Below are 70,088 nucleotides of genomic sequence, written 5' to 3'. Positions count from 1 at the left end.
AATTTTTGCCTAAGTCGCCCTTTTCGGATTTTCAACTTAGCAGGCTTCATCATTTTTTTTTTATCTTTTTCTTTTCCTCTGACCTTCTAGAATTATTGTCTGATCATGTTCTACTACCCTCCTTGACCTTTTCACACGGTTCTTAGGAGGACTTTTATAGGTGGGCTTGGGACTAGGCATAAAATGAAAGGGATTTTGAGGCTCAAAAACCCAAATGCCCCTTGTGTGGCATTTCATTTAAACTTTTTCTTGAATTTTCTTCCCCATTCTTTTGAATTTTTTTTCTTTTTAGATTTTTTCTTCATCGGGGAATCTATTTTTTTATTTTGGTGTGGTCGGGCCTGAAGTAACTTCTCAGGTTGCCTACGTACCCCAAATTTTTGGGATCAGACCAAAACGTAGTTCGGATTTTTCCCTCCCCTAGGTTAGGTGATCAGGCTAAGAAATAAAAGGCACAATTTTCCTCTTTTTGAACAGGCTGCAAAGGGGTTGAGAAGGGAGATAAAGAATTAGGTAATAGGAAAATTGATTCGGCCAAAAATGGCCTCCTTAAATGTAGTACCGTTTGATTTGGTCAAGGTTGGTTGGTTCTGGTAACTCGATTCCATCATGATCTTGAAGCCTGACAGCTTTTCCTGGTAGTATCTCCTTGATGATGTACGGACCTCCCCAATTTGGTTTGAACTTCCCTCTAGGGTCAAAGATAGGTGCCTGATTCTCTTTGAGTACTAAATCCCCGACTTGTAAGTGACGAACCTTGATCTTTTTATCAAATGCACGGGCAACTCTTCTTTGATAAGCTTGCATGTGATACAAAGCTCTTAGTCATTTTTCTTCAATCAAATTCAATTCTTCATACCGCTGGCGAACCCAATCTGTTTTTGACAATTGACTTTCCAACAAGACCCTCAGAGATGGAATTTCCATTTCAACTGGCAAGACTGCTTCCATGCCATACACTAAGGAATATGGAGTAGCTCCAGTAGAGGATCGAATTGAAGTTCGATATGCCCATAGTGCAAATGGCAGTTTTTCAGACCAATCTCGATGTGATTGACACATTTTCCTTATGATAGTTTTAAGATTCTTATTAGCTGCTTCGACTGCTCCATTAGTTTGAGGGCGGTAAGGAGATGATTTGTGGTGTGAGATTTTAAACTTTGAACACAAAGTAATAACCTCAGCTTTGAAATGTGACCCGTTGTCAGAAATCAGTTCCGAAGGTACCCCGTACCGGCTAATGATGTTCGTTTGGATAAATTTTGCAACTCGAGATGCAGTGAGGACAGCATAAGAGGCAGCTTCGACCCACTTAGTAAAATAATCGATAGCAACTAAAATGTATTCATGCCCATTTGATGCTTTAGGCGATATTTTACCAATAATGTCGATTCCCCAAACTGAGAATGGCCATGGTGAAGTTAGACCAACTAATCGAGAAGGTGGCATATGTATGAGATTTGCATGTATTTGGCATTTGTGGCAGGTCTTGACCATGTGATAACAATCTGTTTCCATCGTAGGCCAGTAGTACCCTTGTCTCATAATTTTCTTAGCTAACATTTTCCCACTCATGTGAGGGCCGCATTCTCCTGAATGTAGTTCAACCATTTTCTAGTTCAGCTTGATCTTCATCGACGCACGACAAATGAATCCCATCATAAGACCTTTTGTACAAACTTCCTGCGCACAGGATGAATTGAGATGCTAATCTTAAAAGGGTTTATCGTTCCTTCCTCGATGCTTCTTCTGGAAATTCTTGTTTTTCCAACACCTTTGTAATATCAATGTACCACGACTTTCCATCGGGTAGTTGAGTAGCAATATTGATCTGACAACAATATGCAGGTTTGTCTTTGACTTCAACAGTGATCGGCCTCAATTCCATGCAAGGGGGTAAATGGATCATTGAAGATAAAGTGGCTAACGAGTCAGCAAATCTATTATCTTCCCATGACACGTGTTGGAACAGAATAGCTTCAAATTTACTCACTAAGTTTAACAAATATTCATGATAAGGCTTCAGCTTTTCGTCCCTAGTCTTCCATTCTTCCAATGACTGGTGTATGACCAAGGCTGAATCCCCAAAGACTTCGATTTCTGTAATGCCCAGATTCAAAGCAGCTTCAAGTCCAGCGATGCATGCCTCATATTCAGCTGTATTATTGGTATTAGAGAAGACTAACTTAATAGCGACCGGAATGTGGCATCCTTCCGGAGAAAATAGGACTGCCCCTATTCCATACCCATTCGGATTGGCAGCTCGATCGAAATACAACTGTCATGTTTGATTCTGAGGCTCTTCTTCAACATGTAAGATGTTCTCATCTGGGAACTGATCAATAGGCCTTATTCCTTCTGCTACTGGGTGATCTGCCAAGTATTCTGCTACAGCTCTCCCCTTGATGGATTTCTGTGTAGCATGCGTGATGTCAAACTCTGATAACAACAATAATCATCGTGCAGTTCTCCCTGTTAATGCCGGTTTCTCGAAAAGATACTTGAGAGGATCCATCCGAGATAACAAGATAATTGAGTGAGATAGCATATAGTGTCGGAGTCTCTGAGTAGCCCATACTAGTTCCAAGCAAGTTTTTTCCAAGGCTGAATACTTTCGTTCATACTCTAACATCTTCTTACTGATGTAGTAGATAGCCCTTTCTTTTCGAGTATCTTTGTCATACTGTGCCAGCATGCATCCCATAGCTTCTTCTGTGACTGACAGATAAAGAAGAAGTGGTTCACCCGGTGTGGGTGGAACCAAAATAGGTGGGTTCAGGAGATACTCTTTGACTTGGTCGAAGGCCTTTTGACATTGCTCATTCCAAACTGTTGGTTCATTCTTCTTGAGGAGCTTGAAAATAGGTTCGCAGACGTTGGTGAGTTGAGCGATGAATCTACTGACATACTGGATTCTGCCTAAAAAACCTCGAATTTGCTTTTCAATTTATGGCGGTGACATCTCTTGGATAGCTTTAATCTTCATAGGGTCTACTTCGATCCCTCTTTGACTGACCACAAATCCCAATAATTTTTCAGAAGTTACTCCAAACACACATTTCTACGGGTTGAGGCGGAGTTTGTACTTTTGAATTCTTGTGAGAAATTTTTCTAACGCGGCAACATGCCCCAGTCGTTCTTTTGATTTGACTATCATATCATCTACATAGACTTCGACTTCCTTGTGTATCATGTCATGTAATAGAGTCGTGGCTGCTCTTTGATAGGTGGCTCCGGCATTCTTCAAACCAAAAGGCATAACCTTGTAGCAAAAGGTTCCCCACTGTGTGATGAACGACGTCTTTTGCATATCCAGAGGATCCAGTTTTATCTGATTGTACTCCGGAAAACCATCCACGAATGACAATAAAGCGTGTCCTGCTGTACTATCTACTAGAACGTTTATGTATGGTAAAGGAAAACTATCCTTTGGGCTTGCTTTGTTTAGGTCTCTAAAGTCCACACACATCCTTACTTTTCCATCTTTTTTCGGCACAGGGACGACATTGGCAATCCACTCTGGGTATTCTACTACTTCCAAAAATCTCACGTTAATCTGCTTCGTAACTTCTTCTTTAATTTTCAGAGTCCATTCCGGCTTCATACGTCGAAGTTTCTGTTTAATGGGTCGAGCATCTGGATATAACGGAATCCGATGTTGAACAATGTCTGTGCTTATTCCCGGCATATCCTCGTAAGACCACGCAAACACGTCTTTGAACTTTCTGAGCAAGTCTACTATCCCTTTGCGTTCATCAGGGGATAATGTGATCCCAATCCGAATCTCTTGAGGATTTTCTTTTGTTCCGAGATTGATAACCTCTACTTCCTCCATTGGAGGTTGAGCCCGACGTTCATTTTCTTGGTCAAGTAATTTGATTATTTCAGGGGGAGGTTCTTCATCAGAAGATTCTCCCTCCGAAGTCAGATTATTAGTTGAATTATTATTGCGCTCGGGGTAATCAAAAATTTCTTTCATTTCATTAAAATAAGATGGGGTAACAGGACTCATTCCCAACTTGACAGACTCACTTGACTCAGCAGGAAAAACACACTCACTAGAAAAAGTAGACTCGGCAGAAACAACTAACTTATTTGACTCAACAAAAATAAAGGACTCGACTTGCATGTCAGACTGAACAGGACTAATGGGACCGATAGACCCAGCCTTAACATGCAACACAGGACTGATTACATAGTAATTTGATAAAGACCCAACAGCGGGTTTGATTACAGACTGAGGATTTGGGATCCCTTTCTGAACTGACAACACTAAGATACCGTGATCTTCAATGAATAGCTGGTCGATGTTGAGGGAGTCTAGATTGAACTGCCAATCTTCAATTTTCTTCTCTTCAACTTCTATGCTTGCTTCCTCTTCAGGCCAATCCATACCAAAGAAGATCTCAAACCCCGGCAGACGAGTACCTGTGATGTGGTCAATGAATGGCTCGGGGAACCCACAGTAACGGAAATCTTCTCCTTCCTTCACAAAATAGCCATTAAGGGTCTTACGATAAGGCTTCATTTTGATGAGATCCGTGGTGCGTTTTTGCCTTTTCGCAATTGCCTTGTCCCGCTTTGTCTTCCAGTATTGGGCCCAATCTTCATTAGTAGGCTTATATCCTAGCCCGAATGTTCCAATGGCCTCTCTAATCATTGGTGCCTCTTTAATACCTTGCTGCTTGCGGCCTAAGCCCATACCAGGGAAAAATCTCATTTTCTTGAATATATTGGCCATATTGCAGTTAGAAGTATTTTTCATTGAAAAATATTCTTTCATGGCTTGATCCCATTGGACTGAGCATATTTTCTCAAACTCGAACCCACTGAGCTCTACTCCTTGTTGTTCTGGCTGAATCTCAAGCAACGGTTCATCCTTAGCTTCAGTACTATTTATGATCCCTACGATTTCAGCATCTCCATGGAGAGTGATCACTAGCCCATCTCTAATAAACTTGACCTTCTGGTGTAGCGTGGAAGGTATGGCTTTAATTTGGTGTAGCCACGGTCTTCCTAATAACAGATTAAAGGAGGACTGGATGTCTATGACCTAAAATTCTACCAGAAATTTAGCTATGCCTGTGGACAATCGAAGGTGCAGAATTCCCAGTACGTCCATTTTAGTGTTATCATAGGCCCTAACCCCTTGATTAGTGGGCTTGAGATCTTTAGTTTTAAACCCAAGGCAAGTGGCGGTCTTCAAAGGGCAAACATTTAATGCACTCCCATTGTCGATCAATACCAGAGGTACCCTCATCCCATTACAGTCAACTGTGATGTGCAATGGTTTAGTGTGACTTGCTCCTTCCTTTGGGAGATCGGAGTTTGAGAAGGATAAGATGTTCTCCACATAAGTTGCCCCTAATATGTTGGCCAGCTGATCTGGAGAAGTATCAAGGGAGACTTGGGCTGTATTTAATGCTTTGAGAACATCCTCCCTATGGGCAGTGGAAGCCATAAGTAACCCCCAAACTGAGATATTGGCTCCTGATTTCTTCAATTGCTTGATCACGGAGTCATCTTCTTCAATGTTTTCTTTAATAGGATCTTCTCTTTCTCTTCTTGCCAGGGTTGTCGAATTATCAACACAGAGTTCTTGTGGCTTAAAGACTATTTCCCCTCGAGTCATATGTCTAACTTCATCACAAGAGAGGGAGAAAGGCTCATCATCTTCAGTCAGCAAGTATGGATCTTCATCCGTTAAAGGTACAGGGCGTTTTAAGTTCATCTGGGCCAACAGGTAACTAGTGAATGTGGGGCTACTGTATCGAGGTGGGGATAAACAATACGTATCATCTGAGGTTAAATCGAATGGTTCGTAGTTTGTGGTGAAAACCTCATCAGTGAAGGCTATCCCGACAAGGGGGTAACTAGGCGGTTTGACTTGAATGGGATGGATGAGAGAGACAGGATCGAATGGCAATGGTGTGTGAGAAACCATGTTCAAGGTTGGTGGAGGTTGATAGGTAGGTAATGGATTAGTGGTGACATTCGGTGGGCTAGGGATTGTGACTTTCTTGTTGTCAATCAAGTTTTGAATGGCATGACGTAGGGTAATACATCGATCCGTGTGATGGCCAGGGTTTTGATGGAACTCGCAGAATAAGTTAGAATTGTGTCCAGCTGGCAAGGGATTAGGTAGAGGTCGGGGTTGGATAGGGGTAAGAAGCCATTTTTTCACCAATTTGTGAAAAGCTACAGTGAGACTCATCCCTATATTGGTAAATTGACGCAGGGTTCGAGGTTGACTTGGGTGAGCCTGGTTATTAGTTCGGACTGGGGGTTGAGCTGGGGTAGATGATGTATTGGCTATGTAGACATGGTTGGTACTAGGTTTAGAAATATAGGGTTTCTTAAGCTTGTTATCTGAAGAGTTAGAAAGGATCCTAGAGGCAAAAGCGTCTTCAAGTTGACTTCCGGCTTGTAACAAAGACTCGAAGGTAGGGAGATATTGGGCTACTAAGTGCTGAGCATATCCTTGTGAGAGGTTCTTTAAGATGATCGCTACTTGTTCCTTTTCCGAAGGTCTGTCCCACATTTGGGCAGCCTTGGCCCTCCAACGACCAATGAAATCAGTAAATGTTTCCCCATTCCTCTGCTTAGTTGCTTCCAAATCCCTTCTTGAGGTCTCAATCTCATACTGTACTTGTACTGATGCCAGAAAGCCTTTGACATACTCTCCCAGGTGCCCACAGTAACTGGATCTTGAGACATTAGCCAGCGTAGTGCTGATCCTGATAAAGTTCTCTAAAACAACAACGTCATATGTTCATCGCTAAGTCCCATAGTGCGCATGTTAGTAACATACACCTTAAGATGTGTTTTTGCACACCCTATACCACTAAACTTATCCATTTCCGGCATTACAAACTTCTCTGGCAAATGGATTCTGGGGATGCGATTCAAAGCTTCAATGCCTGCTGCAATTTCATCGATACCCTTTATACTCTTCATTGCTGATTCTAACTGAGACATTATGTTAGCTAACATTGGATTCTCATCAACATATTCTTCGTCTCCGTCGAGTTCAAAGACTTCACGCGGACGTCTCTCTTCTACCTTCTTTCCTTTTGGATCATTTAGGGGATTGCCTGTTGACTCCGAGGTCTGTTCTAACACTTCCACTTTGCCTTTTATACTGTTGATATCGTTGGCAAAGGCTGCCAAGATTTTACGGATCTCTGTGAGTTCAGATTCTGAAGCCATCTCTTCTTGTTGACTTGGTACCGTAGCTCGTTCTAACCGACTGGACTTACGACTCCAACTAGGAGGTGGACGCTTGAGTTTGGGCACAATGATAGTCCTATATGACCCCATCAAAGGTAAATTTAGTCAATTTCAGTATTACCCTCTTGATAACATTTTAAAGAATCATTTCATTGAGGTTTGTGCACCAATCCATTAATTAATCCATTCACATAATGAACATTCGAAAAAGAAATCAATATTTATATGAAAGAAAAATGACTTTATTGAAAATGATTGACAAATAGTGTTCCCATTAAAAATATCTTTCAACAAATTTGACTTGAGTTATTTTTACATGGATGCTTGGCTTTGTCTTGACGGTCATCAGGATTGCTGTCAGGCTTGACCCTCTTGGCTCTAACAACTGGCTCCTTGAATTCTGCTGGTCCGTTTGGATACCCTAAAGTGCGCTTGTTCCAAGCTTTCTCAATGAGGTGTATTAACTTTTCAGTCAAAGGCTCGGGGGGAATGAAAGCTTTGGGTTGAGGTAAAGATAACTCTATGGGTACCTCGTACTGTTCTGGGATCAAATTAGGATGGTAAAAAGATGTTTCTTCTAAACCGATCAGACGGACATAGTAGGATCCTTTGGTTCTTAGAACCGGGGGATCAGTTATCCACCAAGGGCACCTTAAACCGATATGACGAGCAAGGCGAGAGTCTAACCATTTGCTCCAAGCTTTGACCGAGTTGTGACGCACTAACAAGTTTCTCTTGGAAAAATGTTCTGGCCTATATTCGAGGTTTGAGGGAACATCTACGATTTTGAGACGATCACAAAGCCACATATAGAGTAAGTGGGGGCTTCCTTTGAAGCTTTCCCGCTCACCATTTTTTATGGCATCTAAACCTGAGAAAGTATCAGCTAGGATGAGAGGTACCGGGTTCACTTTCTTAGAGAGTTGAGAGGCTATATCTATGAAAGACTCAGGGATAGTTTGGCCATCACTATTAGAGGTCAGTATGTATTGGGCTAGGATTCCTAGGCATAATCGATAATCTCTAGTGGCTCGCCAGGCTTCGGGTTTTACATTGATAGGGTGACTGCGGGAGCGATACGGACCTAGTAAAGGTACTAAGTCTAGTCTTCCGTTATGAACTAAGGCCTTAGCTTCTTCCTTGGAAATGTTTAATCCTGTGACGAGGTCACCAGAATACCCGGTCTTCAACGAGGGCCTGACTAAAGGTCCTGAAGTGGATATCCCCATGATGCTGCAATAATCCTCGTGAGTGGGGCACAAATGCATACGCCCAATGTGGAATATGTGAAGGTAGGGGTTCCATCGCTTAGCCATAGCATGCAAGAGGTTCCAGTCTATCTCAAACTCATGAAAGTAAATAGCACTCCTCAACATGAATCTCCAAAAATTGATCTTCTCTACAGGGTGCATTCCTATGACGGTCGTTTTGACTAACTGATCGATTGGGTTATCACCTGCGACTAGCATCCTGGTTTAACACAAAAGGGTATTTTAGTACTCTTCCAATGGTCCATGTAAAAGATCAATTTTTTATTTTCTTTTGGAAAATTTTATTTCTCGAAAAATATTTTTTCTAGAGAACACTTCTTTTGGAAAACACTTTCTGTAAATTATTTAAAAATTTGATTTCCATTTTCAATTTAAATGACTCGGCCCACCATGATTGTTGGATCGGGATGGACTGAGTCATTATTGTAAAAGAATGGATTCTTTATTGGGTCGGTGCACCCATTTTAATTTTTAAAAACAACATTTGATCCTTGAGGACAATCATACACTTTGATCTACACCATTCACATCACTCACATACATTCATCAATCAACAGGCTCCATTCAATAAACAACCCGGGAACACCCACGATAAGTTTGAGTCGTGACCTACTAGGAAGGTTTCTAGACTCTAAGCTTACTACGTACAATGCATTTTTATCTGGCCACCCTTGCCCAAGAACACCTATATACCTTTCGATACATGGTGACTTGGTTTGATATACCGTATAGGTGATAATCTAAAACCTCAATTCACTTCTCTGAAGCCAAAAACAGCCAGTTTGATCTCTAGTTGAGAGGTGGCGCACAATGCTGAGCAAGGGCCCACTTAAATACCTCTCGTCTAGAATAGACGTAGTCTATCCCCCTCGTACAGTAGGGTACAGCGGGGCAAGATCTGCTTAGGCACCGGTTTTGACCAAGAAGTGCAATTGATATACTTAGATTATCTTTTATACCTACGGGTACAAGTCAGGGGTTGTAGCTTTCATAAATGGTTTGGCATCCCACGAGGGGACCGACCACGTACTAGTACTACGTTGGCAATCGAGACATGTGACTGTGTGGCTTACAATAGGTCAAAGGCTCAGGTCTCTCCAGCCTGGGTGCATCAATATACTTTTCAGAATCACCTGATCAGATGGTATCGATGCCCCCAGTTTGATATACCCTAAGGTACGTGACTGGAGTTGTGGGTTTCATGAATGACGTCACATCTCCGAAGAGACCAGGCCACGCACTAGTGCCACGTTGGCTAAATGGGACGTGTAAGTGCTCAAAACAGTAAACGTGCATGTGGTGTGTGCAAAACAGGGTGGAGTGTGCCCGGGGCCTTTTCAAACAAATGGGCTCATAGGTCCAATCAAGCCAATCAAGAGAGGATATTAAATCATACAAGTGCAAGCATACATCGATCAGAAACATACTCATATGATTTAATTTAAACTTTAAACATGCACATCTCTAGCATTCATCAATCAACAAATCAATTAATAAATAAGGGCCTATAATAATTAATTAGATCTAATCATCGCAATAGGCACAAATTTTGTGATTTTCATGATCCAATCAAAAGGTTATTTCGGGGTGACCCTAACTGAGTCCAATATTGAAACATGCACACAACAAAATACTTTATTTCTCTATCCAATGGATTTGCTCACTTTTTTTTTATATGGTCCAATCGGAATTATTTTGAGTGATCCTAAAATAATTCAAGATTTCAAGAGATATCAAATTGAGGATATAACAATGATTGATGAGATAGAGAGGATATATTTTTTTTTTATTTTTTTAAGAAAACAAGTTGATCTCAATCAAAAGCATTTTATGAAACCAAACAAGGCTAAAAGATATACCCCTATGTTGCTGTTAGTGACATTCAAGACTCGATTTCTTTCTCTTTTTTTTTTTTTTGAAAACTTTCTTACCGATTTGGAGATTTGATAGATATAATTCAATGTAGGTGAACCCTTAATTGATAGAAAATCGTCCGAGAATTGTGATATTTTTGCGGAATTTGATTTTAAATCAAAATTGTTAGATCGAAATTTTTCGACTGATAAAAACCTGCAAAAATAGAAGAATAGATCGGCGCGGCTTGATACATCAACGTCATGTGATTGTTTTCTTTGGAATCCCTGGGTGCTTAACAGCCATCCCCGTTGTCATGCGTTACAATAATTGTTACTGTAATGCAATCGTAATGGAACGGTAACACTTCATGTTCACCCCGATTATCAATCTCTGTTTGATAATCATTTTTAACTATCCAAAAACCGAGAGCAAGAACTAGATCCAACAATATCAAGCTAAACCAGAAAAACCGAGAGTAAAGAAAAAAACTTCGAACTTTAAAAATCTGATTTTTCGTTTTAAACAGATCTATCCATTTTCAAATCAAAATAAATAAACGTTCTCAAGAAGAATCAGAACATTAGATCGAACACAAGAAAACAGGAAATTTCTACCATCAAATCTTTTAGAGACCGATCCATATCGGGTTCGATCAGGATGGCTCATATCTCGATCTAGTTCGAAGTTTGAACCCATCGCGGCTTGAACCAGTGACCATGGAGGTTTCCTTCGACAAAAAAAAATGGTTTATTCATGATGAACTCCTTTAATTCGAGTTGGTTTTAAGGAAAACTACTTTGAATCAAAAGGAATTAGCATTTTCGAGCAAAAACTAAAACGATCGGGCTGAGATTTCAGCCGATCGGACAAAGGGATGTTCAGCTTTTTTTTTTTTTTGGTTTATTAAATAACGCTGAAACAGGTCGTTCTTTTAAGGAAGATGATGTGCGGCCTTAAAAAAATGATTTTTACTTGTGCACACCCACTAAAAAACGCTGTCAACAGAACTTAAAAACAACAATTTTTTCTTTAAAAAATCAGTTTTATTCTTATTACACACCAACCCCTTCATTACTCTAGACAGCACCCTTTTTTTTTTTTTAAGAAAAATAAAAAAATTTTAAAAGAAAAAACAAAAACAGAAAATGGGAGTTGCTAAAATGACTATCTTTCATCAATACCCTCGGCCCATTATCATTGTTAATGGAAAAACTAAAAAAACTTTAACAAAAAAAAATAATAATAATAACAATAAAAATAAAACAAAATAAAAAAAAATAATAACAAAAACATCGAAGGATATATCATCGACAAAAAAAACTCCATTTTTTCAAAAAAAATCAAACCCACATGGTTCACTAATCATCACTCCATCTTCAACTAAACTTCTTGATTTTTTTAATTATTTAGGATCATTCTAAATACCCTTCGATTGAACCACAATAATAAAATAAAACGAACACATAAGGGCAGAATATTCAGGATCCAAACACATGATCAAACGTTGAACAACAGGATGATAAAAAATAAAAATAAACAAGAATAAATAAATAAACAGATAAGCTAATCAACTGCAAAAAAATTAGATCGCTTTAGCAATGTTCCCATACTTGGGGTTTTTCAAGTTTGATCCTCAATGTCCCTAGTGGAGTCGCCACTGAAAGCGCCCTCGATCCGTGGGGTGCGCGGATCCGCTTTTGACCCTTGAGGTTTGAGAGTCGCCACCTAGTTATTGTGGTCTAGGAACCAAACTGACTCTAAAATGGATAAAAACTAATCTACTATAGAAATCTGAATCTGGGGATCATGTTACGGGGTTGGAAGGTGTTAGGCACCAACCCCGCCCGGCCATTGCCGTTCTCTACTTATCCCAAATAAATCTACATCGCTAATGACAAATCTAGATTAAAAAATAATAAAAAAAAGCTTACCTTTGATCTGCAAAAGTGTTATTCCTTCAGATCTGGTGAAAATGACTCCTTGTATCGTATTCCTTACTTCGTTCTATCTCCGGATCTGATTTCTGATCTCCGAGGTAAGGTATCTCCTTCTTGGATCTGAGTGCTTCAAATTTATTATGGATTTTTGAGATGTTTTTGAGAGGTTTTTGGGTGTTTTTTAGGCTAAAATCGGAGTAGGGGTGTTAGGGAAGGAGTTGGGGCTCCAAAATTAGGGTTTTGGGGAGGTTATGGAGGCTTCTTCACCTACTTTTTCTAGGGTTTTTTCTTTGATACGAAAATAGGGTGTGGAGGCTCCTATTTATAAAGCTTTTTAGGAGAATTAGGGTTTCATTAGGGTTTCTTTTAGGGTTTCAATTAGGGTTTAGACTTTGGTCTCATGAGATGGACTTAGTCTTTAGGGTTTTAATTTAGGATTTTGACTTTTAGTCTTATGAAATTGACTTGATTAGTTTAGATTAGGGTTTTGATTTAGGGTTTTGACTTTTAGTCTTATGAGATTGACTTGATTAGTGTTTTGATTTAGGGTTTTGACTTTAGTCTTATGATATTGACTTTAATACTTTGACTTTAGTCTTTCTTGGTTGACTTTAATGTTTTGACTTTAGCCTTACTTGACTTTAGTCTTACTTGATTAACCTTAATGTTTCTTTTTACATTTTTTAATGATTTATTTATTAATTTCAAAAATTTTAATTATTAAAGTTGTAAAATTATCGTTTTGTCCTCGGAGAGGAATTTTTACGTTTTAAGTCATTTTTCAATGTTTCAGGATGTTTTGGAATCAATTTTTCGTAAGGAATTCAATGGGAATGTTGGTTTTTGTCGTTTATGAAATTTTTTGTGTGAAATGATAGTGAATTTTATGAGGGGTATTTTCGTAATTATATCAAATTTTGTGAAAATTGGTGAAATGATTTATTTGGTTTCGATTTGTTGTTTTATGTGTTTGAATGGGTTTTCCTAAGCGTAATGTAGGCTCTAGGGTTGTTTTGATGTTAGGGGTATTTTGGTAATTTTGTCATTTTTAATAATTTTTATCGTGAAACTTCTTTTTGGTCTGCAAGATGATGATTTCTATGTTTCTGGGGTCATATTTTCCTAGCGTAGCGTGGTTTCTAAGTTTTGTCAGTTCGAGATACCTCATCCGGATTTCTGAAACATATCTGGTAACAAAATGAAGCATTGGAATAAACATCCATCATTGGGAACCTTTGCGATCGGATTGACGAGTTGATTAATCAGGCGAGTGCAAAAATGGGGTGTCTACAGAAACATGATGGATCCATTCTTATGGATTTTAGCACCTTTGTCGATGGTTTCAACTGCATCATTTTCGATCGATGAACTTTGACTTTGAAAATCACAATTGACTTTATATCTTCATGAGACTATGCATGAACGTTATTGAGTTTCCCAAGTAAGTTTATTATTCTCTCATATTTTCCTAAGGATAATATAGTATCCATTTGCACTTTTTGAGTGTACTCTTTAATTCCAATATTTATCAAATTTTATTAGTGAGCTTTAAGTCATTTCTCATGTTAGATTTTATGTTCATATGATCATTGCACACATGATAATCAAACGCTTCTTTATTTATTAGAATAGAAAAGAACATAGACTGAAAAACCTGACTAAAGCTCAAAATTAAAAATGACTATTTGAACTCAAAGATTGACGCAACTGAAGCTAAAAAAATTAAGAAGACTTAAAAAATGACATCATTCTGAATGAAGGGACATAATTCTAGGGTCTATGCCACTTCGATTATCTACGATGGATGACTTGAACTTGCCTACTTTTACTATCTCTTTATATTCTGATTCAAGCCTGTCATATGCTAGATAGCCCGTTGCTTCAATAATCTCTCTGTTCTTTAGTTCTAGTACTGCCTTGGGGTAGATATGCTTATCTCAGCATGGTGGGGGTACACTGTTAGGACCGACTGAATAAATGAAAAAAATTGAGTCAACCAACTCGGATTTAAATAGGGATATCAGGTTTAAAATAGGGGGATGTTGATTTTGAAAGGTAGGTAAATGATTAGTTTTAACATTAGGTGCAGTAGGAGTGGGTATAGTGACCTTTCCTTATTCAATCAAGTCTTGGATAGCATGACGGAGAGTAATACACCTGTCAAGAACATGACCAGGCATCTGATGGAATTCACAGAATTGCCCATTATCAATGCTTTGAGGAAGAGGATTAGGCAAAGGCTTAGGTTGTAAAGGTGTCAGCAATCCCTTTATCATCAATTTTTGATAAGCAATACTAAGGGACATTCCAAGATTGGCAAATTATCTTCTAGGCTTGGCTTATAAGGGCTGAGTAATTTGATGAGATAGTACGAAAGAGGTGTTAGCCACTTGTAAGGAATTGACATTAGGTTTAAAATATTTAGGTTTTGACTTAGATGGATTACCAAAAAGTCCCAAAGAGTAGGCATCATCAACTTGATTTCCAACCTCAATGAGGGATTAAAAAATGGGAAGGTACTGAGGCATCAAGTACTTGGCATAATTTGGAGTGAGATTCCTGGGGATGATCTTGACTTGTTCCTTCTCTTGAGGTCGGTCCCACAATTGAGTGGCTTTAACTTTCCATCGAGCAATGAACTCAATGAAAGTTTCCCCAAGTTTCTGTTTAGTACTTTCTATGTCTCTTCTTGTGAGTTTAATATCCGTGTTGAATGAATACCGACCAATAAACTCCTTCATTAATTCATGCCATGTTCTTGCCCGAGATGAATCCAATGACATTAGCAAGCGTAGGGCAGGACCTGTAAGGGTTCTTTGAAAAAGTTATGTCATATGTTCTTCACTCAAACCCTGAAATTGTATGATGCCAATATATACTTTCAAGTGAATCCTAGGGCATCCAATCCCATCAAATTTCTTCATATCTGGCATTGTGAACTTCTTTGGCAGACGGACTATGGGAAATAACGTCATTGCCCCTAATCCAAGAGTAAGATCATCAGGGTCTTTGATATTCTTCAAAGCAGTTTTAACCTGAGTTATTCGATGAACTAAGACAGGGTCGACGTATAATTGATCATTTTCTTGGTTTTCGACGAGGTCAAACACATCCTGAGGTTCTATAGCTTTATATTTTTCCTTTTCAATTTTCAGAGATTCAATTTGTGTTTGGATGGAAGTAATAATCTGTGCTCGAAAAGATTCTAAAATCTAAAAGAGCGCAACTTCATCTATGGTACTCGTTTCTTCTTGTGGCAAAAACTGATTAGTTGGAAATGGTACTCTGGAAAGACTACTCTTTTCACGGACCCAATGTGGTATAGATGGAGGTTTAGAACGTTTGAGACCAATTATCACCTGATTGGAAATAAACCAAGGTTAACTATTGACTCAAAAGGTTTGACTCTTAACCACATGATTAAAGTTTAGATATAGAATAGCCCAAGTCCGGTGGGAAATATCGAATCCAAATGCACTATCAGTTTATGGTGACCAAGAAAGTGAGAAATGTTAGACGCGGGTCTACCCCTGATTGGGATTGAGCCTTTGATCAGACAAATTAATTTGATCCTAAGATCGAATCTTTCTATATAAAGTGGTTTGGATCTTTAAAAGTGAAACCAATTAATCTAATTGATTTGGTATTGATCAGTTTGATCCATTTGTCAATTTGGCCAACTAGTTTAATTAGTTCAAATTGATCGGTACATTTCACCGATTTGGTTGGACTGATATAGTGGATTTAGTTTGAACAGTCTGGATCAGTCCACCCACTTATCTATTGGTTGGATCAAATAGAGCAACCTAGGAATACCTATAGTCAGTTCAGGTTGTGACTTATAGGAAGGCTTTTAGACTCTAGGTTTACTACATGCAATGCAATTTATCTGGCCACCCTTGGCCAAGTGTACCTGTATACATTTCGAGCGTATTCAATCAGACGGTACGTGATGACTTGGTTTGATATACCGTATAGATGATAATCTAAAACTTCAACCCACTTGTTTGAAGCCAAAAGCAGCCAGTTTAATCCCCAGATTAGAGGTGGCGCACGATGCTTGAACAAAGACACTCTTAAATCACCTCTTTTATAGAATAGACGTAGTCTATCCTCCTAGTACCGTAGTACATCGAAACAGGATCTCGTTTAGGCACTAGTTTTGATCAAAAAATGTAATTGATGTACTTATATTATCTATGATATACCTATGGGTACGAGTCAAGAGTTGTAGCTTTCATAAATGGTTTGGCATCACATGAGGGGATCGACCACGTATTAGTACTACGTTGGCAATCGGGACATGTGACTGTGTGGCTCACAATAGGTCAAAGGCTTAGGTCGCTCCAGCTTGGGTGCATCGATATACCTTTCAAAGTCACCTGATCAGACGGTACTGATGCACCAGTTTTATATACCCTAAGGTACATGACTGGAGTTGTGATTTTCATGAATGACGTCGCATCTCCAAGGAGACTGGTCACGCACTAGTGCCACATTGGGTACAAAGGACATGGAACGTGTAATGCAATAAAATAACCGTGCTAGTGGTGTGTGCAAAATAGGGTGAGGTGTGCCTGGGGCTTTTTTTTGATAAATGAGCCCATGGGCCAGATCAAATTACACAAGTATGGATTTCACATATTGATCAAGAAAAACAAAATCCATAACATTCAGTTTGAGATCAAAGCATGCACATCATAGAGATATATCAATCAAATCATGGCATATTAGATAGACAATCACCAAAGATAGCACCACATTAACCAATCACAAGAACAAACTTTTTTTTTTTCATATGATCCAATCAAAGATTACTTTGGGCAACCCTAAACAAATTGAGATTTTCACAAATATTGAATTGAGGACATAATGATAATTATGGAGAAAACAATATGCCTCTCTCATCTCAATTTCCAACCTTAAAACCAAGAAATCAAATAAACGCTTTTAATTATGATACAATCAATTTCCATCCAAAACTTTGATATTTAGAATTGAATAATCGAGCTCCGACCGAATGCTTAGTTTCAGACAAAAGCCATATGCTTTCCCCAATTTTGATTATCTCATATTCTAGCCACAGTTGCAATCAGATTACTAAGTCAATAAAACTTCACTCATGGATTTCCACCACGAGAACATAATCAACGAAGAGATAAGGTGATGAAAAACTAGAAAAGGTTTCTTTTGTCGAAGTAGAATGAAGAATCATGACTATATAGATAGAGAGAGAGAGAGATCAACCGCCACTTTCAATTCTCTGTATTTTAAAAAATTCAAATTGATCTGAGTTTCTCACAAAAATTAGAAGAGTAATCGTGAAATAAAGTTCAAAGAAAAAAATAAGAAAATCAAACCCTTTTATTTTATCTTATTTTCTTCTCCTCTCTGCTGCAACTCATTGTCACCATTAACAATATTAGAGACATCATCGTTATTATCTCCATTGTCAGATCGATGTTTCATAGCAAGCAAATTTTGAGATTATGTGAAACCCTTGAAATAAACATGTAAAACGTAAATTGATGCAACAAATAAGGTTCCCAGCCATCTTTGGACTGTATGAGGAGTAGATTTCTTGGGATAACACTGAAACGCTCTCAAGAAACAATTTCTCCATTTCGTTAATAGTAACACTGCAGATGCTCCATCTTCCCCCAACGTCTTCCATTAAAATTAGGTCATATGGTGTGGGTTTCATCTTGAAGAAAGAAACCAGAGAGAGAGAGAGAAAGAGAGAGGAAAGAGAGAGGAGGAAGGAGGAAGGAGAGAGAGAGGACGTTTTTACATTGCTGTTTTTCCTTTTTTTCTATTGGAGAAGGAGAGAAAAACAATAGAAACAGATTTCTGCTAATGGCACACCACGCGTAAAAAAAAAATTTATGATTTTTTTTCTTGGAATTCTCTCCTCATCAAGAACAACATTAAAAAGACACTTTTTTTGTTTCTTAGTGCATTACTCACAAATAATTTATTTTCACAACTCGCCGCATATGCCTAGTAACGCACTAAAAAAAATTCATTCAAGTTTTTAAAAAAAAAAAAAAAAATCATAACTCTCATCCCAACAACCATCGTTCCGTCCTCAATTTATGTCAATTTGAATATTTCATTATTTAAGGTCATCCCAAAATGACCCTAGATTGAATCATAAAAAGTGATATTCCAAAATGACATACCCAAAATCAATTCAAATAATGTCAAAATAATAATAATAATAATAATACAACCCAAAAATATAAAATAAACCAAATAATGAAAGTGGTTCAACAATCATTTTTTTCACAATATTATCCTCTTGACATCCTGCATTATTTAGGGTCAGTCCGGATGATCCTAGATTGAACCATAAAAATGTGCTAAAGTATTCAAAATCCAAACAAATGATTAATAATTAAGCCAAAAAGAATGATAAAAAAATAAAATAAACAGATAAACAAATAACTAAAAATAAATTAAAATAAAAGGTCCTACTGGCAATGCTTCCCATACTTGGGGCTTTTCAAGTTTGATCCTCAATAATTCCCAGTGGAGACGCCACTGAAAGCGCCCTAGATCCGCGGGGTGCGCGGATCCACTTTTGACCTTTGAGGTTTGGGAGTCACCACCTAGTTATTACGGACTAAGAACCGGATATCGACTCGAAACGAATAAAAATAAGTAATCTACTAAAAAATTACCAAATAAAATTACATTGCTAAAAAATTCGAAATAAAAAAAAAATTACTTTTACGAACGCAACGGTTTTGTTCCCTCAGATCTGGTAGAACAGCTTTTCGTACAACACTCCTCACTTCGTTCTATTACCGTATTTACTTTAGATCTCCAAGATGAGGTATTTTCTTCTTAGATTTGAATTTTTTAATTTTTTTTTTATTTCTGAGTATTTTTTAAGAGCTTCTAGGTGTTTTTTGAGCAAAAGTTGGGGTATGGATGTTAGGTAAGGAGTTAGGACTTCAAAATTAGGGTTTATGGGAGGCTAGGGAAGTTTTTTGACCTACTTTTCCTAGGGTTTATTTTTTCATACTAAAATAGGTTGTAAAGACCCCTATTTATAGATTTTTTTATATGCTTGTTTTGATAGAGTTAATGTTTAATTAGAATTATAGAGTTAGTGTTTAATTAGAATTGTTTTCAGAGAGTTATTGTTTGATTAGAACTGTTTTAAGTAGAGTTATTGTTTAATTAGAATTGTTTTAAATAGAATTATTGTTTAATTAGAATGATTTTAAATAGAGTTATTGTTTAATTAGAATTATCTTAATAGAGTTATTATTTAATTAGAATTGTTTTAAATAGTTTTCTAGTTTATTAGAATTCTTTTAGGGTTTGACTTTTAGTCTCACTTGATTGATTTGACTTTAGGATTTTGACTTGAGTCTTACTTGATTGACTTTAGTCTTACTTGATTGACTTTAATTTTAATTAGGATTTCACTTTACATTAATTAATTTTTTTACTTATTAATTTCAAAATTTTAATTATTAAAATTATGAAATTATCGTTTTGCCCTCGGAGATGACTTTTTGCGTTTTAAGTCGATTTTTGATGTTCTAGGATGTTTTGGAATCGATTTTTCGTAAGGAATTTAATGGGAATATTGGTTTATGTCATTTCTGATTTTTTTTGTGCGAAATGATCGTGAACTTTATGAGGGTCATTTTAGTAATTCTGTTGAATTTTGTGATTTTTATTGTAAAACATTTTTTTGTCTGAAAAATGATGATTTCAATGTTTTGGGGTCATATTTTCCTAGCGTAGCATGGTTTCTAAGATTTTGTTAGTTTGAGATACCTCATCCGGATTTCTGAAACATATCTAGTAACAAAACATAGCATTTGAATAATCATCCATCATTGGGAACCGTCACAATAGGGTTGACGAATTGATTAAGCAGACGATTGCAAAAATGGGGTGTCTATAGATATCCGAACAGAAAAGTTATAAATCCTCGATTACCAAGTCAGACCAGGTTAAAATAATGACTTTTATTAAGTAAGAATTATTAAGATTTAATTATACCATTGGATTCATAACGAAAAATTAATGAACATGGACCATTTACTTGTCATTTTTGAAGTCCAAAAAATAAAAATATCGTCAAAAACGAAAACGACGTTAAATTTTAAAGATAAAATTTATTAGAGATAAAATTTATAGAAATTAACAACACCATTAGATCTGGAATAAAAATTAGATAAAATAAAGTATTCATTTGTCACTTTTGAAGTCCGAACGGTCAAGTTATCGTCGATCGAAACAATAGGTGAAATACTGATTTCGTCCCAAGACTTTATATATATATATATATATATATATATATATATATATATATATATATATATATATATATTTTTTTAATTTTTTTTCACTATTTATCTTCCAAAGTCATCTAAAACCAGCCAACGATTTTAAAAAAAATTCATTTTTCTCCGATTTTCAACCTCGGATTCTTTGCGAATGGCTTGCTGTCGACTTCAAACACAGAAGGGAGAAACGTCCGTAGCATCGTTATCTATAAAGCTCACCTAATTTCTTTTCATTTCACCTTCTTTTTCACCCCGTATCGTAAAAAATCATTCGTATATATATACGGGGATTTCGCAACTTCGACCTCGAATTTTATCCGTTTCGAGATCAAATCGTTCTCCGTAGTAGAAGGAAGAAAGGACGACGGCTTCGAGATCTTTGAAATCATCGGGTTAGACTAAAAAATTAGTCATCTTGAAATTCTAATCATCTTGATTTTCACACACACACTTCGATCCTTTCTCATAAAGATTGTAAGGAACTCTCAATTTCTATTAGTAATCGTACATTGTGAAAATTTCATTTAGGATTTTATTAAAATTTTGTGATAAATTTTTAAAAATATAGAATTCAATTGGTTAGTTCAAATTCACACCAAAACTTGCATATTTGATATGTTTAATTGTATTTTATAACAAATTATACGTGGGTAGGATATTTTAACGGGTTATTTCTGTCAATTGGGGAGTGCACCGCTTGGACCCTATTTTGATATAAGTTTTGTATTGATAAAATGAATTTCATAATTGAAAAAAATGATTTAATATTCAAATAACTCATATTGATTTCATGAATATCAAAAAGTGGATATTTGTTTGAGAGATTGAAAATTGTAAAATTCAGAAAAAGGGAAAAAGGGTTTGGAAACAATAAAATGTCAGAATCACATCCGAGGGGTAATGTCTGCATTTTACATTGTTATGTTGTGTGTAGGTTGGTGAATGGGTATCTAAGGATAACATTACTGGTTGCGTATTTATTTACTTTTTATTAGCGCGAGGCGCTGTTTACTTTTCCGTTCAGTTATTTATTTTGAGCCAGGTGGCCACAGTTGCATGGTAGAAAACTAGATATTCATTCTCAATTTTGTATTGTTAATTTCTCTTTTGTTTTCAAATGAAAATTATATATATATATATATATATATATAAAATGATTTTTTGAGCTGTTAAAGAGTCTGTGAATGTCTGAAGGGATAATGCATCATATCATCCGGAGTGGTGTACTATCCTGTGATGTACGGTAGGGACCACTAAGTTCATACATGATATGGGACACGTATAAGAGTGGAGTAACAATTGGAATCCGGGTTTATTTCTCTCTATATTTACTAGTGAACTTCTTATGTAAAGGTGGTCGTATACGAATGATTTGTATATTTGAGAATCACATGCACGCTTGATAGGCATAGACGAAGATAATTAGTCAGTGATCACTAACAATTTATAGTAGTCGAACGTTTTGACACATCGAAAAAAGATCTATTGCTTACAATTACGTCAAACAGCCAACCTGAGCCGAATAAATGGTCAACCAAGTGTGGTAAGTGCAACGATCGACTACAAAATCAAGACCTAAAAGCCAGTAAAGAATATGAAACATCATGTCCCGACTGGGAGTAATCCAATCATGAATCTCAATTCTCTAATTTCAGTACTCCACCATTGTGTATATGTATATATTGCCTTATTTTGATATATAAAATGAAATACATGTTTAATGTTTTCATTTGATCAATTAGATTTGTATATAAAGAAAATGATATAGTAAGGTACTGTTGCTTGATGTAATGTCAGTTTTAAAATATTTAGTTGCTCATCCCTGGCTATATGTACCAGTTTATCATAGTTTCTTCTGTAAAACTTTGTATTGTTAAAATGATTCAGTATGCTTATTCGTTCATGTTAGGAGGAGTTATTGGCAGAAATTATTTGTTTCCTTACTGGGTAACCACTGTTACTCATCCGTTCCTTCCTTTTTTTTTTTTAACTTCAGAGCCTGCAGTTGACAAGGCGGGTGTAGAACCAGCGAGTGGGGACCATCTGATGGATTAGATAGACGACTAGAGTCCGTTACTTAGTAAGTATTGGGGTTATATCCCCTAATGGTGTCAGTTTGTTTAGAGGAATTTTGGATTTTGTAATGAGTGTTAGGAATTTTGTTAGAATGAGGAATTTCTGTATAATCCTGTATATAAATTTCTTCTTCCGCACTCTGATCTATCGTACGTTATTAGATGTATATAGGCTTCCGCTAGTATTATATTTTATATGTATATATGTAGGATTGTATGTCGTTTATCAGGTGCATGTTGAACGCTTTGGATTACTAATATAAATAGAAGAGACCATGCCGAAATTTCGAGACGTTACCTAGTGCTTCGAGATCTGACATGGGACTTTGTATTAGCGTTTGGCGGGGTATCAGAGATCACATTTTTATATATTGCTTAATTTCCTAGAAGATAGAAGTGTAAATTACACTAGATGTTTTGCTTTATCTACGTGGGCTTTGTTTCATTCATGGCTGGATTGTGGGTCTTCGTTTGCAGTGTCCAAGAGGATTCTGTGGAGTCTTGCATCATTTGCAATTTGCTGCGGTTTTTTAGAAGGAGAGGAGCAATCGTATTTTTTAGGACAAGGAGCTTTCCCTACAAAATATCATAATTTCAATCATGGATCGATTGTATTTCTAAGGTAAAGAATTCAAAGAGGAGTTCTTTGAATATTTTTTAGTTACATGGGAGTGGGTTTGTAATTTTTCCTTGGCGTAGTGGGCCAATGTTGTATGGGTCCTTGTATTTGGTCTGGTCTTCTCAACTTCCCTTTCTTCGATTAATACAAAATTTACTTATCAATTTTTTTTAAATTAGTCATAAATTTGTTCTTTGGTTGATTATTTGATTCTGCTTCATTATGCTCGGTTAGGATTAAATAACAGCCATGAAAGTATGCATTTATCCTTGCCAACTTTGTATAGTGAATTGCAATTGTTTTGGCAGTGCATTATTGAAAATTCCTTGTTTAATTTTTTATTTTTATTTTCCGGGTGAATCTATTTAAAGGATTAAGGTTACACTTCTTTGAGTACTTTGTATTTGGATGGGATCAAGGTATTTTGGGTGCTAATTTTGGCTTTGATGTACCTTCTCATACTTTGTTGTTCTTCTCTCTTTTGTTTTGTTTTGTTTGTATTTTTAAATCAAGGTTGTCATCTTGACCTCCTTTTGTACTTGATTTTCTATTTTAATGCTTGATGATTGCACCTACAAATAAATATATAAATAAAATTCGTTAATTTTTGTTTATTTGTTGTGCATACGTTTTTGACTGGGGATTTATCTAACTTATGATCTATGTAACAAGATTGGAAGGGATATGACATATGATTGTTGGTCTTGTGACTTACTTTGTGCTGCCTCTTCTCCAGATCTATACAGAATTAATTTTGATCAGGTTTTACTCATATATATATATACACTACAAAAAAAATGTAAAATTAGAACAGAAGGGTAAAATGGTATTAAGCCGTTTTTATTAAAAAACGGTATTAAACCGTTTTATCCGACCCATATTCGTTTATTTAGATGGAACGAAAGTCTGATCCATCTCTTTTCCATCTCTCTCAGCCGTCTCTCTCACTCTCTCTCTCGTCTCTCTCTCACTCTCTTGTCTCTGATCTCAGCTCTCTCGTCGTTCTCTCGTCTCTCTCAATCGATCGTGTTTCTTTCAATCGATTGTCTCTCTGTTTCAACTTTCAAGCGAAGACGCCATGAGAGGACCTCCGAAAGGCTCTATCGCTCACAAGAAGCTTAATCCAGCGTAAGATCTGCTTCCTGTTCTTCTAATGTTTCGATTTCTAGTTTTTCTTCTCTCTCTGTCGTTTCGATTTCCTGTTGTTCTAATGTTTTCTAATTTTCTGGTTTTAATCGATATCGTCTCTCTGATCTCAGTCGCTCTCTCGTCTCTCTCTCTCGATCTCAGTCGCTCTCCCTCGATCTCATCTCTCTCTCGCTCAGTCGCTAGCTCGGTCGCCTCTCTCGCTCAGTCGCTCGCTTGATCTCAGTCGTTCTCGCTCGATCTCATCTCTCTCTTGCTCAGTCGCTCGCTCAATCGATCTCTCGGGCTAGGTACTATCTCTAATCTCTCTTTTATTTATATAGATTATATTAGGGATTTGGATTGAAGATTTAGGTTTTTAGATGTGATTAAACATAGTTTTGTTTGTTCTATTATCTCACAGTTATGAGAAAAGGAAAGAAAAAAATATAGCTGATTTACAACTGTGAAACCATAAATACCAAGCAATTTTGCATAAAAAATACAAAGAAAGTGTCATTTGTGCGTGGAAAAAATATTAGCAAAAGGGCTAAGTGGTTACATTAGAAAAAATCAGTTGGGTGGTTCAAGACAGAGACCAAACATGCCATTATTTAGCAGAAAAAAATAGTAGTTATCAAAGGAGCAAAATTGCTCAAAGAAAGATTAAGGATCACAAGAGATGTAAAATTCACATATGAAAGCTACATAACTAATGCCATTGAGTATACAAGGTGCAATGTTAACGCTAATAAAGAATGAAGCATATTATCGAATGCCTTATTGAGGTTCACTTCACTCATGTCTAAGTAATTGCATAGAAGGAAGGCCATAAAGCTATTGGAGACTCTAAACATCTAATTCGAAATAGTCAAGATATGATTATTGAATATTATATGGATTGCTTACCAACAAAAATTATCTTAGCTTTTTGACCAATTATGATGAAAATGTTGACACCAATCTTTAATCTATTAGGAAATAAAATTAAGGTGTGTACCCATTTTCTAAACTACAGAGCACCTAAGTGAATGCAAACTGATGGGGGTAGGAACAAATAATAGTTTGAAACCAATCCATACTTTGAACTATAGAATCTACTTATTACTTAGTTCAATTCGTCAATTGAACCCGATTGGCCGTCAGAAAGACTTTAGAGGTCTGATAGCAAGATTTAAGTAATCTATTCTTAATCTCAGACCTTCCATTTAGTTAACCATCATGGTCCTACATCACATACCCAAATATCTAGTAGGTAATTTATTGTCTGGAGTACCTCGACTTAATTTCAATTTCTTTCAGACTGTGAACAACATTTCAGTGTTTTAAATGTTGGGTTTGTTATATGCTTGAATCTTGATATTTGTAAGTACTTGTAGTATTCTTGTAGAGGAGTTGCATTTATTTATAAAGTATATCTTTTTTGAGTCATAGGTGAATCTTATTCACACTGATATGTTATCTCAACTTTGTAGAATAATGATATCAAGTAGCAAAGCATGGATGACTAAACCTAGGACAAGTGCAGAGTACTTTGATGGGGTTCAATCATTTTTGGATTTTGTTATAAAAAATTCTGGTGGAGATACATTATTTTCATGTCCATGTACGAAATGTCGTAATAGAAAGGGAAAAATCTCTATTGAAATGATTTCGAAGCATTTGATCATAAATGGTATTGATCAAACATATATTGTATGGTTTATTCATGGAGAACATGAATCATTAAATGAAGAACAACCATCAACAACAAATTCTGTAAATGACTCTCTTGATCAACATAACGATAACTATCCAAGAATGGGTGAACTCGTTAATGATGCATTTGAAAAAATAGGTGGAAATGCTGATGTTGTTATGGAAGATATGGGAAAAAATGAAGATGAGTGTGGGTTATGTTCAGTAGAATCTCATAACCATGAAGACCATGAAGTAAGACGATACAAGACTTTATGTGACAATGCAAGACAACCATTGTACCCTTCATGTCCAAAGGAATTAACAAAGTTGTCAGTTATTGTTGAGTTATACAACTTAAAGGTACGACATGGTTGGTCAGATAATAGTTTTAATGAACTACTTGAATTGATTAAGAAAATTTTACCGGATGGAAACACATTACCTGATAAATCTTATCAAGCGAAGAAAATGATCAAAGACTTGGGAATGGATTATGAGCAGATACACGCGTGTCCAAATGATTGTATCCTTTATTGGAAAGAGAATGAATATAGAAATAATTGTCCAATCTGTCATGTGTCTAGATGGAAATCAGATTATTTGGCACAGAGAAAAGGTAAACGAATCCCTGCGAAGGTGTTAAGATACTTTCCTCTCACACCAAGACTAAAGAGGCTTTACAGGTTAGTAATAATCAAGTTTCAACATTTTTTAATATCTCACTAAATAATAGATATTTATGATACATAACTATGAATCGTAAAATTTACTTTTGTAGTGTACCATGGATAGCTGAGCAAATGACCTGGCATGCTAGATCGAAAGAATCTACTGGTGTAATGCGGCATCCCGTTGATTCATCAAGTTGGAGGGCAATAGATGTCACATGGCCACATTTTGCCGAGGAAGCACGCAATGTGCGTTTAGGGCTTGCAACTGATGGCTTTAATCCTTTTGGTCATCTTAGCAGTGCTTATAGTTGTTGGCCTGTGATTATAGTACCCTATAATCTTCCTCCTTTTTTGTGCATGAAAAGAGAATTCTCAATGTTGACCTTATTAATACCAGGGCCGAAAGGACCAAGTAAGAATATTGATGTCTATTTAGAACCTTTGATTGTAGAGTTGAATGAGTTGTGGGCTAATGGGGTGTCAACATATGATTCTCAATCTAAGACAACTTTCAATTTGAAAGCTATCTTGATGTGGGCAATTCATGACTTTCCTGCATATGGGAGTTTATCAGGTTGTGTAACACATGGTTTATATGCATGCCCTGTTTGTGCTGAGGGAACTTTTGCTGAACGTCTTAAAAGTAGTAAGAAGTACTCTTATCAGGGTCATCGAAGATTCCTTCCTACTAATCATGTATTCAGGACCCAAAAGGCACCTTTCAATAATAAAGTAGAGGATAGCAGATGTCCTGAACGGTTGAGTGGTGCAGAAGTTGAGAAGAAAGTAATTGGTATTAAGATGAAAATCGGTAAATCAAAAAGGAAAAAACAAAAAAGTTATGACGATGAGACAAAAGATTTAACAGCATGGTATAGAAGATCAAAGCTATTCGATTTGCCATATTGGAAGGTAATTTCCTTAAATTATAAATTAATGATCATTTACATTTATGTTGATGAATTAGAACTTAATATTACATCATAAATATTTTTTACAGGAATTTAATGTTCGTCATAACCTAGATGTCATGCACATTGAGAAGAATGTTATTGACCATCTTTTATCGACAATTCTTGAAGTCAAAGAAAAAACGAAGGACGACATAAGTGCACGTGATGATCTAAAAGTGATGAACATAAGAAAAAACTTGTGGATGAAAGAAATAGATGGAAAAATAGTTAAACCCAAGGCTCCCTTTACTCTAAGCCGCAAGGAGAAAGAGTTGTTATGCCGTACTTTACATGATTTGAAGGTCCCTATAGGGTATAGTTCCAGATTGAAGCATCATGTGAACCTAGAGAATCTTGAAATAAAGGGACTCAAGTCGCATGACTATCATGTAATTATGCAACAATTATTTCCTGTGTTGATACAACATGCATTTTCGAAGCATAAGATACTGCATACCGCTATTCGACGGATATGTATGTTCTTCAATGTGTTATGCTCAAAGGTGATCCGAGTAAATGATATTATTGCTATCAAACACAGTCTTGTGGAAGCAATGTGTGTTTTGGAGAAGTTTTTTCCACCTTCATTTTTTGTTATCAGCATTCACCTTATGATACATCTAGCTGATGAAGCATTATCGTGCGGTCCAGTCAGATTTCGTTGGATGTATCCTTTTGAACGGTATATTTTATAATTTTATTAAAGATGTATCAATTATGCATAAATTGAGAAGTATATTCATAATTGGACATTTTTTGAACAGGTTAATGAAAACTTATAAAGGATACGTGAGAAATTTTGCACGCCCTGAAGGATGTATTGCTGAGCGTTATATCGTAGAGGAGTCTATTTTATATTGTATGGAATACATGCCAAATAGTGAAAAAGGAAATCATAAGTATACATGTAAAAGATTCTTAGACGAGGATGATGAATTCATCGATGAAGGACCTTTAGGAAAAGGCAAAGACATATGTCTAACTCAAGTACAATATCAACAAGTACGTAGATGGGTTCTACATTGCTATGGTAGAGTTTACGAGTGGAAAGAGTAAGTACATAAATTTTTCTTAGCATTATCAATTTGAATAATTAGATGAGCATTTAATTACAATGAAATATGTCTATTGTTAACATAGGAAATATGAAACATATCTGAAATCAATCAGTACAAAAGGCCTAAAAAAAAAGGGATCTGAGTCGAAGGATAGAGATGGAGGTTTCATTCCTTGGTTAAGGAAGGAGGTAATCACTTTAATTATTACTATTTTTTCTAAAACATAGAGTGATATATTTATTTATAATTATGATACTAATATCAAATTATTTAATCTTTTGTAGTTGGAACATATTGATGGTGAGTCAATATTGAAGCGATTAGCAGATGGACCAACATTCAAAGCAAAAAGTTACAATAAATATCGTGTAAATGGTTTTTTATTCACTCCAAGTGAGTATGAGATCAACAAGACGACACAAAATAGTGGGGTCTCCATGAAAGCCATCACTAAATACAGAGCAAGTGCCAAAGACAAAAATTATAAGGAAGAAGAGACCACTTATTATGGAGTTGTGAGGAAGATCATTGATTTGGATTACACTGATTTTCGTCAAACTGTATTTTATTGTAATTGGGTTAGAGTAGAAGATAGGACTAACGGATGTAAAGTTGATCATGACACAAATTTGATATTGTGTAACATGGACAAATTCAAAGGAATTGACAAAGAAGAGAATGAGCCTTTCATTCTTTCATCTCAAGCTAGTCAAGTATTCTACTAAAAAGATCAACTAAGGCCTGGATGGTCCGTTGTTCTAGCGGCCCCAAAACGATTGACGAAAGAAGTGGATGCACTTGAAGATCCTATTATATTCCACTCAATTGTTGATGAAAATGCATACATAGATGATATTGTAAATGAAAGTGATAAAAACTATGATGATGATGATTTAGACACGATTTTGTAGTTGTGTGTTGTTTGCGATATAGAAATTGAATGATAAACATCTTCTATTTTTCTAGATTTTGCATGATTAAATTTATTTTGTTTATTTATGATTTCATTATTTAAATAGACAAGAAAATTGGAAGATCAATTGTAATGGCTGGCACGAGTACTCAGAGCTCACAATTAGGTAAATTTAATTTCTCCCTTATTTTATTATATTGTCATTAAGTTGTCCAATATTAATAGTTTTATACTAACTATTTTGTATGGGTTAGGATCTGTAAGCTCATCGACAGATAATAGGATAAGAATCAGTTTCAATACAAATGGTCTACCGATTGGCGAGCATTCAGTAAAGCTTTCTACACGATGTGGAGAAATTGTTCGTACTCACATTCCTATTTCGATAGAGGATTGGCGTTTAGTGCCAGCTAGAAAGAAGGATGAGATGTGGAAATTACTACTTGTAAGTTGCAATATAATATTACAATTGAAATAATCTTAGTTAATTATTATATATTTTTCTTTATGAATACTTATCTTTATTTTTATTTTTTTAATTTCTCATGTAGGGAGAGTTCATCCTCCGTCCATCCTACAAGTACCAATGCCTTAGAAGCATGTCCGAGACATTCAGAAAATACAAGGCTAAGTTGAGGACCAAGTACATCGATTGTTATAATAATATGGATGATAGATTGAAAAATTGTCCTCCAAATGTTAAGCAGGAAGATTGGGTAGCATTTGTTAATTGTACTGCTGCACCCAAAATTGTAGAAATGAGGAAGAGAAATGTGACAAATAGGAGCAATTTGAACATCTATCATACTACTGGTAGGCATGGCCATGCAAGATTAGAGGAGCGAATGGTAAGTACGTGTCATTAAATTCAATACAAATACGTTGAAATTATTTTACTTTGAGTTATACCCTTCATAATTAATACCTTAAAATTTATGCAAGTATAGAAACGGGAAAGAGGAGATGATAGCAATCCCCCTTCGAGGACTGAGGTGTGGATTAGAGGGCATTCAAAGGATGACGGTGCTAGCTCGAGTACTGTCGCCCCTTACTTGGTATAATCACCATCTTAAACATATGTTTATTGAATGTTATATAAAATATATAGTTTGCATAAATATATTTGTTTGTTTAATATTACAGGATAAAATAAAAGAAATCATGAAGAACCAATCAGAAGATGATAGTTTCGAAGACCTTCTCAATGATCCCTTGACTAAAGTGTTTGGTCCGGATAAGAGGGGACGTGTTCGTGGTGTTGGGACTAATGTTTCGAAAACACGGATTCTCGGGTCAGCCGCTGCGAAAGAAATGTTGCTAGGGAAAGATAAGCAAATTATTGAGCAAACTAAGGAAATAACAAATATCAAAGTTGAGGTGAAAGGTTTACGGGAAGACATTGGGGATGTACGTGGAAGTATTCGGAACATTGAGGTATATATTATTACATTTTCTTGTTTAGTCATACATATATAAATATATATATAGAAGTTGATATCAATCTTTATTATAGCATATACTTTCAAGACCCCAAACAGTTGATTCGTATTCAATTGCACAACCACGATTTTCTACAAAAGAAATGTCATGCGAACTATTGGATTGGGGAAGAAATGTTGTTGCAGTTGGAAAAGCGATTATGGATACTACCCCTTCTACTGTACATGGGCATCCTTTGGGTGAAGACGACGTTAAGGTTCTTATTGACATCATTCATATAGCAAACACCCCTCTTACCCAACGAACCAGTTTTGCAGGGACTCTAGGAGAAGTTGGAATAGGTGGATTTACCGTGTGGCCGAAAAGTTTTATTAGGGTTATCTCACAATAGTTTTATGTGTGGTTTTATGTACTACTTGCAATGTGAACTGGTTGTCCTTCTTTTGTCCTCATATCTTACTTTTACTTTTTTAGTTATATTGTTTAACTAATAACTGACTATGTTTTTGTGTCAACTAACCCCTTTTTAATTCCGCCATTGTAAAATTAATATTTTACACTGCCGGTCCCAAGCCCGGATAAAGGAGGAGGGAAAATGATGGTCCAAAGAGTATTAAAGTGCTAACAGGTATGGCTTTTCTTCCTCTTTTTTCTCCTTCTCACATACAGAAGTATTAATAGTGAGATTAGTAATGAGAGTTTCTTATAATAAAAAAATAAAAAATAAAAACAGATTGAAGTCTTTGTCATATTCATTTCTTGTACAATATTATACAGGCAATGCAGAAGAAGAAAGTGACAAAACCATATTCACCAAGCACTGATGGTGCCTGTTCTGATTTCATCCCAAAGGAAGGTGTCTGTAGCTGGAGTCCCCAACATGTGCCAGTGTCTGTTCCTTTGAGTTCTACTTTCGGCAGTAGCACAACTTGATTGAGCAAGGGAGTGGATTCAGAGTGAAATGTTCAGTGGTTTATAGCTATAGGTATTTCCAGCTATGCTGCTATCACACTCAATCATGCCACATGAAAGGTACTCATATGGCCACTTTGAATGTCTCTTGCAATATCTTGTAGTTTCTTTATCTAGATCAATTGGTTCAGTTTTTGAGGAGCAATAAAAGGCCTTGTTGATGATGAATTTTCTGTTTCCTCAAACTATTGTAGGATTAATAAATTTTATATCCAATTTTACCTGATAAATACTTCCCTATGCTTTATTTCACGTGAAATCAATAAATATTTGAGAGAAACTCTTAAGATGCATTAGATGGGGTCCATCCTTGCTAGGTCTTGTATGCCCCAGTAGAATCCACTCAAGGAATGCATTTGCCAAGGTCTGTATTTTAGTGTCGTTATCATGGTTGGACTCTTCATTCGCTTTTTTTGTTTTTTTTAAATGTCTCTATGATCAACAGATGTTAGAAAAAGGAGCAAGTAGAATGACCATTGAAGTAGAAGAAGATGCAAGTGAGGCTCTCCTTCTCTTAGCTAAAGAAACAGAAGAATTGGCCATGAAAGAAAAGGAAAGCTTCAGTCCCATACTCAAGAAATGGCACCCAATTGCAGCTGGAGTTGCCGCCATGACTCTTCACATCTGCTATGGAGCAGTTTTGAAACAATATTTAATGGGGGTGTCCATGTTGAAAAATGAGGTGATTGGGGTCTTACAGAGAGCAGGAAAGCTAGAAAAGATTTTAGTTCAAATGGTGGTAGAAGACTCTGTTGATTGCGAAGATGGAGGCAAGGCAGTCGTAAGGGAGATTGTGCCTTATGAAGTTGATTCGATTACCTTGGGACTTGTTAAAACATGGATTGATGAGAGGTTGAAAAGAGTGAAGGGTTGTCTTGATAGAGCTAAAGAAACTGAGGTACATTCAATTACTCAACAAACCATCTCTCTCAAGTCTCAACAACGTAAATGCATCAAAACCTCATTAATTGCAATTTGTGTTTCAGACATGGAATCCGAAATCCAAAATAGAACCGTATGCTCAATCTGCTGTGAAGATGATGAAGCTGGCCAAGGAAACGGTGAATGAATTCTTTGAAATCCCGATTGGCATTGCTGATGATTTAGTTCAAGATCTCACAGATGGCTTAGAACTTCTCTTCCAAAATTACACTTCCTTTGTTTCTTCAGGTGGTAAGATATGTCCTATTCAATCATTTTCGACATTGTTGTTCTCTGTATTCTTTTTACATGGCTGCAACGGTTTGTTTGACATCCAATTTCATACTTCATTGCATCATCAAGATTTTTTGTGGAGGCATTCATGCATCATAACGCCATATATCCCAGAGAGGGAATTGATAACTTGTACATGATTAGGAAATCATGTTATGCTATTTCGAACAGCTCTTGCTTTGATGGAGTTATATGGTACTGGGTAAATCACATTTGGTTTTGGTACGATATGTTATATTAGGCATATCAACTATATTTTCGTACTTTATATACTCTGTACACTACTTTAGAAGCATGGAACTTAATTCTAATTATTTCCTTGTAGGTCCTGCATTGGTTACAACAACAGATGCTGGAGATGCAGTTACATTGTTGCAATCCCTTGCTGGTTCAACATTTGACAGCAGCCAACTTGTCTTAACTGCTTGCATGGGTTACCAAACTATAAATGAAGCTAGATTACAAGAGTTGAGAAATAAACATCGACCATCAATAATTCTTTTGAATTCTGTTCCAGATTTTGAAGAACAGGTAATAGTTTTTTGAGTATAGATAATTCTTTTCCCTAATCTTGTATTATACTTATGTACCTCGAACTGTATATGCATTAAGGGTACTTACGAAAAATAGAATATAAAAGATCTTACCTTCCTTGAATTCCTTATTTGCAACATATCCCTATGCTGCCTTTCTAGAAATAAGAAATTAACTGTTGTGCTGCATCTATGATCTTTCTAGCCCATTAACCTTAAGTAAGGTTTAAAGCAGGAATCGAACCTTTTGTGACAATAAATCATGAAGACATACCACCAGAACTCGAGGAGAGATATGGGTCATGGCTCAATTCTCTAGTACGGTGAGCAAACTCCGTTCTCTTCTCTGCTTTATTATCTGAATTACTAATAATGTGTCAATTTGATTGGGTGTGGTTGGTGTCCCTTGTAGGGAAGATTTTGCATATTTTGCCGATATCTGTTTTAGAAACTTTGGTGATCGGGTGAAATATTGGACTACCATCAATGAGCCGAACCTCTTTGGAAGATTTGCTTACATGAACGGCCTATACCCGCCCGGTTGTTGTTCTGCATCTTTTGGTTTCCCATGGTAATTCGGAGATAGAGCCTTTGATTGCACTCCACAACGTGATATTATCCCACGCCAAGGCTACCAACATTTATAGAAGATTATATGAGGTAATTTGAAAAATGTAACAATTTCATATAGGAATCTCTAACTCCATGTATGTTAAATCTCATATCTGATTAAACATTAATTTCACTTTTATCTTTGAGCACAAACTAATGATGGGTTTCCCATCATTCATTTGGCACAAAATTTTATTGCAAAGAAGTTTATTTAAGATATTTTTCATGCTATGTTGCTAAAACAGTAGACTATGCCACGTTGCAAGGAACATAGTTCCTAGATTGACCTTCCTAGAAGAGTTGAACATGTTTAAGAGTTTTGGAGGATGGGAGATGGAAGACGTAGATGATGGAACCGAGGCTACACTATCTGAGTTGGCTTCGTTACAATACTTGATTAGTCTACAATTATTCATAGACGATGCTGGCTGTGTGTCCAATGACATTTTCTTTCGTGGAAATTTGCAGAATTTCAATATAAATGTTGGTAACATTGACATTTCTGATTGTTATGAAATGTGGATGCACGTGAATCTCACCGGCGCATCAGGGCCAATTTCAGATTGGGTCAGGGTACTACTGAGGAGAGCATTATTTCTTGATTTATGTGATTGCACAGGCATTGAGACTATTGAAGAACTTGATTGGGGAGGATTTAACAATTTGATAGAACTTTCTATTTTAAACTGTGTCGAAATGAAGTATCTTGTGCTTATGGTGGAAGGTTATATAACATTTGCTGCTTTGGAGAGGTTGTCTCTTGATGGAATGGAAAAGTTGGAATCCTTTTACAGTGGTCCACTTTCAAGTGATTTTCTTAAAAAAGTGAAATGCCTAATTATAGGTAGGTGCCCAAAATTAGTCACTGCTTTATCAAGTGATTTGCTGAAAATTGTACTAAATCTTGAAGAATTGTCCCTACGAAGTTGTGACAACTTGAATGAGGTTTTTAACTCAGAAGAGTTTGAGGAAGAGGATTCTGCGATTCCAGCATTAAGTTGTCTCCAGTTAGACAATTTGGAGATGCTCTCAATTATATGGAAGGGGGTTGTCCCACGCGGAAGCTTCGAGGAGCTGAAAAAGGTAAACGTGTCCGATTGTCATGTATTGACATATCTTTTCTCAAAAACCATGGTAGAAAGACTTGAAAAATTAGAACATCTTTCGGTTTATTCTTGCTATGGGATGGTGGAAATAGTAAAATCAGAAGAGGGAGCAGTGGAAGAAACAATGGAAGAAGGAGAACAAGTTCTCCCTCGATTGAAGAAACTAGAACTAGATCAACTACCAAAGCTCTCTAGTTTTTATAGATCGAGCACACTTTCCGATTGGCCTTCATTGGAATATCTACATGTAGTTAAGTGTCCGAATTTGAAGAGGCTTCCTATAGGTCCGGAGAGCACTACCAACCTAAAAGTGTTTTTTGGAAGTGGAGATTGGTTTGAGGAGCTGGAATTGGAAGACCAAACCCTCAAGCCTCGCCTACAAACACTATTCGAGGTATACTCCTTTGCTCCCCCCCTTATCTTCTTAAGTAGAGTACCAAATGCAACTACTTACGCATTAATAATGCTGAAGATGGTGAACTTTCATATGCAGGTAGACTCTGATGTGAGTTCTGAACCCTCATCTTCAACATCGTCGGAGGAGTCCGTATCAAATCAAACACAATATGAGGTATACTCCTTTGCCCCCCTCTTAAGTTGAGTACCAAATGCTAATCCTTACACATTAATAATGCTGAAGTTGGTGTGCAGGTGGCCTCTGAGGAGTCTGTATCAGAACAATCATAAATATGATCTCCACTTCGTTACATGTAATGTAATGGAGTCAAGTTCTTTTTTGTTTTGACTGGTAAAGAAAACATTAGAATCTTCACATGAATATTCTTTTAATAATCTTATTATATGTTTAAAATGGAAAAAAGAAGACAAGTTTTTATATCATTATATTAATTCTATGTTTGTTGTTTAACTGTGTAGATTGAAACTAGTTTGTTCTGTTTCTTCCCTTTTTCTATGTGGTGGGTAAGCCCTTTGTTCAAGATTTATTTAAGTCTATTTGGATCTATTTTACCCGTGGGTAATAAGCAAGTAGCAAAAAAAAAAATTTAATTTTAGATATTAATTTGTAATAACTTTAGATATCGGTTTATGACCGATGTCTAAAGTCTCAGACGTTGGACATCAGTTCTATAAAATCCGATGTCTCAAATCTTTTTGGTAACTATGTGCTGATATATAAAGACGCAGATTAGGAAGGGTTTTAAGCCATTCCAAATTCCGATATCTGGAACGGTTTTTAACCGTTCCAAATCATGAAATATAGAACGGCTTTTAACCGTTTAACCTCATTAACGACGCCTCGATTAAAGACGGTCTGCAAGCCGTTTCATAGTGGCTTAGGAACGGTAATAAACCGTTCCTAATTGCCATATTTGTTGTAGTGATATATATATATATATTTTCAACGAAACCTAAATATATTATTTTTTGATGGTTGAAGACCTCATGCATCAGTAGTTGCTATATCGTGTGTATGTCCAATATACGTGCATATAATGTTGGTAATCTGCAGAAACTCAGCAATGAATAGATGATCGTGCCAAGAAATATTTGTTAACATGGCAATGCACCAACAATCCTTGATCTTTTAAACACTTCTGGTTTTATCTACTATTGTAATTAGGCCATCAGAAATCCTTGATCTTTGTATTGGTTGATTATTTGAGACCGTGGAGACTCAAAATACTTATTACATAGTGTCTGGTGGTGGAGAACATACTGCAGACATGATGTATAAAGAGAGTTACTATTGACACCCCAACTTTTACTTATTACACCCCAATTTCTTAAATTATTTCACACACCAATTAAAGATTAAACCACTCACTTCAAACATTACAGAGGTTTGGCTCAAATTACAATCTCAACATTATAACACTCGTTCAAACAATTTGAATAGTTTACCATTATGATTAGGCTAAAATAAAATCCTAAACCCAAACAATAGAAATCTAGTAAAAAAACGAAAGCTTCTATTCACACAGCAACTTTTACTTATTCTCAACCATTCATTTATTTTTAATTGGGGTGTAACAAGTAAAAGTTGGGGTGCCAATAACAGCTCTCTTCATAAAGTAGCTGCTCAGACAAAAGAGATAGCTCAGTATTAGTCAACTGCACACGCCCCTTGTACTATGTACATATTAACTTTGATCTTGCGATAGTGGTACGTTGATATAATACAATCTCAATGTAAGGCCACATTGGATATGGAACTAGTGATGTCGTTTTTGGACTTCATTAGGGGTGAGAGAAGGTAAACTTAACCCACAGAGTTAGAGATTGTAATGACCCAATTATTTTCTTAACTTGCAACTACCTCACACTACGTGAACATCCCAAATTTGCATTAAAAAATTTGTTGGGCCTGGCCCGTCGAATTTAAAAACTCAAAATCCACGGCCCGTTGACCACGTTTTAAAACCCAATTTATAATCTGCTTCTCTCACTATTTCTCTCATCTCTCACTGTTTCTCTGCCTCTCTCACTCTCTCATTGATCGATCGCCTCTCACGGTCTCTCTCTCTCACAGTCATCGATCGATCGTTCAACTCTCACGGTCTCTCGCTTTCTCATAGTGGCTCTCTCCATCGATCAACCTCATTTTTTCATTCGCTCTCTCGATCGATCGACCACTCCATTGATCGATTGACCTCTCTATCTCTCTCTCACAGTCTCTTTCTCGATCGATCTCTCTTTCGATCTGTCTCCTTCAATAGATCTCATCTCCCACTCTATTTGATAGATCGATCTCTTAGATCAGAAACAGGTTTTGGTCCATTTGCAAGAAGTGAATAGGAAATTAGATCAATTGAATTTGATAGAAACAAGTGTTGGGAGTGGAAATGAGGATCAGAACGAATATCGGTGTGCAATTCCTGAAATCCCTAATTTTTCTATTGGAATGGAAGTGCGAATTGAAGAATTGAAGATGGAGTTGTTTAGAGACAACGTGAGTATGATCGGATTGTGCGCAATTGGTGGATTAGGGAAAACTACATTGGCTGCTAAGCTTTGTCGAGACGAACAAGTGAAAGGTATATCTATCTATTCAAAACTCACATTGAACATTTTTTTTAACTTATGGTTATACGATTTTTCTTATTAGATTAAAAAATTTAACATTGAATTTTATACACAATTGAATCATGGTGAAAAGAAGAAGAAGATCACTTTAGTCACCTTTGATAAAGAACTTTGAATCCACAAAGAAAACAAAGAGAATTATTCTAAGAAAGCTAACATTCTATTGATAGTCTAGATGTTGCAAAAGGTATCTCTCACCATGGTTTGAAATATCAGAATGTATCTATCGATACGTATCGGTATCAACTGAGCTGATATGAAACATTGAATGTTTTAGGTATGTATCAATTGACACCATATTGAAACTTTCATTAATCGAAAAATTCAATCAATACGATATTTTAAACATTGTCGCTCACCATCATTTAAATAGACTTTCAAACTTATAATTTGTCATTCATTTCAGCTTATTATATAGTTTTTTTGGCCGTGTGATCTTCCCATTAAGTGTAAGACCCACCAATGGACTATGAATTGATGACATGTACAGATCCAATGGAAAGAAGAAAAAAGTGAAATAATTGTTTACTTGTCATCCTTGTTGTAACAAAATAACATAGACACAAGGGTTGTGTTTTGACTCTGTCATTTCAGATGTATAATCTTTAGTATAATAGTAATGTGTCATTGTTACATTGACAAATCCAAACTCATTGTGTCTTATATAGTGTACATGGTGGATACTGCCATGTACATGGTGGATACTGCCATGTACATGGTGAATACTAGTACTAAATCTTTTCTTTTTATATCTCTAAATGTTCTTGAGATGTTGCCCTTGACATAATCAAGCTTTATCGCATTGATGCATTTTGTATTTTCCAAACAAAACAGTGAATAAAACACCACATAATTGGGTCATAAGTTACTAAAACAAAACAGATTATAGATTATCCATAAAAGGTCAATTTGTGATTTATAATTATTTGTTTTGTTGATTCTCTTCATAGAGAATTGAAGCCTGGATTGCAGAAGCTTAGGCTTAGTGAATCCGCTTCTTTACATCTTCCTTTGCAGACCCTTGTGCTTGATGAATCTGCTACCTCATATCTTCCTTCAGATACTGAGTAGAGAGATGAAAAAAGAAGAAGTATGTTTCCTTTTGTTTGTCCTCTGTTTTATTTTGATTTCTGTATCATAATCATATTTATCTTTATAATATTCTCACATTGGTATTTGTTTTTTTTTTATATCTTCTTCTTGGGTTTGATATGTTATTATATCTTGTAGTAGACTAGTTTAGATCACTAAAGAGAGTAGAATACACAGTTCAAGTTGTAAGCCTACATTTTGCTTTATTTTTTTGGTGTGAAAAAATCCTTACATGTTTCCATGAGTTTATACTGAGAAATGCATGAATAAAAGTTATGATTTGTTCAAAACCCAAATAGAGTTACTGATGTTCTATTCCCAAAATAAGCACTATAGGTGCATTTGGATTTTTATTTATTTATGAAAATTGAGTTTTCTTCGACATTGCATTTGGGTTCTGCTTAAAAGATTAAAAATCTTTATTATTCTTCATTCTTGACAAGGCAATTGTAGATTACTAGAGAGTGGAATACAATAGCTCAAGTTCTCAACTACAGTTTGCATATTTGGTTGAAATCCTAATAGAGTTATTGATTTCCTATTCCAAAAATAAGCACTATAAGTGATTTTGGGTTTTGCTTAAAAACTCACAATAATGGCTATCAGAGCAAAGAGAAGTTTTGAACTTGAGTTTTCTTTCACATTGGATATGGATTCTCCGATTCCATTTGGGTTTAACTTAGAAGTTCACTTCATTTATTATATCTGATTCTTGATAAGGCAGGGGGTTGTTAGGACATAGGTAGGGCCAAAACAGAAATGTCAAGTTGTCCTTTGGAAAACCACAGGACTTGGTGGTGAGATACATGAGTGTGCCAAAGTATGTTGGAGTGAGCATATCACAGCATCCACAATATATTACTGTCAGGTAATGTCTCTAATGAGCAATGTAAAATATGGTAGCATCTTTTTTGAGTTCTTATCCATTGTAATTTGACCAGTTTGTGTTAACGCCCTTCTGTTCTTTCATGTTGATACCAATCGTGGAAAATCTTTTGGAGATCACCCCAACAATCAGCAAAGTATGATTGGCCAAGATTTGAAATAAAACCCAGATTGAATCTTGAGTATCGTATTTCAGGGTGATCGCCGTCCATATGTCATGGAGATAGTTAAAGCAGTTTAAGCTACTAAAAAGGCTGCCATTCCGTAAATGAGACCTTTTTTATCTATTAGGGTTCAAACACCCATCCATGGATCTAACCCAAGTCAATGTTAACTTGCTAAAAAAATCTGGAATATTGTGGGCTAAGTCAGTAGAATTTACATTTTTGAATAAATTATTTGGGTTTTCGCTATATGGGTCATGATTCAATTCTAACAGATTCAACTAGAATTGCTAATCTTCAAATTCCAAAGTTTTAGTATATTTTCATCTTTTGAATTTAGCTAACTTGCATTTGTAGATCAAATATAGTGGAATGAATGCAACTTTAGTACTCAAATCTTATAATTTAGTGATGCATTTTAATGTCATAAACAGTGATCTCGCCATCGCTCTCCATACTTGAATTAAAGAGTCCCCAACCTCTACACCGTTTTTCGTCACTAATTTTTCTTCTTGGAGGACTAGTGTTGCTGTTAATCTGTTTAATTATACTAGTAGTGTTCTGGAAATTTATCAAACCTATGGAGGTGAAGAAGATGTTCATGGTTACTAAAGGGCAGCCAGGTAATTAAGACATGCTTCCAAAAAGATTCAGAGAAAGATTAAAAAAAAGTTAGGCTCAAAGAGGCCTTAAGATGAAAAGTAACTAAAAATTTTGCAGCTACCCCAGATCTCTTTAGTGGCAATCTTTGAATGATAAGCTATTTTGATTTTTTGACTTTAAAGAGAGCGACAAAGAATTTTCAACCCGGGAATCAGCTTGGAGGAAGAGGATTCGGACCCGTTTATCAGGTAATGAAGAAGAATTCAGGAAAACTGGCTTTTTTGAATAATGGAAATTATCATTAATCCATTTGTTTGATTAATGTAGATAATGATTTTAATTACAATGATTTGAGAAAATATTGTTCAATTACAAGGAAAGTTAGATGATGGGAGGATGATTGCCGTGAAGAAACTTTCTTTAGGAAAATCCCAAGGGGAAACCGAATTTCTCTCGGAAGTGCGATTGATTACAAGCATCCAACACAAGAACTTGGTTCGTCTAATTGGATGTTGCTCTAGCGGGAAACAAAGACTACTAGTTTATGAGTACGTGAAGGATTGAAGCTTGGATTTGATAGTATATGGTTTGTATTGTTTCTCCATCTCTTTCTTCATCGAATTGCATAACCCATTTATCTAATTTGAATTTCAATTCATCAGTGTCGGATTATTTCCCCTACTAGCTCCGTGATTGGGACATAATGGTTGGCTCTGTCAACAAAGATTTTGGATTTTCTAATAACAATCAAATTATATATGGTCTTGTTTCCACTTGTTGAGTCATTTTAGATAAAAAAAATTTAATATTAGATCTTTGTTTCCATAAAATAGGAAAGATCGATCATTTTCTTAACTGGAACACTCGATACTAAATAATTCTTGGTATCGCTTGAGGATTACAGTATCTACATGAAGATTCACATCTAAAGATTGTTCATAGAGATATCAAGGAAAGAAACATCCTTCTTGACAAAAAATTCCAACCAAAGATTGGGGATTTTGGGCTAGCTAGGTACTTCTCTGAAGACGAAGCGTATCTCAGCACCTCATTTGCTGGAACTTTGTGAGTTGCTTGCTTATTATACAAGATTATAAGTACTAGATTACAAAACTCAATTATGTAGTCTACTTGTATGAAAGACTGTAAGAGATTAATCATGGAGTGTTGTTTGTGTCTCTTGTAGAGGTTATACAGCCCCTGAATAAACCATTAGAGGAGAATTATCTGAGAAGGTTGATATTTACAGCTTTGGGGTTCTAGTGCTCAAGATCATTAGTTGTAGGAAAAACACAGATCTTTCTTTACCATCAGAAATGTAATATCTTCCCGAATATGATAGCCTTATAAGTTTTTTCGGGTTCTTATGTTCTTTAATTATGTTTCTTTTTCTATCATTATACTTCAATTTCAATTTGCCAATTTTCTCTTCTTGTATATAGGCATGGAAGCTCTACGAGAAATCTAGAGTACTTGAATTGGTGGATACAAAACTACATGAAGACGGGTTTGTAGAAAAAGATGTCTTACAAACGATTCAAGTGGCGTTCTTATGCCTCCAAGCTTACCCAAATATGCGGTCACCAATGTCGGAGATTGTTGCTATGTTAATATGTTCTTCTATTACTTTGGGTTGATGTTTCGATGTATCAAACATTTTCTGTGTAGGTACGAGAGCGCTATTAGGATTTCTTTGAGAACAGTGACAATGGAGGGGAAATCCGAACCTTGAGGAAAATAAGATGACATGATAGAGCGGAGAGAGTTAGAAGAGATCAAAGGCATCACGACCATTTGCTTCTAATTGTATTTTATTTCTAAGCAATTATGTGACGTAATTTCATTTGTAAGTGCCCAATAGCTTTAATTAGAGCTTGTTTAATAATGGAATTTCAATATATAATATGAATTTTGAGTTGTTTAGTTTAATTTGGAACTTGTTAGATGATTTTTGTTTAGTTTTTTATTTTTCTGATTTTTTTTATTACTATTTCATTTATTGTGATTGGTGAATTAGAGAATCGTCCTATTGTTTGTTAAACCTCCATATTTGACGGCCATACTCTATGGATTTTTTTTTTTATTTTTTTAAAGCACATTCTTTAATAATTTGATAGTTCAAGGCCGTCAAAAAAAAAAATTCTACAAGAGAATATTTGATAGGCATATTTGACGGGTTGGTCCGTCAAATTTCTCAAAATTTGACGGGCTGAGACCGTCAAATATGGGCTTTGTTCACGTAGTGTCAATTTGTTCATGAATGTAGTAGATTCACCAAAATGGTTAAAAAATTTAGTCTTAGCTGGGATCTTATATTATAGATTTTTTATTAGCCCCCTCCCTATCAATAAATAGGATTCTCACTCTTTTAAATAATGACTTATAAAGAATTGTGTTTTTTAACTTTATGGTATATTATTTGAAGCATTTCGTCTTTACTAGCTTTTTCACCATGTTGCGATTGGTATGTGGCTATTGTTTTGTCCTATTTTATTCTGTCTTACTACTTGCTGGATTTTAAATGTGGACACTTTTCAAAATTGATTTTATGTACTGGTTCAGTCAATTCTTACACCTTTCTAGCTCACAGGGCTGTTTTCTCCCCTCTCTGAGTACTCAATCTCCAGCATTAAATGTAACTTCTCGAAGGTGGTTGAGAATATTACTATTGTTCTATTTTCTATTTTGGACTTATTCTATTATTTTTTTTCATTAATTTGAAATTTTGTACTATAATAACAGTCATATGGTTATATAGAGGTTGATGCAATTTTCCTTCTGAATTCAGTAAACTTCATGGACTAGTTGCTTGTGGGGGTGAGGACGGTGCTGTTGAATGCTTTGACTTGAGAATGAAAACTTCAGCTGGTACACTTAATGCTATTGCACCTGGTGGTGAGATTAATCCGGTGCTGCTCTTGCTTTCTTCTCAGTTATTTAGGATTTTCGGGTGCAAGTACATGGAGATAGATTTGTGAGAATCAGAGTTTGCCAATGCCTATGGCACAGGCATCCTCTTAAGGTTAAGAGAGGTAAAAATGAAAAAATAATTAAATTGGAGAGGTATTGTTAAAACAATTTTAGGTTTAAGGGGGGGGTTTAAAAGTGGAAAATAATGAAGTTGGAGTGGTATCATTAATAAAGGGGGAGAAAAGGAATGACGACAAAGTGGGTTAAAGGAGAAATATAGTAAAGTCACTACAAAATTTTAGGTTTTTAGAGGGGTAAATAGTTGTATTACCGTCGCAATAGATATGTGTATAGTGACGGTCAAAAACCGCCGCTAATAGATTATATTACCGTCGCTATAGATATGAGTGAGTCGCTTTGAGACCTATAGTGGCAATCAAAAACAGCCACTAATTAATTTTTTACCACGTTTATGAATACAATTTTGAATGCCTATCGTGGTGGTAATGGCCACCGCTAATAAGATTTTTTTTTTTAATTTCTTTTATTTTAAAATTATTTGTAATTAAATACATATTTTTATACAACCTGTCAATTAAACACAATTACTTAGTAAATCAAATTAGTTAAGATTCAAGTATAACAAAATAATAAGTCGATTGAATTAAGAGTCAATGCTTATAAATCCATGTTTATCACTCAAAAAACAAAAACTATCTATCATGGTTGTTGTTGTGGACATTGATCATTGTCGGGTTGATTTTGCTGCTCATCAACCTACAATTCATATACATTAATCAAATTAGTCATATAAATAAATATTTATTTATTAATAAAATATTTTAAAACACAACATATTATATTATCAGTGAGAATTTATCTTTTTCATTAGAGTAATGATCAATTCTTTGAGTCTCTCCACCTCAGCATATCTCACAATCTGTTGTTGCTTCAAAGACTCTAGTTTCTTCTTCAACTTATGTACCTCAGCAGAATCACTAAAGGATTTTTCGGAATATGATGCAAATAATTTGCTAGGAGTCGGTCCCAGGCCGACACCATGAACACGACCATGTCTATCAGGACCCAAGACCTAAATACCACTCACTGGGTAAGTTTTTTGCAATTTCCTAATCAGCTCTACTGCACTAGGTTGGAAAGTCGAGAAGATGATCGGTCTTTCTTTGGCATACTCAAACACCAACTGCCCAATGAATGAAATATTAAGATATAGAATATTTTAAAACATATCAGCTGATGCAGTCGACAAATTTATTCTAACTATCAATGAATTTCTAGAATTTTAGAATATTACTGAATGAATTTTTATTGATTCTTAGAATACAATTACATGGCCCTTGAGAAAGCCTAACTAAAGATAAATTCAAACTCTAACTTGTCTCATCCTAATCTATGTGAATTCTATGGAACTATCCTAAATTTTCATGAGAACGTTATAATGTATCACATTACACCTTACCTGCCCAGGAAACATGATGAATCCAATTGTGATGAAGAGTAAATAGCTTAACTCAGATAGGCCAAGACTAATCTATGCCAAACTAAAATAAATAATGTATGCACCCTAGTTGGCAAAAATTGAAGCATAACACACATGATAAGGAAAAAGTAAACATAAGTATTACTCATCCTCCATGACTAGATCTATAGGGTTTTCTGATAAACTTACATGTAAGTGGAAATATCGGTACTTTGTGCAACAAATCGAGTTTCAATTACTGATAATTCAAAGTAGATGAGGGTGAGAATCCTGCAATGCCATTTATTGCCCTCCTTTGAATTTTGGTGTTGAAATCAACTGAACTTTGAGTAGGTTTCAAACTAGAAATCTAATTTCTTTGCAGAGAATAAACTTATTGAAGAAATCTCCCAATTTGAGAAAGAGATCGAGATGCCCTAATTCCACCAACCATGAACAATAGGAAAGAAAAGAAAAAGGTATGGAGCATTTGCATCCATGTGGCATACATTACACCTATCAAACAAATGGACTACTCACATCGTATCTTTTAACAAACCTTATAACTAAATCATGATGCTCAAGATTATAACAAACCTTATAACTAAATCAGTGGTGTGTGTGTGTGTGTGTGCGCGTGCATGAATAGTGTGTTAAATGATCCAAGGGGCTGACAGGGTTGTGGCTGATAGTATAGATGACTGAGAATATGCAGTTTGCTGTGATGGACAGTCTTTCTGCACCTTTCTTTATAGAAAACAGTGGTGATCTGACATACATGTATTCATGCATTCAGGGCTAGTGTGGTTAGTGTTTTTTCTCTTATTAAGGCTAAAGATACCTTCTATGTGCACCAAGAAAATCAGAAAAATCTGTTTTGGTGAACAAAGAAATGGGGAAAACATCGACCATATGGATACATAGAAGCTGTGAAGAGGACATGAAAATCTGTTGCTGCTGTTTTTATTCTTTGTCTCATTGTGTTTCTGCTGTCACAACACCGGAGATAGAAAAAGGACTCAAGTTCTAGTGCTGGGAAGCATGAGATTGCAAAGACAAACATAAGCATTATAACCATAATCCCAATCTAAAAGAGAAGTAAATTTAAGAACCAAAGCCAACCTAAGAAAACTGAGAAGCATAAAAGAAAGTTATCCGACGTAAGAGTTCCTGTCTTGTCAAAACAACATATGTCAACCTGAAATAAAGAAAGTTATAATATAAGCTGAAACAGTTTAGGGGCCGCCCACACACACAAACTCTGTGTCCTTGCGTTAATCCCATAAATGGAAAGTTAACCATTCATTCAATAACAGAACATGTGCCAAGTGGAAGAACAAACATGTACTCAAAAATTCAATCTACTGCGCTCCAGAATATTCCATCGGTGACTAAATTATAGTATTAGTAAAATAAATAAAAAAATCCCAATTCCAGTAGTCTATGTTGTTGTAGGCATTAGCATCACAACTACAAAGAAGGAAGTAGGAAGGAAGCATCAGAACAGGACAATGACCGACTATAATTATTGAAGTAGATACGACTGACCTTTCTAGCAAAGGGAATTCGGAATGGCTCACTGCAGAATATCCCACACCATGCTAATGCAATCAAAGATGTATTAACAGCTATTGACAATTCCATTGGCAGCTCGGGGGGGTCACAGAGGTAATAATGAATGAACAACTTAAGAAAAGCTTGTATTTGCTCCTTGTTGGATCCTCTAACCCCTACCACAAAGACGTAGAGTGTAAATAAGGAAGACATTGAAACATAGGGAGTATCATTAAATACGGTGAGAACAAGAGAAAATCCCAGAGTCGACGCATATTACTTCAAGTTATTGGATAGCTGTTCCAGAAAAATCGGAGGTCACATAGCACCATTTTAAGTACATAACCAGCAGCGATGATGGCAAATATAACTAAGAACAGAATAAACAACCCACTTTCCCAGCTGTTTGCTGTAACCCAAAAAATGAAAAAGGGTTGAGAAAGACTAGCCAAGCAATTTTTTGAAAACATGGAAGGCTCATTTATTACAATTAAGCATTCTTTAAATATGGATTAGAAACCATTTACCCTCTCAGTGGAAAATAAAATTGTCCGCATCAGTTTTCCTTGACTTGCCTCAAATCCAGTTCGTAGCACAATTGCCAAGCATCCACCATCGGGGAGTTTTCAGAGGAAAAGACTGACTCCAACAAAAATAAATTAATAAATAAGTGCACATGTGAATGATGTTAAAACAAGAAAGATACATAGTCTTTCTTTGATAATGAAACACCCCCCAATATCCTTGTAAAACTGAACTGAGCAAGATGCCACCCGCACCAAACAAGACAAAGAAGGAGATTGATATGACATGGGCAAAAGATGAATGGAAAAAAGAACAAATGAGAAGAAGGAAGATAGATGAGAAACTACATTATCAAAGAAAAGGCTATGGAGTAGAAGTTCAATCATGAATTTTCTTGGTCGTGTAATCTAGAGCTCACACCCAACATTCTTTCAAGTTTTGTTTGCAATATACATACAGCAACTGTTTTTATTGAATACGAGCTAATGATCTCAAAAGTGAGTTTCCAAGTCCATGATCATTTTTCCTTCAAGTCAGAGTAGAGGTTTAAAACGGCAAGTTGACTGACTATATTTATGCCTTATTCAAAGATGGAACTTAGGGGAGAAGCACATCCCATATGTTGTATTTATCACAAACAAGCAACAAATGCATGCCAAAATTTGAATATATATAGAAGAAAATACATAAATAAAGAGTATATCATTTCACAGTTCATACTAATAAGTAACACCATATAGGCTCAATGGCTCATAGCTACGTTTTAGCTGTACAAATACCCCTGACTTATGCCTTAAACTATGAAAATGCCATCGACTTGAAAAATGCTTTTGAGTACACAGTTAGCAAGTTAGTGATTGTTTGAATCTTGGAAACTAACCGCCAAATACCAAAAAACCGCCGCTATTATTAATAGTGATGGCCACATGTACCGCCACTATTGGTGGTGTAGCTAAAGGCCATATGAACTCTTTTGCTGTTTTTTCAAACGATCCTATGCATACTTGTGGGTCATATGGGTCTTCTAGACTGTAATCATTGCAGGAGAGGTTTTAGGAGGTGTTGCTGCTGTTTTTATTCTTTGTCTCATTGTGTTTCTGCTGTCACGACACCGGAGATAGAAAAAGAACTCAAGTTCTAGTGCTGGGAGACATGAGATTGCAAAGACAAACATAAGCATTATAACCATAATCCCAATCAAAAAGAGAAGTAAATTTAAGAACCAAAGCCAACCTAAGAAAACTGAGAAGCATTACAAACAGGGTTACATACATATATAGCCTCGTTAGCTATGTAGAGGTGCACACATAGCCATAGATGCTTTTCACTCGTATCTCAATGGAAAAGCATCTAATTTTACATACATATATAGCCTTGTCAGCTATGTCACTTTTACTTCTACTTCTGCATTTTCCTTTAATCAAATAAGGAGCTAAAATAAGTTATAAAAAAAAAAAATGACTCAGTGCTCATAGAATCAAAGATCCACCACACCAATTATTCCAAAGTTAAAAGTTAGGCTAAAGGCTAGAGGGGAAAGGGAACATATATGGAAACAGAACCAAAAGAAAGCTTATAGTAATACCCACTAAAGTAGTCTCACATTTATCCATTCTTTAATAAATAGATCATTGTTTAGATCCTTAACATCATAGGTCACCCGCAACCAAAGTATATCCGCCTTGAAATTACAAAAAAACAGTAACAACACCAAATAGAAATAGGTAACACTCACTAAAAATACATTAATTAAGGGCAATGTAGCATTAAAAGTATTGGGCAAAGTCAGAAATGAGATTAAAAGAAACAAAGCAAGAAAAGAAAAGATCACACATTACATCTAACCCCATTAGAAAGAAAAGCAAATCAAGCGGCAGAGATCAGCAAATCATAAAAACATGTCTATTGGCATGTATGTTTGTGCTTAAGATAAACATGTCTATTGGATGATCCTTGTTGCGAATTTTAGTGGATAAAAAATTAACTAGAAGTAGCTCATACCTCTATCAGCTTCTTCAAACAGATTATAGCCCTCTCCAAGGCTTCGACATCTTCATCTATCCCCAAATATTCGAATTGGAATCTGCAAGATGGAGAAATATTTTGAATTATACCCAAAATCATATTATTCTTAATTATGGAAATAATGTTTTAGAAAACATTTACATATCTAAAAAGAAATCAAAGAAATGGGAATAGCTAGCCAATATAACTTTTATCCTTTCATCAGGATACACAACTGCACACTGGTGTAAATCATGGATGCTTCTATAAAAATCTTGTTCACTTGTGTTCCTAATTTCCATAAGGTAAGTTACATTGCACTCCAATAATTGTTCTATTTGTTCATTCAAACAGATCAGTGATCCTGGGATTACTAACTTCCCGATTTTCTGATCATTAAAAATGTTAAAACAAAAGGACAACAAATTATTAAAAATGTAAAAGCCATTTGATTAAAATGCAATCAAAGAAATGGATTCCCAACAGAGACAAAAGAATAATGACGTACAGGCCAGCCTTAAACAAGATTGCAACTCAGTTTCTTGGAGATGATCTTCTTGTGGATAGGATATTTATTCTAATTCTGTTAATACAAGAAACTTTTTAATCAAATTAATCTAGTTTTATGAAATGTGTTCAAGTTGTCTAGTAAATAGACTTTGTAACCAATTAGTTGATCCAAGTTGTCTAGTAAATAGACTTTTATGTAGACATCTGCTGATAAGCCTTTTGCTTAATAAATCCATTCAAATGAATGGCATTTAAACCAAATTGTCGCCACTATAATATTGTCGCTAAAAACTCACAATTTTGTAGTGAAAATTTACTCTACAAAGACATGGATTGAACCTTTTTAGTGCTAATTTCCATAAGAGAAAGCAATGAACAATCCAGATTGACATGATCATGGTTTTCAGTGGTGTTGAAATATATGTTTACATTTGAAGGTTGAAAGCAGAAAATAGAACTGACCTTCATGTAAAATCAAGCTTCGTCTTTAGCTAGCTGGACCCTATATCCATGTTTTATATCTGTGTGAAATCAACAAAACCTAATTAGTAATCTAGTATATTATTCACATTTAAAAGCACAGATCAAGGTGTCTATGAAATTTGCCTTGAAATAGCAATCTAGTATATTAATTCATATCTAATGTTTACTAATTAGTTCATCATTGATTTGAGCATTTTGATTTCAATCTATAAACTAAGTGGAAATCGCCAATCTATAAACTGGAACAACTGAGATCTATTTGATCTCAAATCAATCTGATAAAATTGATTAAATCGAATGAGAATCTGCCAAGTTTTTTTTTCCTTCACATTTAAGTTTTCATGTAATTTAGTCAGATTTAATATTACAGCATTATTTTAGTTTTAAGTATTTTTTGGGGGAAGTAACAAGCAACAATCTCCAGGTGAATGTAATGTTAAAGTATTTATAGTTAATCGTCCCTAGAAACAAAACCATATTAAGGCCATGTTTGGTACGTTTACAAATGTAATTGATATGCACGGCAAATGGTTTGCAATGACCGATTTACTATTGCTTGGTAACCATTGGGAAATCTCTTGCAAATCTTTTATTTGTGAGTAGTTGATCTTTGCAATAAAAAATTTCATTTGCGATTTTGCAAATGATTTACGTTATTTTATTGTGCTTTAAATAATTTATTGAAATTTCTTAAGAATTTGGGTGATCCCACTACAAAATATGAGGTATTTTGAAGCGGTTTTAAACTGCCACCAATTTCGACTAAACCGCCTCTAATATATTTAAGGGCGGTTTAGTCAAACCGCCCACTATAGTGGCGTCGTTGATTCCTTTCAGTGGCCAACTAAGGGCGGTTTTAAAATCGCTTCTAAATAATGATTTAAGGGCGTTTTTTTATATTTTTAGAGGCTATTTGAAGACCGCCTCTAATAATAATAATTTAATGGTGGTTTAAAAACCACTTCTAAAGAATATGATTTAAGGGCGGTTCTTATATTTTAGAGGCTATTTGAAAACTGCCTCTAATAATAATAATTTAAGGGCAGTTTTAAAACCACCTCTAAATATTGTTATTTAAGGGCGGTTTTTATATTTTAGAGGCAGTTTGAAAATCGCCCCTAATAACAAATTAGTTTAAAAAAAAAAAAACAACATTAGAGGCAATTCAAAACCGCCTCTAATGTTGTAAAAAAAATTAATAAAATATTCATTCCAAAATAAAACCTACAATTATATAAAGAAAAAGAAGTGCTATTAGCACTACAAATTTCACTTATCACTTCACTTGTTTATAAAAAGATACCACAACCCATAAATAAATATTTTACCAAACATAAACTAGAATCTACTAAACATGCATCTACGAAATCCAAAAACAAATTACGCATTCATGAATATGTTTACTATAAAAAAAGAGACAACTCTATGAATTATAAACAAATGTTATATGTTTTTTGGATTTAGTGCGCACTTGAAGCCAATCATCTCTCATGCTCCACCCCATCTCCATGCTCACTTTGGCAAAATAAAATAGTAAATCCATAAATCATGTGCAACCAAAACATACCTTAGAATATGTCATTTGCAATGATCTCATGGATGGCGTCACTGACAGCTTGATCCTCAAGTCAAACAGGTAGCTTCATTGCTACTTGTTTGGGTCCATCTATCCCGAATGATAATCAAATGAGAAGCCTAATGTTGCCTACGAACACACTGAACAAAAGGCATGAATGACCTAAAATTACACGAGACAGCTTCAATGGACTGTATGGTACAGAAACAAGTCCATAATTCAAAATAGAGATCAATGTGCCAAAGATTTCTTAGAGAATAGGAGATGTCACTGGGAGAAGAATCTCCACAGCTCCATAATTACCTCTTGCAGCAGCAACATGTATTGGATTTAGGCCATGCTGTGGTGGAAAAACATGAACAAAATGAACAAGATTAATCAAAGATATTCCTACAATTCATAATGCTATAAAAACGCAACCCACCCCTTTTGGTATCTCTTAACAGATACACAGATTGAAAGTTCAGAGTTTAAAAACAGCTATAACACCAAAAGTATATCAATTGCTGATTCACAGGCTCCCCCTATATAATAACCAATACATATCAACCAAACTCTATGAAATAACCAAAGAATATGGCTTAAATCACAACAACAATCTGCTAAATTAGATTTTAGCATAAAGCATTATTAACATGAGAAGGGAATATTGTCAAGTACTCTAGCAACAATGACAACCCCATATGCATATGGTCAGAGAAATTTTTTAGCACTTTTTGCAGAAGATTTAAATTTCTTTTGGTTTCTACTAGCTATTTTGTTGACCCTACATATAATTCACAACGAGGTCGTCACTTCCGCTGATATTTCCAATAGGGCCACAACAATCCATTGATTTATTAGACCACACCTGTTTAAATTAAAACTTCCATACGAATGATGGAAATATAGAGGAATTATTTGGTACATTTTTGTTCCCAAATTAGAATAACATCCCAAAAGAAACAAATTATTCGCCTCCCACAGTAGCGATTGCATATAAATTTATTAGGGCTGATTTTCCACTTGCAAGTCATGCATGTATTGTGGCAATTACTAGTAATTATGCATAAGTTTTCTAATTTTATCCCCTACATAATAAACAATTATCAACATTCAAAACATTCTTGAGTTTTTGCATAAAGGTACCACTTCGATTTTACGACTGTTACTCATACAGAAGAGAATGACAATGTAAACAGAGAAATATAGCCATAATGCTCTGACATTACATTAACAAACAAAGAACATAAATATATATGGTAGTATCTGATTAAAATGAAACTGGTTCAGATAATAAGTCTTCTCATCTAAAACTAAAAACCCATATTTGCAAACTAGACTCCAATCATCTATACAAGATAGATACAAGTAAAAAAATGAGAAATGACATATAGCAACAACCGTTATTGGCCGTCGCTATAGGGTAGTCTTTTTATAAAAAAAAAATTACTCTTCAGCTGCAGTTTTGGCCGTCGCTATAAAAGCTTTTGAATTTTTTTTAAAATTTTACACTAGCCCCCTCAAGTATTGCTGAATATTGGAGATACGCCTATGCTTTGAAATTGATGACCTTGACCCCAACTACCAATATGAAAAGACCCAAATGCCCACTGTACTAGAATGCATTGTGTTACTATTACTAGACTGTGATACAAATTCTTACAGAACAAAAAAAATAAAGTAATGGCTACACACTTTGCCAGTCAAAGCTCCTCTTTATATTAACAAAGATGGAATCACAGCGTAATCTGTGTGCCAGAAAAGATCTTTTTCTACAACACATTGTAATGTAAACATCCTCCTCCTTAGTAATTGCACTAGGAACACAGTTTTGTCACTAGAGCAGCAGCAGGAGCAAGCCCATTAGAGAGCTACTACTCTAGAGAGGTCCTCCTAGAAGCAAATTTTTCCCCCTTTTTTTTTCTTTCAAGACCTCCTAAGGAGACCTTGCAGTAGATCTATCAAGTCCCCAGCCGAGTGGTCAACATGCTGCATTACTAGATTCTGACATATAGCAGCACCCATAAAAGGAAATAATAAGCACAATTCACCATCATGTATGCATGCAAGATAAACAAATGTAATTAACAAGCACCACACAAAAAGACGAGGTAACTTTAAAACTGCTTTTATACTCTCCCGTGACGTGGAGCCCTCTGGCCAGTCCAATCTACCCCTTCTCACATACTTCTCCGCGTGCCAGCTGGATAATAAATAGATATAAATATATACATAAGGGGATCTAACCACCAGATTTATATAAATTTAGTAGAATGAAAAGGGGCTTCAACGAAATACGCACTCTACTCTCTTCAACATGTGCATAGGCAATGGGCCTAAAACCCTCTCCATCATGGCTAGCTGTTCCAAATTCTCATGGGTCTGAAACAGTGCTACTCCCTGCAACAAAAACAATAAAAAATAAACATTATGTTTGACTTAGGATTTTGCTCTCTAAACCACATATATCATATAGATAGACAACACACCAACCAGCAATTTGGAAATACACCCAAAAAATAAAAACAAAAAAAATCAAATAGTTAACTAGCCTACCGAGCATAGCTCTACAAGTATACAACCAACACTCCATATATCAAAAGAGAATAGCTTTAGCTTTCACTGAGAAGTTCAAGAATTCTAGTCTAAGGGTGATATTAACCTAACAAATGAGCAGAACCTATGCATTAATGGTACGTAAAGTTAAGACATGTTTTGATGTCAATTCTTATATATCTACTCCTGAAAATAAGTGAGATTTGAGAATGCCGTTCTCCTCTAATAGTGGTAATTCAAAAAATTTCTAGGTGGTTGAGGGAGTTGGAATTGCTAATTGAGATGTAAAAATTGTGAGATAACAAGATGTTTTATTTTTGCTGAAAGTGTGAATCCCTATCAAAACAGTGTTTGTTCCCTACATTTGCCAGGTATGTTATTCTAATTTGAAAGATGTTGATGGAGCATGCCTAGGTAATTACCCAACAATAGGAGGTGAAGGTGAGCTGATTAGAAACCATAAAGGTGAGCTTGGTTGGATTCAATACTTCCTTTGGATTCTCATCAATAAATAAAGTTGAAAATTTTCAACCCTATATGAAGGAATCAAACTGATCATCTCATATAGCTTTCTGTAGGCCTTATTTTCAAGATAGATTCAACATTGGTTTATAATGCTCCTAATAGATTCTCATCTATTTTTTATTTGAGAATGTCGTTCTCCTCTAATAGTGGTAATTTAGAAAACTTCTGGACACTGTTTGAAATGCTACCTTTATGTCAAACTAGATCTTCCACATGGGGCTTTGTAATAAAATGATAATCCACAGATATAAGTAATGCGAAGGCTTTTCATTCTAAGCATGAGAAAGCAAGTGGGATGGTGATATAAATGTTGGTAATGCCTGTAAAGTGAGGATCACACAGTAAGTCAATGTGGCTTTTCATTCTAAGCATGAGAAAGGTTGTGGGTGTAAAATTGGAAATCAATCTATGTTTTTCACTAAAAAAATACTAAAAGCAAACCAATCTTTCTTCCAAGTACAATTTCACACAGTTTTTTCTTCTATGATATCCCTCCACTAGTCACCATATCAACAAATAAGAAAAGAGGAAAATTTGGTTGCTTACAATGACCAAGAAAATAAGAAACTTGAGAGAACAAAACTAACCTCTCCGACAATCTCATTGTCAGATGTAAAGATATTAGGCAAAAACCAAGGAACATATGTTCCAACAATTCCTAATATTGATCTAGTTATGGCTCCAATTATCACAAGTGACTTCAGAAGCATCCATGCTTGTTTGAAATAGTATACCAATTAGTAAGCACTCAACAAAAAGAAGACACTACTCGAAAGAGAGTGCAATTACAACCACTTTTCAAGAAAAAGGTATTTGTACCAAATTCATCCATCTTCTTAAAACAGAAATGAAAACCTGAAATACCCATATTGCCACCAATAGCATGTATGTTTTTTCAAATAAATGCCCAGTGGAAGTCTTAGAAATAGATAATGGTAGAAGCAAGTACTAAAACATTAAAATATGGTATTGGATGCGGCATTGAGAATGAACAATAGTAACTTTTGTCAAACTTCGATTAGCTCCGAAATCAACTCAGGCATAAATGGCTGTGCAGTTTAAGAGAGGAGTTCACCCCATACAGTACACATGAAATACACTTGAATCATCACCTTCAGTGGCATAATAATTTTATCAGATACACATCTAACAGAGCTCCTTACGGATGAGAACCAAATAACAGAAAATGGTACAAATAACTCAAAATTGCAAAACTGGAAGAGTGAGTAAAATAGAAACTTGATGAGTTGCACTGGTCATTGTACCCATAGATGTAGCAAAACATGTAAGGAGAGAATAGAAGGCCACCTGAAATAAAGGTCTTATCTATAGTGAAATAACTACATGTGACCAGAATATAGATAAATAACCACCTAAATAAAATGAACCTTAGAAATCTTTGTTATGAACACTGGCGCTGCAAGCTAAAAAATTTGCAGAAGTTCCTCTGGTGATGGAACAGATATACAGAAAGCATTAAACCCTTTCTTGTTCAGAGCTTCAATCATCATAAAACCTATAACAACCTGAAACAGGCACTTGTTAGTCACAATATCGGAAGAAAGGGAATCACGTATAAGTTTGATCGCAACATCGTCTCAACATGACAATACACTTGTAAAACGTAACCCATTCATAAAGCATGGTAAATTGAGAACACGTACTTATGACACCATTGTTGCCCATGCAGCGCCAACGTTGCCATATTCTAAGAAACAACATAACACAATATCACCAATGCCTTCAAAGGTCCCCAAGAATCTTTCATGCCTAAACTAGGTACCACGAGACACATGAGAATATGGATTTAGTAATGCCATTTATGACATTGGCAGTCCAATGCCTTCAAAGGTCCCAAGAATCTTTCATGCCTAAACTAGGTACCATGAGACACATGAGAATATGGATTTAGTAATAATAAGAATGCCCAAAAAATTCATTTATTTTAGCATAGACATTGTTGTAGATACACATTTCCCAGAAATGTTAGCAAATCTACCTATACATATGCCTTATCGACTACCAATATGAAAAGACACATTGAATTCCAAAAGACAAAATTCTACCTATACATATGCCTTATTAACTTACTATGAAGTGCAAAAAAATAAATAAATAATTAAAACAGAAATTATTTGTGTCAATTGGTATGTTAGCAACCTACCAACATAAGAGGAGCTCAACGGACAAAAAACTGAAGCTTAATTAACAATAATTCTTCGTCGACCACTACCATCTAGCTTCCCAAACCACTACACCTTCAACAAAGAGTTACTTGTACTACCATAGACCTATCTAAAAAGGAAGAAAGAATGCTAATATCTAAAACAAAATGTCTCTATTAATGGTGAAATAGACATAGACCAAGCCAATATGCCAATCATAACCCCTTACAAATATAACATCTCTCACATCCTTCTCTTCTTCCCTGCCATAAGAAAAGTAAATGACATTCATACTTAGTGCAATCTAAACTAATTAAAAAATTGCATGTAAGCATAAAGTAGGGAACTCACCAATATAAAAAATGGTTTAATTCTGAACTAGACATTCGTTTGAGCTCCAATGTCACAAGATTGTCACGGGATTCTTTTGAGCACCATTGTATTTACAAACAATGTTAGAACACAAGTATGGAGTCAAAATGAACATTAATTGAATAATTCATTGCAAATTAAATAAATAATTAATTAAACTATGAAATTGACATACTGATGAACGCTCATTAAATCATTTGTTGCAAATTGCGAGCTCCAACTTAGTAATGTTTAAAATCAGGTTTACATAATCATTATTTTAGAATAAGAAAAATAAAGTAAATAATATTCAAACTAAATTAAATTCAAGATCTTCTTAAAACCTATCATAAACATTAAAAAATCAATCAGATTCATGTAAACATCTTCCAATAAGAATACAAGGGTAAAGTTAGAAAACTCATGACCCAACTTAAAATATTAGATGGATTCTCTTCTAATTAACTAGTTTCAGTATTGTAAGTCTTGAAATAAAAAAAATTAAACCAGTAAGGAATTATGTTTGTTAGTCCTTCTAAGGAAATTTTACTGAGTTAGATTAGGTAATTGAGACTTCTTGAAGTCAACCATTAGGATTTCATGAGAACAAGAAAATTAGATATACATAAATATTTTTCACTAGCCATGGAACCACCTTAGGAGTATTTGAAAATAAAAAAAGCTTTAAGAACCAAATTTGAGAAGAGAAAGAGTGGACTTACAATCGATGAAGAGCTGAACAGTTCACAATCCATCCCGAACTACTTAAATCCACAAAATTTCAAACAAAGATTAGAATAAAATCTCTAAAACATCCAATCTCAAATTAAAACTAAAAATCTTCGAAACAAAAGAAGAGACCATCAATGAGGATTTGAAATTACCTGTAATCTTTAATGTTGTTTGAACTTTGAAGATTTAAGAGAAATCAAAGAGTGGGAGAGGAAGATGGTTGTAAGAAGGAGGATCGAAGAGTGAGAAAAGGGAAATCATGCCCAAAAATAAAACCATCATAATTTAATGGGAATCACAAGTCTTGCAGGATTCAAAGTAAGAGAGATGGAGAGAGAGTATGAGACAAAGGAAAAAAGGGAGATCGAGAGTTTCTAGGGTTCCCGCGAGAAAATCACCCCCAAAAATCAAACAGTTGGACCAAAATAGACCTAGATTCGTCGGCAGTTTTGCAATAATCGCCTCCCTCAATCATCTCTTTGAAGGCGTTTTACCAAAAATCACCTCTATTTTCTGATCGTTTGAGGTGTTTCTCACCAAATGCCACTGATTTAGTCTCTTGGAAGGTGGCTAATCTAAAACCGCCATTGAGGTTGCTGTTTAGGCGACGCTTCGTTAAATCGCCCCAAAAAAGGCCTCTAAAAGCCCTTTCTTTTGTAGTGTCCATGCAAATCATTTAATTTCCATTGTAACCATGCACCAGTAAAATTGATTTCAGAAAGTAATTTGCATTTTCAAAAGATTATAGCATGCCAAGCAGAGCCTTTATTACATTATTTTCTCGGGATTTGGATACAAAAAATGGTCAAAACTAAAATTACTAGCATAACTAAAACTGTTCTAGATCTTCTATATTCTAGCTACAATGTATAAATTCTCCTAACTTCTATTTACAACAAATCTACTAATTTAGAGGTATTTGATTATCCAAATACTTGAACAACTTATAAAATAATCATTTAGGAAATAACAGAAAATAGTGAAGGTGTGCTATTTTGGGACTGTAATTTGAAGGTTTCCATCCATGATATTCAACATAAATTTATACACCGACAAAGTTACATTATAGGAACGGTTCCTATAATAGGAATGGTGTCCATGTGGCTTGTTTCAGTCGAACTTTTAAAACACATTGGGATCATGTGTTTAATCTCCAATTAAAACATGACATGTAGAACCCCCCCCCCCCCCACCACCACACACACAAAAAAAAAGAAAAAATACTAACGAATGTAATTACTAGGGCTGCAACCCGGGTGAGCTGGCCTGAACTCAACCCGGACTCAATGTGATTGAGAACTTGGGTTGAGTTATGTAAAAAATGAGTTAAGCCTGAGTTCACTACGTGAAAAAAATCCCAATATGACGAAAAGATTTATGTTTTCAAACCGTCAATTTTTTTTAGTTGAATTTGTGGGCTTTAGGCGGCAATTTTTTATTTTTTATTTTTAATAAATAGAACAGAAAAAATAAATAAAACCAAACTTTTTAGTGTGGGGGAGCTGAGGAGAGGAAGGTTCTCTTTCTCTCTATCTTTCTCGATCGATTTGAGATTAAAAACCCTAACCTACTAAACAGGAGTTTCTCTCTCGATCTCACATCTCTTCTATCTCTCGATCTCTCTTGATCTCACATCTCTTTCGATTTCGCTCGATCTCTTGTTTTCTCTAGTTAATCCTCTCCATCACTCTCGTATTTTTCTTCTCTCTCACTCACATCACTCTCAATCCTTCAATCAATATCTGATTCGAGTTTAAACAACTGGATTAAGGTTACAAAGCCAATGAAGGACACGAAGACTGCGTTCAGGTATGAATCTAGGTTTTCTTAATCTCCCAATTTTTTTCTCTGCAGATGTTCTGTTTTTACCCTGAAATTAAACCAATCTTTCATCATGCACGCTGATTTGATTGAGAAACGAATGGATTTTTACCACACAAAACCTAAATCTAAATTAAGAGAAACCATTCCAATTTTAAATCTCTTATCTCTTTTCTTATTTGTTTGTGTGAATTAGATTGAATCACAAGCCACCTTTTACTTAGTGTTTAACTTGAATTTTAGGATTTTATCTCAAAAAATTGTGGATTTCACATTGTATCCAAAAACCTACTTATTTCGATACTAAAATATGTGTTAGTTCAGATATTCATGCTGTGATTTTGAATCCCAAATATTTCATGAGTGTAGGATCTAGAGTTTTATTTTCAATCAAAAACTCTATAATGGATTATTGGTAAGTCAAAATAAATATTTTATAGTTCTTGATATAATGTAGTTTAGGGTGTATGAGGTGTATCAATCAAGTCCTTGTAAGGGAAGAATAGTTAGAATAGGTGGAGTGATATGAACCTTCTTGGATTAAGACCTTCTCTTGATGATCTCTTCTAGGAATCCTTTTATTCGAAGGCTTCGAACGTTCTAGATTGTTTTAAAATAAATTAAAATGTTGATCGGACTAAAATCCCAAGGAAACTAAGTCCTTGAAACCTCAATTTAATGACACCACAATGATTGATCACTTCCTTGATAAGTCGAAGATTCATGTCTTTTCTTCAAGAACTCGAATGAAAACTCATAAAGAACCCATAAAGAAAACATGAAACAAAACTAAAGTTTTCTTTGAATAAACTTCAAAATCTCATAAGATGTAAATTATCAATTGTGTCTCAATTACAAAATGAGATCCCCTTTTATAGACAAATTAGATCAAGATTAATTCTAATTAGTCATTGAAAAAAAATAAAGAAAGTCTAATTAGTCCTTAGGAAATAAAGAATTCAAAACTAAGGACAATTAGAACATAAAAATTCCCAATTAACCCTAGCATTCAAATTGATCTCTTGCATGAAAAGATAGTTAACCATCCTTGATGAAACTTTGATATCTCCGAAGTTAGCCTTAGAATCTTCTAGAATGACCTCTTTGTATTGGATTTCCACAATCAAGCCTTGCAATTCCTCTTCCATCATCTTTGTCCTTGCCCTAGTCATCGGACTGCCAATTCCTTGCAATGGTTCTTGAGAAGGCTTGGAAACAGCAACTCGATCTCCATTATGGAGTGCATAGGATCATAGTCTTGTTGAAAGAGAAGTTGAGTTATGTGTAGTTCCTTGAATACGTAAGATAGTAGGTACTTTAGAATAATGTTTTACGGTGTAATTTACATCTTGTATTTAAAATTTATATTGCTTTTGAGCTTAAATAAATGAAATTATGCGGATAAAATACTTATTGAATCTTTTGTTGGATTTTGGAGATTGACTATCTCGAATTGGTTTATATTCTTCGTCCTTCATTATATTCTATGATCTAATCGAATTACGTATGTAACACCTCTCAATTGTATTGAGAGAGAGAACTTAAGTTTAGGTAGGAACCACTTAAATATATCACATTGGTTCTAGGCAATTCTTTAACCCAAATTAAAAGACTATATGTGTAAAGGAAAACACTACACAAACTATACAAGTAGGCTTGTAGTTAGAAATTCACTCATTGGAAAACTTCTGAGCATTTTGTGATGACATTCTTTCTTTAATCAGGAGTTGAAGGGTATTGTTTCTGAGAATTATTGAACTGTTTGTGCATTGAGAGAATGATACCTGTTAAAAGTTGAAGGAGAAACTATTGAGATGATGAGATTAATTTTATTTCAAGTACATTTTGGTGGTTTTGTGTGCATTGGCTGTTAGGGAATCCTACTAAACCGGGATACCTTGGATGTTTCAGACTCGGACTTTTTAAGATTCTATCTGGTACAGCAGGTTCAATATCTATTGTTTGTTCCCTACTACCTTGGTCCAATATGTGTTTGGAATGTCCCATTTATCTCATTGAAGATTTTTTCATTTGTTTGCCAGCATTTCAGAAAATCTTAACCATGGATAACTTTATGGCTAGGGGTGTCACTTCAGTCAACTTCTGTGTTCTATGTTAAGTCTAGTAGGGAGTTGGTCAACCATTTGCTTAGTCATTGTCTCTGAGATGCAACTAATGTTGGTGATGAAGGTGGCTTTGCTCCTAACATTCAGGTCAGCAACTGCTTTAATTATTTGTTCCCCTTTTTTGCAAGGATTCTCATTTTTGAGAAACTTGGACGACAATTTCTGTATATTTTTTGAAGATGCCATTGCATCCAATGGCTATTGTGAACTTAATGAGAGCTTGCATAGCAAAAGAAACCCAACAGTGATTGTTTTTTGTTACTTTCCACGCAGCACATTGCCCTTCGATGTCTAAAATATCCCTCACTCCCTTGTTTAGGAATGAGGCAAACATTTCTTTAAGATTCACACAAACATACTAGTGAGCTTCTTGGCACAATTCAGAGCCCAATTCCCACACACGACCACAGTTGTGAACTCAAGGCAACCTCGACCATTGAACTCGTTCAAAACTTAGTTCCAAAATCCTAGAATTAAGCAATGCAAATTATCATACTAGTTAAGGGTTGCACTAGCTAGGCCACTGGTAATGCACCTCACCATAAACCCCTCCCTTTACTGTCTAATTCCTAGGAGCATCACCCAAATTATTGGGGAAGGAAACATGAATGATGAATCCTCTATCTTGAGCCACTAGCCTACGATGTACAATTTTTATAAATCCCTCATAGCTAGCTTGTAGAACTGCCTAGAGAAAAACTAGAAAACAAATAAAAGCACTCATTATCAACATTAATAACAGCTCATCAAAATCAGGGAAAAAAAATAGATGGAGAAAAAAAAAAACAACTAATTCACTCTTTTTTTTATTAAATTCAACCCTGTATGAGCCCTTTACAGCTATCCAACAAAAGATAAACCTTTCCACTATTAAACACAGATTATAAGCAATGTATCAAATTGAAACTCCAATTCTAGAGACTATTATATAAACCATACAAGCAAATCAAAATTACTAAATATGCCGCAAAACAACTCTATTAATTACCAAAGCATGAATCAAAGTTCCATCTCAATGACAGGGATAATTCAAATAAGATGTCTTAGCAACCATCTTATGCTTTTTCATTTTGTAAATTTAGATTTGTATTTGTAAGTGTTTGTATCAGCAGCAGCATACTTATTTGCATCGAAGCCTTATCACAAATACTTATATCTGTCTGTATATGGTCGAGAATGAGGGGTTACAATAAGATGATGGCCATTGTTAAGGCTTGAGTTATTTTTATATGTTCTGTTTGTAGTAACTGGGTTCCCTCCCTGCTAGGGTTGTAGACCAAAAGATAAAAATCTATTAGATGAAGTCCTCATTTATGACAAACATTGGATCCTCTCTAAGTATCCTAACTGATGGCATGTCCACGTTGAAGGTCTTCTCTAATATTTTTGTAAATCAGAAATACCCTCTTGTATTTTGAGATTGATGACATGCCTCCCTTGACTTATGACTTCTCTTTGAGACTACCATAAATGACCTAAATGCTATCATTTTCAACGTCTAGCTGATTTTCTCCCCAAGACACAGTCATCCACTACGTGAAAATCACAAAATTTGACAATAGTTCTGGTTACCATTTTTGCTTTTTTGTTTTTTAAGCTTTGTGGTTTATTTTGGTAACTATATTTCTTTGAAGAGTAAGGCAATTCAATGTTTCTGGTTGGTTTGAAATAGCTCACTATGAAATTAGAAAGTCTAAGGCCTAGGGCACATGGACTAGATGTATAAAATTTTTATTTGAAAAATTGAATTCCATGATTTTAAGTTCAAATATATTTGTTAATAGGTCTTGTAACCTTATTTGAAAATGAGGAGTTTGTGACTATTATGTCATTGTTTGGGTCTTGTGCTGATGAAATGACTATATTAATCATTCAGATGGATTATATGAACACTTCACATCTAAATTTTATTGGTGGAAGCAAAGCTATGGAGGTTGTGATCCAGCAATTGAGATCCTCAAAGGTATTTGCAACTATTTCATTGAAACAAAAGGTGTTACGGTAATTGTAACTATTAAAATGGTTTAGTGTAGTCACATTTGAATAACATTATATTTCAGAACAGGATTTTGTAACCTCAGCCATTGAAAGCATGGTGTGGATATTGAAAAGCTGACCACATCAAGCAAATCTTGTCAAGTCTATTGCAAATGGAGTTATGTTTGACAAAGGTATATTTTTTCATCCTATTATTGTCTATCTTCTCTGATTCTGTATTTTGTTTAATATTTGGGTTTCTACTTATGGAGAGAGTGGAGAAAAATCTCTAGCTTGGTTGCATATGTTCAACAATTAGTTGGTTACTTTTTTGTTATAATGGCAATTCAATTTTCTATTTACGATGAGTTTTGGTTGAATATATATCTTAAAAGTTCAGGTACACTTTCTATATTTTTTTGTGATTGATTCAAGTTGTTGAATTAGAAGAAGGTTCATTCTATGAGCCTATTAAAATGTGACTCTATTGTGGTAAGTAGAAACTGACTTAACATTGTTAAGAGATTATATTTTTCTTTTTGATAGTATAAGATTCATTAAACCAAAGTAGAGAGAGAAATGAGGTCAAGGATACCTTAAATGCTAAAGATCTTTACTTGCTTTACTTGCAACCTCCCACCCGAAGATAACACCCTAAAAAAGAGTTCCTTGAAGCCATTAAAAGAAATTGCACCATAAGAAAATGAGGCTTTGGGTTTAAGGAAATTTTGCACTTTTTCTCACATAGACTTCTTACTGTTTAATCTTGAGTTTCAACATGAACATACATGGATTAAGGACAAAACTATGCTTTGAATCTCACTTGAGAAACTAATTATGAGTTATGACTAGCATCCCCAAACTTTGTATCTTCATCATTTGATATATATCTCATTTCATTCTACTTGTAGAACATACTATGGAATGATGATGTGAAGGAAAGAATGCAGTGGCGAATAGAACCATGGATTCAAAGGGAATTGCAGGCTAACCTTGAGGACTCGGATCCATCGGTTATTGTTCACCTAGCCACATCACTCTATACATTAAGCCTTGAAGAAAAGTTCAAGTCCCAATCAGAGCACCTTGTTGTTGAAGATAAATTCTTCGAAAAGTTGAGACCTTTCTTGCATGATCGGACTGATATATTTTGCCATGAACTGAGGTATGGTACATGTATATTCTATTTTCTTGATTTTTTTTTTTTAAATTTACTCATGCTGAAATTAATTATTGTTGATTTTTCACTTGCATGCGTAATATTATCTAACAATCACTCCATTCCATCATGAATTTTAAGTTTCCGTTTCTCAGTTGCTCGCTGTAATTGTCTATGCACAACTCATTCCAACTTGTTGCATATCGTGAAACTGCTTTCAAATGGAAGTTTTCCTACTTTTAAAGAGAGAAATAAATACCCAAAAAAACATTTAAAACTACATTTTAAGTTAGTTATCCCTAAGAATTGGGCTTGAATCATTTGAAATGAGACAAAGCCGATAGTCGTGATTGACCAAACGTCAATCTACCCACTAGATTAGGAATGTGTATCGTGATTGACCAAACGTCAATCTACCTAGATTAGGAATGTTTAACTATATTGGGAAAACGATTATTCGTTGAGTAGTCAGGCAAGTTGACTCATTAGTCATCGGGCAATTTTACTCATGAGTCTTCAAGAGATCATATTTTTACTCATTCTTGAGTCTTCAACTGTTAATCTCACAAACACTACAACTCCTTCACCTAACGATGATTCACATTCTCTCGATCAATTTTCCATGTTGTTTAGGCAGCCTTATCATGGGGACTTACCCAAAGCATAGTTTGATTGGAACCCGTCTCACGATAGAGCGTCTATGGTTTTCAATGCGACACATAGGAACTTGTTTGTACCAACCCCTTATGACATAAAAAATGAGGTCACTTTACCTTGAAGGATACAACTATTTTGTTTTCGATTTAACAAGACACGATACAGTTCAAATACGGGTAATTCATGGTTGTTAAATAACATTCTGTAACATATTTTGATGGCTTGATGTTTTGACATATAGTCTGTTTGAAGTCTTTCATATTCTGGATATTGTTGATAGATACATTGTGAGTTGGCACGAGGAAGAATACTGCATGGGAACTCACCTTCAGAGCTCATTGAATGATTCACTGAGACCATTGGGAGACCTCCCAAGCTTCCTAAGTGGATAATCTCTGGTGTTGTGGTTGGAATGCAAAGTGGAACAAAATCTGTACACCGCATTTTTTAAGCAATTATGTGACGTAATTTCATTTCTAAGTGTTAATTACTTCAATTAGAACTTGTTTAGTGATGGAATTTCAATATATAATATGAATTTTGAGTTTAATTTAATTTGGAGTTTGTTTTATGATTTTTGTTTTGTTTTTTATATATTTTTTTAATTTTTTTATTACTATTTCGTTTTTTGTGATTGGTAAATTAAAGAATCACCCTATTATTTGTTGAACCTCCATATTCGACGGTCATATTCTATGATTTTTTTTTAAGCTCATTCCCCAATAATTTGATAGTTTAGGGCCGTCAAAAAAAAAAATTCTACAAGAAAATATTTGACCGGCATATTTGACAGGATGATCCGTCAAATTTCTGAAGATACAAGCAATCCAACTCAACCCGAACCCAATGCTATATTAGGTTTTTTATTTCATCTTATTATATTATGATTTATGAACAATTAATTAAATATTAATGTGAACTTTGATTTAGTATGGTTTATCCAAATATTCTCTCAATGATGGATTTAAGGGTTATATGGGATTTTATTTAATAGTAGTTTTATTTTTGATTTTGTATATCTTTTTTTAAAATATTAAATTTGTTTGCTAACCAAAATGCAATTAGGGTTATTCAACAAGTTTAAGCTGCCCAACCCAAGCAAATCACCCAAAATTATTTAAACTTGGGTTAACCTGAACTCAATCCAATTTTAGAATATCAAGCTTGGATGGTTAACCTAGGCCTAATGGCCAGGTTGAGTTGAGTTGGACTTGAGGGGTCTGCTTCTTGCGTTGAGCCTGAGTTTACCCTCCAACCCGCCCAGTTGCAACCCTTAATTACAAGTGAGATCTTCCTCTAAAATTTTATGAAGCTCTTGAGTAGTTTTGTCTTCTTCTTCTATTATAAAAAGTTGATCAACATAGGTCCCTAACTGAGCTAAATGATCAGCAGCCCTATTATAGTTTCTCTCTAAAAGAATTCGAACACACAACTAGTAAATGAATTTTGTAACAGTTGAATCTCCTTGACAATTTTCAGTATTTCCACGATGGCTCTATCTCCTTGTTTATACGTAGACACCATTCTTATTTATAGGAATGAGACACCTTACTGGATTTTGACTCTTACATGAAGGGTCATCCTGAAGAGCACCTAGCCACTCACTAAGGACAGAACATTTCATCGACGGATGAGTATGTATTTGCATGTAGATATATGCATAATCACAAAGTTAGAGTATGGGTTTAAAACAGTAAGAGTAAACTTTAGATAAAACGTAGAAAATGAGAAAAAAATGATGATACATAAAAGATAAAAGAAATATATTAAAAATGATGAAAAAACTGTATATATTTAATAATAGATAAGACATTTTGGTTATTAAAAAAAATAGATAAGTGATTTATTTTAATTTATTCTATGTTTCCCGTAACATCATCTCCAACATAATACATGTTATGATACCAAAAAAAAGTTTACTCATAAATGTATCTTCCGATCAACATAATACATTTAAAAACTAAAAAAATCATAGCATTAAGATATTATCATCAAATCCTATATTTCTACCATTTATTACTCACCAAATTCTATCATTTATCAAATCCCATATTACAAATAGGAAGTTTTATTTATTTTTATCATTATAATTATACATGATGTGTTTTAAACGGTTTTTTAAATATATGTACAATCAGGCTGTTATCTAAAGTCTCAACGTGAGATGTGTGAGGACTAAAGTTGGTTCTTGTAATGGTAAGTATGCCCACGTAATAAGTCGACTTATCCTAAAAGTAATATCCAATGCCTTCCTCTTGAAATGTTGACGACCATCACCAACCCCTATGCCGTTAATAGTGGAGAGCAAAATCAGTCTTTTTCGTCAACTTAACTGGACCTTCAAACCAAGTCACTAGGTCGATGTTATTGGTTGTCTTTTCAACTTTAAAAAAAACATTATAATACTATAAACCTATAACCATACCTCATTATAATACTAGATTATCGTTAGATGTGTTGCATTGGTGGAATTCCACCTATTATATGTTACAACACATAATTTGTTAGAAAAATCTATTAAAAAGATTTTTAGAAGAAATACGTAATGAGACAATTATAGAAGAAAATGATTGGGATAATGCATCCAATATTTGTGATTATTTTCGAAGTTTTGCCGAAGTTACAAAAATTTCTTCGGGACAAAAATATGCTATATCCGCTGAATTTTGTGTGCAAACTCATTTAATAAAAAAAAATTAAATTTTAATAATAAAAATGACACATAAATGAATTAAAAATTTAATAAATATTGAAAAACTATTCCATATAATTTAACATTTTCTTCAATTATGAATCATAGCTTTAAAATTAAGGTTTTACAACTTATTTTTAGTTTAAATAATAATCTTGATGTTGAAGTTGAAATATATATATATATATATTTTTTAATTATTTAAAATTTAAAATTTATAAACTTTATGAAGTTAAGTACGATTTAATTAATACTAATAATATGACTAATTCTAATGTAGCATCACCATCTTCTGGTTTCAAATTGTAGACACCCCATTTTTGCATCCGCCTGATTAATCAACTCGTCAACCCGATCGCAATGATTCCCAATGATGGATGTGTATTCCATTGCTTTATTTTGTTATCCGATATGTTTCAGAAATCCGGATGAGGTATCTCGAATTGACAAAACCTTAGAAACCATGCTACGCTAGGAAAATACGACCTCAGAAACATAGAAATCATCATCTTGCAGACCAAAAAGAAGTTTCACGATAACAATCACTAAAAATTGATCAAATTACCCCTAACCTCAAAATAATCCTAGAGCCTACGTTACGCTTAGAAAAACTCTCTCAAACACATAAAACAACAAATCGAAACCAAATAAATCATTTCACCAATTTTAACAGAATTCGACAAAATTACGAAAATGCCCCTCATAAAGTTCATGACCATTTCACACAAAAAATTTCATAAATGACACAAACCAATATTTCCATTGAATTCCTTACGAAAAATCATTCTAAAACATCCTGGATATAAAAATCGACTTAAAACGTGAAAAGTCCTCTCCAGGGGTAAAACGGTAATTTCACAATTTTCATAATTAAAAATTTCGAAATTAATAAATAAAACATTAAATAATTAAAGTGAAACATTGATGAAATTAAT

General features: G+C 35.0%; 6 protein-coding genes and 1 long non-coding RNA gene across 43 annotated transcripts; 6 read left to right on the top strand and 1 right to left on the bottom strand.

The window, feature by feature from the left end:
- The first annotated feature begins 24,242 nt into the window (after positions 1 to 24,242).
- On the top strand, positions 24,243 to 33,889 carry LOC147394411 (protein unc-13 homolog). 5 transcript variants are annotated; one of them, XM_086454695.1, is made up of 6 exons: positions 24,243 to 24,429; positions 24,592 to 24,737; positions 31,919 to 32,173; positions 32,559 to 33,011; positions 33,100 to 33,286; positions 33,654 to 33,889. In XM_086454695.1, the coding sequence occupies exons 4-6, from the start codon at positions 32,559 to 32,561 to the stop codon at positions 33,872 to 33,874; spliced, it is 861 nt and encodes a 286-aa protein (XP_086310821.1). In that variant the 5' UTR covers positions 24,243 to 24,429; positions 24,592 to 24,737; positions 31,919 to 32,173; the 3' UTR covers positions 33,875 to 33,889. The 5 variants fall into 5 exon arrangements, 3 of the variants coding, with proteins under 3 accessions (XP_086310821.1, XP_086310820.1, XP_086310819.1); XM_086454694.1 differs by having other exon boundaries at positions 24,561 to 24,737; XR_015181767.1 differs by lacking the exons at positions 24,243 to 24,429; positions 24,592 to 24,737 and adding an exon at positions 31,611 to 31,769 and having other exon boundaries at positions 33,100 to 33,523; positions 33,654 to 33,718.
- On the top strand, positions 26,141 to 28,786 carry LOC147394413 (uncharacterized). The gene is made up of 4 exons (XM_086453291.1): positions 26,141 to 26,789; positions 26,885 to 27,689; positions 27,778 to 28,412; positions 28,495 to 28,786. Exons 1-4 carry the CDS (start codon positions 26,227 to 26,229, stop codon positions 28,784 to 28,786), a joined length of 2,295 nt encoding a protein of 764 aa, XP_086309417.1. The 5' UTR covers positions 26,141 to 26,226.
- Positions 30,263 to 31,581, top strand: LOC147394412 (uncharacterized). Its single transcript, XM_086454692.1, has 4 exons — positions 30,263 to 30,549; positions 30,649 to 30,756; positions 30,845 to 31,135; positions 31,215 to 31,581. The coding sequence occupies exons 1-4, from the start codon at positions 30,301 to 30,303 to the stop codon at positions 31,530 to 31,532; spliced, it is 966 nt and encodes a 321-aa protein (XP_086310818.1). The 5' UTR covers positions 30,263 to 30,300; the 3' UTR covers positions 31,533 to 31,581.
- Positions 33,890 to 34,753: 864 nt separating the features above from the next.
- Positions 34,754 to 36,502, top strand: LOC147394410 (disease resistance protein RPS2-like). The gene is made up of 4 exons (XM_086454185.1): positions 34,754 to 35,973; positions 36,073 to 36,150; positions 36,231 to 36,327; positions 36,456 to 36,502. The coding sequence occupies exons 1-3, from the start codon at positions 34,780 to 34,782 to the stop codon at positions 36,264 to 36,266; spliced, it is 1,308 nt and encodes a 435-aa protein (XP_086310311.1). The 5' UTR covers positions 34,754 to 34,779; the 3' UTR covers positions 36,267 to 36,327; positions 36,456 to 36,502.
- A 1,502-nt stretch (positions 36,503 to 38,004) lies between these two features.
- On the top strand, positions 38,005 to 43,290 carry LOC147394409 (uncharacterized). 4 transcript variants are annotated; one of them, XR_015181675.1, is made up of 4 exons: positions 38,005 to 38,575; positions 39,575 to 40,584; positions 41,200 to 41,954; positions 42,811 to 43,290. It is a non-coding gene; the product is annotated as an uncharacterized LOC147394409 (long non-coding RNA). The 4 variants fall into 4 exon arrangements; XR_015181676.1 differs by having other exon boundaries at positions 39,575 to 39,714; positions 40,437 to 41,954; positions 42,811 to 43,289; XR_015181677.1 differs by having other exon boundaries at positions 39,642 to 41,954; positions 42,811 to 43,289.
- A 1,628-nt stretch (positions 43,291 to 44,918) lies between these two features.
- On the bottom strand, positions 44,919 to 59,706 carry LOC147394408 (serine/threonine-protein kinase AFC2-like). Of its 20 annotated transcripts, none has more exons than XR_015181479.1 (13): positions 58,874 to 59,706; positions 58,712 to 58,750; positions 57,990 to 58,062; positions 56,847 to 57,901; positions 56,061 to 56,585; positions 54,695 to 54,792; positions 54,493 to 54,595; positions 52,402 to 52,750; positions 50,814 to 50,872; positions 49,839 to 49,920; positions 47,840 to 47,951; positions 47,307 to 47,721; positions 45,078 to 46,956 (listed from the first exon to the last, which is right to left on the bottom strand). XR_015181479.1 is itself a non-coding variant. In XM_086454164.1 (9 exons), exons 5-9 carry the CDS (start codon positions 56,181 to 56,183, stop codon positions 52,517 to 52,519), a joined length of 384 nt encoding a protein of 127 aa, XP_086310290.1. In that variant the 5' UTR covers positions 56,184 to 56,585; positions 56,847 to 57,901; positions 57,990 to 58,062; positions 58,712 to 58,750; positions 58,874 to 59,702; the 3' UTR covers positions 52,398 to 52,516. The 20 variants fall into 20 exon arrangements, 14 of the variants coding, with proteins under 14 accessions (XP_086310290.1, XP_086310288.1, XP_086310281.1 ...); XR_015181480.1 differs by having other exon boundaries at positions 47,307 to 47,488; XR_015181484.1 differs by having other exon boundaries at positions 47,307 to 47,951; positions 52,402 to 52,539; positions 52,714 to 52,750; positions 58,874 to 59,701.
- A 475-nt stretch (positions 59,707 to 60,181) lies between these two features.
- Positions 60,182 to 67,032, top strand: LOC147394407 (uncharacterized). 11 transcript variants are annotated; one of them, XR_015181500.1, is made up of 7 exons: positions 60,182 to 60,530; positions 62,267 to 62,479; positions 62,625 to 62,755; positions 64,545 to 64,631; positions 64,729 to 64,839; positions 65,557 to 65,810; positions 66,742 to 67,032. XR_015181500.1 is itself a non-coding variant. In XM_086454171.1 (7 exons), the coding sequence occupies exons 5-7, from the start codon at positions 64,819 to 64,821 to the stop codon at positions 66,851 to 66,853; spliced, it is 387 nt and encodes a 128-aa protein (XP_086310297.1). In that variant the 5' UTR covers positions 60,188 to 60,530; positions 62,267 to 62,479; positions 62,585 to 62,755; positions 64,545 to 64,631; positions 64,729 to 64,818; the 3' UTR covers positions 66,854 to 67,032. The 11 variants fall into 11 exon arrangements, 1 of the variants encoding a protein (XP_086310297.1); XR_015181498.1 differs by having other exon boundaries at positions 62,585 to 62,755; positions 64,734 to 64,839; XR_015181496.1 differs by having other exon boundaries at positions 62,267 to 62,488; positions 62,585 to 62,755.
- Positions 67,033 to 70,088: the final 3,056 nt, after the last annotated feature.

Source organism: Akebia trifoliata, chromosome 9 (genome assembly GCF_017979445.1).
Source record: "Akebia trifoliata isolate Shusen 1 chromosome 9, ASM1797944v1, whole genome shotgun sequence".
Lineage (NCBI taxonomy): Eukaryota > Viridiplantae > Streptophyta > Magnoliopsida > Ranunculales > Lardizabalaceae > Akebia > Akebia trifoliata.
This window is presented reverse-complemented; position numbering and strand designations above follow the sequence as displayed.

What these genes read in the sequence shown, in the direction of transcription:
- LOC147394407 (XM_086454171.1), top strand. Translation starts at nt 64,819, where the DNA reads ATGGAGTTATGTTTGACAAAG. An exon ending in TGGAGTTATGTTTGACAAAG is followed by an intron (nt 64,840 to 65,556) that starts GTATATTTTTTC and finishes TTCTACTTGTAG; the next exon opens with AACATACTATGGAATGATGA. An exon ending in ATATTTTGCCATGAACTGAG is followed by an intron (nt 65,811 to 66,741) that starts GTATGGTACATG and finishes TATTGTTGATAG; the next exon opens with ATACATTGTGAGTTGGCACG.
- LOC147394411 (XM_086454695.1), top strand. Translation starts at nt 32,559, where the DNA reads ATGTTAGAAAAAGGAGCAAGTAGAATGACCATTGAAGTAGAAGAAGAT. An exon ending in ATAGAGCTAAAGAAACTGAG is followed by an intron (nt 33,012 to 33,099) that starts GTACATTCAATT and finishes TTTGTGTTTCAG; the next exon opens with ACATGGAATCCGAAATCCAA. An exon ending in TTCCTTTGTTTCTTCAGGTG is followed by an intron (nt 33,287 to 33,653) that starts GTAAGATATGTC and finishes ATTTCCTTGTAG; the next exon opens with GTCCTGCATTGGTTACAACA.
- LOC147394408 (XM_086454152.1), bottom strand. Translation starts at nt 56,183, where the DNA reads ATGCTTCTGAAGTCACTTGTGATAATTGGAGCCATAACTAGATCAATA. An exon ending in ACAATGAGATTGTCGGAGAG is followed by an intron (nt 54,793 to 56,060) that starts GTTAGTTTTGTT and finishes TTTTTGTTGCAG; the next exon opens with GGAGTAGCACTGTTTCAGAC. An exon ending in CACATGTTGAAGAGAGTAGA is followed by an intron (nt 54,596 to 54,694) that starts GTGCGTATTTCG and finishes TTTATTATCCAG; the next exon opens with CTGGCACGCGGAGAAGTATG.
- LOC147394413 (XM_086453291.1), top strand. Translation starts at nt 26,227, where the DNA reads ATGGGTGAACTCGTTAATGATGCATTTGAAAAAATAGGTGGAAATGCT. An exon ending in AGACTAAAGAGGCTTTACAG is followed by an intron (nt 26,790 to 26,884) that starts GTTAGTAATAAT and finishes TTACTTTTGTAG; the next exon opens with TGTACCATGGATAGCTGAGC. An exon ending in TGGATGTATCCTTTTGAACG is followed by an intron (nt 28,413 to 28,494) that starts GTATATTTTATA and finishes TTTTTTGAACAG; the next exon opens with GTTAATGAAAACTTATAAAG.
- LOC147394412 (XM_086454692.1), top strand. Translation starts at nt 30,301, where the DNA reads ATGTCCGAGACATTCAGAAAATACAAGGCTAAGTTGAGGACCAAGTAC. An exon ending in GTACTGTCGCCCCTTACTTG is followed by an intron (nt 30,757 to 30,844) that starts GTATAATCACCA and finishes TTAATATTACAG; the next exon opens with GATAAAATAAAAGAAATCAT. An exon ending in GAAGTATTCGGAACATTGAG is followed by an intron (nt 31,136 to 31,214) that starts GTATATATTATT and finishes TCTTTATTATAG; the next exon opens with CATATACTTTCAAGACCCCA.
- LOC147394410 (XM_086454185.1), top strand. Translation starts at nt 34,780, where the DNA reads ATGTTTAAGAGTTTTGGAGGATGGGAGATGGAAGACGTAGATGATGGA. An exon ending in GCCTACAAACACTATTCGAG is followed by an intron (nt 35,974 to 36,072) that starts GTATACTCCTTT and finishes TTTCATATGCAG; the next exon opens with GTAGACTCTGATGTGAGTTC. An exon ending in CAAATCAAACACAATATGAG is followed by an intron (nt 36,151 to 36,230) that starts GTATACTCCTTT and finishes GTTGGTGTGCAG; the next exon opens with GTGGCCTCTGAGGAGTCTGT.